Below are 53,359 nucleotides of genomic sequence, written 5' to 3' on the forward strand. Positions count from 1 at the left end.
TTGTCGGTCTCCTTGATCGGTAAGAAATGAGCAGATTTAGTAAGACGATCTACTATGACCCATATAGTATCATTGCCACTAGAAGTCTTGGGCAATTTAGTAATATAGTCCATAGCGATACATTCCCACTTCCACTGCGGAATATCGGGTTGTGTCAACAGACCAGAAGGCTTTTGATGTTCAGCCTTGACTTTCAAACAAGTGAGACACTTACTAACATAAGTAGCAATGTCGGCTTTCATATTAGGCCACCAGTAGAATTCCTTCACATCGTGGTACATCTTACTGGAACCCGGATGAATAGAATACCTAGTCTTATGCGCTTCATCCAAGACTAGTTCACGGAGATTACCGAAGCGAGGAACCCAAATTCTGTTGCCAAAGTACCGTGTACCATTAGCTTTCACTTGGAGTTGGTTCTCGAAACCGATAGGTCCTTTACCTTTGATAAGTGTTGGTTTAATAGCTTCCAGTTGAGCTTCGCAGATTCGTGATATAAGATTTGATTTGATTTTCAGGTTTAAGGCACGAACACGTTTAACATCGTCTTTTCGACTGAGGGCATCGGCAACTACATTTGCCTTGCCAGGATGATATTCCATCTTACAGTCATAATCGTTCAATAACTCGAGCCATCGACTTTGCCTCATATTCAGCTGTTTTTGATCAAAGATGTGTCGAAGACTTTTATGGTCAGTGTACACCGTAAACTGGGTACCATATAGATAATGTCTCCACATCTTTAATGCAAATACTATGACACCTAACTCAAGGTCGTGTGTGGTATAGTTCTCCTCGTGTTTCTTCAACTGTCTAGATGCGTAGGCAATAACCTTTTCACGTTGCATTAAAACACAACCAAAGCCTTGCTTTGAGGCATCACAGTAAACAACAGAATCGTCAGTACCTTCAAGTAAAGATAGAATCGGGGCTGTGGTCAACTTCTCTTTCAGAATCTTGAAAGCAGATTCCTGTTCTTCGGACCACTCAAACTTCTTCCCTTTTTGAGTTAGCTTCGTAAGAGGTTTGGCAAGAAGGGAAAAATCCTTTATGAATCTCCGATAATAACCGGCAAGTCCCAAAAATTGGCGAATATGCTTCGCAGTCTTTGGTATCTCCCAGTTCTGGATAGCAGTAATCTTAGCTGGATCGACATGTATTCCATTACTATCAACAACGTGTCCGAGGAATTGTACGGTTTTGAACCAAAACTCGCACTTAGAAAACTTAGCGTAGAGTTGTTCCTTTCGTAAGAGTTCAAGAATCACGCGCAGATGTTGCTCATGTTCCTTCTCACTCTTGGAGTAGATCAAAATGTCATCAATGAAAACAATGACAAATTTATCGAGATAAGGTTTGCAGACACGGTTCATGAGATCCATGAAAATGGCAGGAGCATTGGTCAAACCAAAAGGCATGACACAGAATTCATAGTGCCCATAACGAGTGCGAAAAGCAGTCTTAGGAATATCAGATTCCTTGACTCTAAGTTGGTGATATCCGGACCTTAAATCAATCTTTGAATAAACACTTGACCCTTGAAGTTGGTCGAATAGATCATCAATACGTGGCAACGGATAACGATTCTTGATAGTAAGCTTGTTAAGTTCGCTGTAATCAATGCACATCCTTAACGTACCATCCTTCTTTTTAACAAATAGAATAGGAGCTCCCCATGGGGACGAGCTTGGATGAATGAAACCTTTATCCAATAGTTCTTGGAGCTGGTTGGAAAGTTCCTTCATTTCGGAAGGTGCTAAACGGTATGGTGCTTTAGCAATAGGAGCAGCACCGGGAGCTAAATCAATTTGAAATTCAACTTGTCGAGGAGGTGGAAGACCTGGAAGATATTCGGGAAACACATCGGGAAAGTCTTTAACCACTGGTACATCTTCAATACACTTCTCTTTCGATTCGATCATCTTAACGTGGGCTAGAATAGCTGGATAACCTTTCATAAGGTATTTGTGGGTTTTATTATAGGAGATGATATTGAGATTGGAACCACTCTTTTCACCTTGGATGATGAGAGTATCTCCATTCCCCAATGGAACATTAACAGTTTTATCGTAACACATGATAGCAGCATGTAATGGACGTAACCAATCCATACCAACTACGACGTCAAAACTTCCGAGTTCGGCCATCAAAAGGTCTATCTTAAATTCTTTATCGGCTAAGATTAGGTTGCAGTTTTTATAGATTTTATCGACTTGCATGACCTTTCCATTGGCTACTTCTACTAATCTTTTAGTTTCTAAGGGTTGAGGCTTTTCAGCAAATAGGGTACAAAAATCACTAGGCACGTAACTTCTATCGGCACCAGTATCGAATAAAATAGTTGCATAACAATTATTGACAAGATATGTACCAGTGATGACCTCATCCTCATCTCGAGCTTCAGCAGTAGTAATAACAAACGCATGACCCTTCACAGCAGTAGTATTAGCTCCAGTAGCGGGATTATCCTTTTTCTTAGGACAATTCGGACTAATGTGTCCCTTCTCTCCACAAGTATAGCATGTTGGAGGAGCTTTGCCCGGAATAATAGCCTTATCCTTTGGAGGAGTTTTACACGTCTTAGCAACGTGTCCCACTTTCTTACATGATGCGCAAACAACAGTACACTTCCCCGGGTGATGCCTCTCACAATGAATACAGAAAGGATAGGAACCCTTATAATTCGACCTTGTGTTATCTGCAGGCTTCTTATTATCATTCTGAGCCGAAAGAGACTCTTTGATGATTTCCTTTAGGATTTTGTTTTCTTTTTCTAGGTTGTTTAGACGCACTTCTATCCGAGCAACATGACGTCTACTAAACTCCTTATTCTTCTCACAACTACTCTGAAGGTTGAGGATATCAGACTTTACCCTTACGTGCTCCATGTTATTACAAAATAATGGACTGGTAGCGGGTTCGGGTTGCTTTCTCTTTAGGGTTGAGTTTTCAGACGATTCTTCAATAGGCTCTTCTTCAGGTTCGTAATTTGAGAAGTCACTGTCGTAGTTAGGGAGGTTTTGAAGAGCATCCCATTCAGGAGTACTCATCGGTTTATGTACCAATGAGTGAAAAGAACCAGAGTCAGCAGAATTAGCAGGGCTTTCTCCTTGGCTTTCAGATCCTTGAGTTGGGTGAAATTCAGGAGAAGCAGGTAGAGTATCTGGACTATAGTTTGGTGAACGAGGACCACCAAAGCCATAAGGTGGACTTTGGATAGATTTTTCAGTGGTAGATCCTTTAGTATCTTCTTCGGTTGGCTTGAAGAGAGTTGGTTTATTAATGCTTGAGCTTTTCATCCTAACTTTAGGAAAGAGACTTTGATTAGCATTTTAAGCCAAGATTATCAAAGCAAGGTTGTTAAGATTATAAGGCAATCCTAAGTGCTTTAAGTCTAAGGCAGGAAAGGTTATAGTTTCCTAGATTGCTAAGGCACCCTAGCTAGCAAGTAAGGCACACATAAAGATGCAATCCTGGTTCTCTATAACAGCCTGGTTTGCTCTGATACCAATCTGTAACGTCCTCCCAATAGGGTCTGGAAGGAACGTCACTAATATCAAAACATACCAACATATTATAATTAACGAGAACAATACTAAATGACGAATTTAACTTTAATGAGTACGCAGTGGAAAATGAAATGTCGTTACAATGACAGGAATAACAATATCGTAAATGTTCACATGCAGAAGTAATAAATGCGATATCTCTTGATCCTATGTCCAAGTAGCATCACATAAGCAGTAAGTATAAGAGCTTGAATCAAACAACACCTGAGACAAAACATGCTAAAGTGTCAACCAAAAAAAGGATGAGTGAAGTTCATAGGTTTAACAAAAAGTTTGTCGTTGTTTTAGACCACAAGATTTAGTTTGTAAAGTTGATCTCCCACAGGATCAAAAATTTATGCCAATGCGTGATATTTTGACTAAACGTTCAAGTTTGCCCCATGACAAGTTGTGTCTGTCCTTGTCGGTTTAATTTCATTATTAAGTAATACAATAACTTGGTCAAATGTATCGGGGACGTTACTCCCGATAGGCCTACCCCCAATAATTAAGCATGCCGCAGCAATTAAAAATATCACAGTAGGGACTTAGTCGGACATAGCCGGGTATAGCATAGTTTAACAGTTTGGTACTTGTGTCTAAAGTGTAAAAAGTAAAAACAGCATGTGTCTCACCCCAAGTAAAAGTAAGTAAGTTTGCTAACAATTAAAGAGGGGCTATGAATTCACCTTAGTAAGTAGAGAGAGTGTTATTCCTCGGAATAAAGAGTTGAACGAGTGAGCAGGAAAGTCAACCTATTGACATTTAAGAGTAGTTAAGTGTTTTGCCCATGTTTAAGTTTAAGTATGTGTTTAAGTATAGTTTGTTTTACTAAGTTTCTATTCCTAGTAAGTTACTATTTTTATAAAGTTTCCATTTTTAGAAAGTTTCTTATTTTACTAAGTTTCTATGACTAAAGAGTTTCTACTTTTATCAGTGTTTTCCATTTTAGGATACTTGTCGTATTAGATAAGCTTCCAATCACTCCTTTCCCTTCGAATGGCTAATTTAGATCTAGGGGCTTGAGCCATAGGACCTTTTAAATTGGAAATCCAAACCCTCTGCCTAGAATCTCATAGAAACCATTCGTCAAGAAAGTTCGAAGATCTATACATCTCTAATACATATCCCAAAATGTTTTTATGTTACAATATAAGTAGTAGATTATAGGTGCTAGTAATAGTAATATTGTATACATGTTATTTATTTTATTTTTAATTGCATATAATTTATAACATTATTTACATATTTCGGTAAAAATAATAACCGAAGTAAAAAGTAAAAAGTAAAAAGTAAAAAGTGAAAAGTAAAAAAAATAAAAAGTAAGAAAAGAATACTTACTAGTAGTAATTCTTCAAAGAGAGAATGAGAGAAATTTTGGTGTGAGTTTGAATGAGAAATGAGGGGTATTTATACTTGAAAAAATTAGGTAAAAAGAATAAAATAATTAAAAGAAAAAGAAATATTTAATTCTTAATGGGATTTTAAAATTAAAAAGTATTAAATGTTAGGTCATGGGATAATGCACAAAATAAAATAATAAAAGTAGTTTTTCCATTAAAATTTTTAATTAAAAAGTAATTTATTTATTTATTTATTTATTTATTTTTTATTTATTTTAAGGATTTTTTTTTATGTAAATAAACAAATTTATTTAATGTTTTTCCAAGAATATTTGTAAATAATATTTTTTTTATTTTTTTTATTTTTGTTTTATTTAATTAATAAATACAAATTTTGAATAAAAATAATAAATAATTCAGTATTTTGTATTTTTAATAATAATTATGATTTTAATTATTAAACTATAGTTTTAGTAAGTTTGTAAATATTATTACATTTATATATAATTGGATTTATTATATAGTTAAATATATAATACATTAACTAAATAATAAAAGTGATACAAAGTTTATATACTTAGTTAAATTATGTCAAATTATATAAATTAATAATATATTATTTATTTAAGCGTACATTGTTGACTAAAAATTACTATTCGGTCAATATTTAATTGTATATAACAACCCTTAATACATATAGTCAGACATATAACCCTAGGGTTAATTCAGTAATTTAGAAGTCGAAAAGTGAGGGTTGTTACATCGATCGCCCGAACTTAAAACCCACATCGAATCTCGTACAAGTAAATACATTATATACACACATGTATAATCATTCCACTCACCTTGTCGCCTTGATGAAATGCTACCGAATAATCCGCAACTCGCCGATGGAATGTACCTATTCCATTATCACAATTACAACAACACACTTAAAGTGGATTTACAAACCAACTCAAATCGACACTTAGTGCAATTTTGACCAATTGCACTTCCAAACACAAACGCGCCCAAACTAACCAATAATCACTAACACAAGTGAAAATGGTCTTAATATGCTAAATGAACCCAATCATATGTGTTGAACACTTATCATTCTCAAAATCACCCAAAACCCTAATTTTGACTCATTTCAAAATTAGTCTTTCAAATACACAATAATGAGTTCTAACACTTCCATAATCACTAAACCTAGTGATTAAACCCAATTACAAGTCCTAATCATGGCCCATTTGTTCACCAACCCAAAACCCACCAACAACAACAATAAACCCGATTACAAGCATCAATAAACTCACTTCAAGAGTTTAAATGGGTTTTTCTACAAATCAAGTTCAAACCCTAACTTCGAATATCTAATCAAATAATGAAATTCGGAGTTAGAACTTACCACAACTACCAAAACGTAGCTAGGAACGAGGTGAACAACTTTGACACCCGAGCTTTTGATCAATTCGAACTCCTTTTTCACCAAAACCCCAAATCTCTCTCTAGAAATATCCCTCTCTCTCAAAGATACTTGAGAGTGTTTGTGGATGTGAAATATGATCCAAAAGTGGATCCAACCCAGCTGATAAGGCCTGAGATCCGGCCTCAAGTGAAAAGACCAAAAAGCCCCTCAATTAACTTAAAATAGAAAAAGATAGAATTCTATCGCAGACCACGTGCGCGGCGCGCACACCTTATGGTGCGCGGCGCGCACCCATGTCTGGGCAGATTCTGACCTTTTAACTTTTACATTATGCTTCACTCACTAAACGTACATCATTATAACTCTATGTACCATAAATATTTGGGTGTTACATAATAACAAAGTTTGCTTAAGAAATAAATATTTATATTTTTAATAAAAATTATTACTAATAACAAATGCCTCTTGTAATTTCTTTAAAAATTAAAGTGCAATTATTTAATAAAAGTTGTACGGAGTACAATATACTTCAAAGTTTGTATATGTGTTCATGGGCTTTTTTAAAAAGATTGTACAATTTGTTTTATAGATTGTACATATGATAAGAGGAATGTTTTATTATAAGGTTGTACATAACGTTTCAAATATTATACATATAGTCATGAAGGTGTTTTATGATAAGATTATACATAACGTTTCTCATATTGTACATTCGTTTAACATGTTTTAATTTTTATTAATATAATTAGTTACTTTAATGACATCGTCATGGAAGTCTTAGAATTTTTTTTAATTTTTAAATTATTTTTATACCTAGAAATTATTTTTTTATGACATCATTAAATTAGAAATTTAACAGATACTATAGATGTATGCAAGGTTGCAAAATTCGCTATTCAGAGATTAATCGGTAAGGACTTTAGAAGGATTAATCGGTAATTCGGGGTTTAATCGGGGGTTAATCGGATTGTACTTTATACATTTAAATATTAAATAAAAATAAATTTTAACATAATTTTCTAGAATTATTAATTTTGCTCTTAACGGATTGCTCTTAAAAATGATTAATCGGGGATTAATCGGCGAGTAATCGGGTTTTTTACAACATTGGATGTATGTACTAGTGTATGCTGATCATAAACTCTTATCTATAATCTATATTAAAATTCTAAAATGATGATTTTATTATTAGGCTAATTTCTTTATTAAAAACAATCAAAAAATAAAATAAAAAAATCTTAGCATGATGGATGATGTCATTAATCTAAATAATTTTTAATTAAAATTAAATCTTATTAATTAATTATTATTATTAAATCTTATTAATACTTATTTTAATTATTAAAATTAAATAATTTTGAATTATTTTAATTAATTATTTTGAATTGAGTACGAGAAGTTGTAAAAGTTAGGCAGAAGGAAATCAATTCAAAATTTATATTTTACTTTACACTTTTAAAATAAAATGACAACCAATATTATCTCTTATGATTGAATGTGGATTGTTTAATATGCATTTTAGGTGTTTGATGAAATGTTCAGCTGACGAGTTTTTTAGTCGGACCCTGTAGTTTCACGGGTCATTAAACTAAATGACTTTAACATTTTCGTTCACTTAATACCTAAAACATATTATTAAACAAACCCGTGATTCAACGGGCCATTTCACCAGTTAGTTTCTAAAACTTTAGGAATTTTTAAAATAGACATGGACAAAAAAGGTATATACGTACTTATTACTTATGTAGGACTTAAATAAAATCAAACATGCTCTAATTGTGTTACGCGGGATAGGGAATATGGGCCTAAAACGGGCTTTCAGTTTTAAAATCCTAGGGCTGCTATTGCAAATCAGTAAAAAAAAAAAAAAAAAAAAAAAACCCGCAACGCAATTGTTTTTCAAAGTGTCAACGCCCGGAACAAAATAAATAAATAACCCTGATTACAACTTCATTCATTCATATATCCAAAACCTAAACAAGATCAATGTCGATTGACTACATCCCTTTTGATATCCAAACAGAAATCTTAAAAAGACTTGGTGTCAAGTCTTTAATTCGATTCAGATCCGTGTCAAAAGCATGGAAGTCTTTGATCGATAGCCCAAAGTTTGTTGCTAGTTACGGCATCGACCGCATTCAAACCCATCATATACTTATACCGTACCTAAGAGTGCCAACTTTTATGTATATGTCCTTTGTTGATCATGATGACACTTTCTTGTTTGATCAAACTAATGTTCGTGTGCTTCCAACAGAACATAATATTTGTGGTGTCAGAATACTCGGCAGCTCCCACGGCTTGTTCTGTTTGGATTGTGATACTAAATGCGATGGTGGTTTCAAGAATATGTACATTATTTGGAATCCGTCAATTAGAAAATCGGTTAGTATATTGACGATCCTGGATCGTTAATTCGTATATCGTATATTGATTATTCCCCTGATTTACCTAAAGTATATTTTGGCGTTTGTCCTGTCACTCGTGACCCTAAACTTGTTAGAATTACCATATGTGATTTGAAGTGGCTTGTAGATATTTATACAGTAAGTTCAGGCAGCTGGAGGAAGATTACTAACAATCTGCCACGTGGAACAATTGAAGATTGTTCGGATAATGTAGTTACAGATAAGATTATCTACTTGTATGCTGTTGACACGACTATTGATACGAAAGTTATCGTTGCGTTTGATTTGACAAGTGAAGAATTTACTATAATTGGGATCCCAAATCATATAACACATCTTAAGATCTTCAAGCTAAGAGACACTCTTGTGTTTCATGAATATGACAAACTAGTCTGTGAAGTATGGATGTTGAACAATGATGTGTCAAAAACGTTTACAAAGCTATACAAGATTACGACATCGTTTCTATACAAGGTTAAGGGATTCACAAATAGTGGCACACCTATAATTGAAAAAATGGGAGCCGATTACTTGCCGGATGGACTTTATGTATATGAACCCAACTCAGAATGTGTCACTAAGATTGTGATTGAGGAAGCAGGATATGAACTCGAGCGGTATGGATACGATGTATATACATACCATGAAACACTACTTTTGCTTGATCGATGAGATTACAGTATCTATATTGAAGTAAACTGAGGACGAAGATAATGATCAGGTGAATGTATTATCCGAATGCTAATAAGGATTACTTGTGTGCTTTAATATAGTTTTAACCCATATTTTTCTTTCTATGACTATGACTATGCCTCCTGCATAAACAAAATTCCCAGATTTTAGGATTCAAATTATGAAACTTGAAGATTTTAAGTAGATATGTTTTATTCTTGATGTTTTTCAAGTATTGAAATCTTATGTTATTTGACATACATAGTAGACTTACATAAATCTTATCAGTTGTGAAAGTCCCCCGACTAGGCCGAGTAGTCTCGACTAGTCGGGATTTAGAAGTAATCTGATTAGTCGCTAAATAGTTTTAGACTTGGCTCTTTGTTCGGTCAAAGTAGTCAAGAGTCCAATTTAATTGGTTAAGTCGGATTTATTCTATCAAATACAGTCAGAGCCGATCAACGTCCAACTAGTCTTCGACTTGACTGATTAGTACCAACGGAGTCCCGACCGATTAGTATGAGTATGAATTTACAACATTCTAGTTTGAGTATGCCTTTGAGAGGCATTCAATATCATTATGAGCATGATATTAGTATGTTACACCACACGTTGGAGTCATGGCTAAACAGTTATCGATCTGTAGTGGTACGTATGCTCTGCTCAAATTTCTTGCACTCGAGAAGAATATAGCTAAACAGTTAAGTGGGTGAGTAAATTGCTGGCAAGATCAAGTTTATATGACGTGGATGTCCACTTGTCAAGAGCAAGCTTATCTTAGAAGAACTTGTACATGATGAGATTGTCGTTTGTTTGGTCCTGGCGCTGCATTTTAATTAATCAATGTTTTGCTTGTATTATAATCTTTTCTTTTCTTTTTTTGGTGTTTTCTGAAGCAATGTTAGTGTATGCCTAAAGTCGTATTAATTCAATAATTATAATTAGACCATTTTTTAATCGTGAAGCTTAATCACTGTGACTTTGTTTTGAAAATGAGTATAATTTTATTCAATATAGTCATATACAACAAGTTTTCGAGATGTGATATTTTATATACTTTGTGTATTTGAGTATTTTAGAAACTTTTCAATCAACTTTTTGTATGTGATATTTTTACTTTAAACATGAAGTAGTTAAGTTATTTTTCGATATTTTGATTTGGTAACTTATTAAAAAATATATACATAATGACTAATCGGGTATACCCGTTTACCCGTGGGAAAACCCGAAACCCGATAGTATATAAGTAAATGGGGACCCGACGGGTTTCGGGCCGAGTTTGGGACGGGGTTTCTTAATCGGGTTCGAGTATGGGATTACCTAAACCAGATCCAAACCCGACCCGATGCCATCCATATTCAAGATATGAAACCAACTTTAAAGAACCCCAAATGCCCTCTCCACATTCTTACGTGCACTAGCTTGATATCTAGTAAAATTTAGCTTTTTGTTCATCAGTAGGACATGACCATCCTTTGATAAAATTCGCTCAATCCGAACATATACCGTTGGCTAGGTAATACCCTTTTGTATAGTGATGTCCATTAATATCACATGATGCGGTTGGAACAATGCCTCTCTTAAGTTCATCATACAAAAGGGAATTTGTTCAAAACGTTCAAATCATTGTTAGAACCCATCATTCCGAAAAAATGCATATCATATCCATAAATCATATGAAGCAACAGCTTCAAGCAAGATTGTATGACGTTTTTGATCACCTTTAGTAATTTGTGTTGGTTTTATTTTTTGATTGAAAAATTGATATGGTTACTTTGTGAAGGATGTTATCCCACATAGATGGGAGGAGAAAGTTGGAGGTAGGTGACTTGGTTATAAAAGGAGGGCTAAGTCTTCATTCCAATTTGCACCAATCAATACACTTTAAGTATTTGATTATTTCTTTCTTTCTTACCCTTGTTTGGGAGTTGTTTTAGTTAAATATTTTGTAGAGTGTAGTTGGCTTAAGAGAGTTGTCTATGTCATTGTAATAATTTGTGATATAGTGTATTTCTCTCTTTGGAGGCCCGTGATTTTTTCTCTTGTTTTGGAGTTTCCACATTAAATTCTTGTGTTGTGGATTGTTCTTATTTCTTTACTATTATCATTGGGCTGGGTGTTGGGAATTAGTGAGACCGTAATTTCCCAACAACTAGTATCAGAGCGTCAGGTTTGAAGGGGGTTCTCTGTTATAGGAGTCTGAGTATGCTATGTGGTTGCCACGGGAGTGGATCGTCCACATCAGAAACGAGTTCTATTGATCGTATAGGGTATCTGGTTAGACAATATTTTTTCTGATTTGAAGTAAGTGGTGTTTAGAATTTGTAGTGGACCGGGTGTTGGATTTTCCGATTTAAAGGATCATGTGCGCCACTCCACTACATCTGTCGGCCAATCGAAACGTGAGCAAAATCAGAGAAAGTGTTGTTTATAGGATACGGATACGATGTCGAAGTTCAGTTCAATGAGGTTTGATGTAGAGAAATTTGATGGGAGGATCAATTTTGGCTTATGGCAGGTTCAAGTCAAGGATGTGTTAATTCAGTCTGGGTTACACAACGCATTAAAAGGTAAACCCACCTTTGTTTCACGCAGTGATTCTAGCAGTAAGTTCGATGAAGAAGAATGGGATGATATGGATTTGAGGGCGGCAAGTGCGATTCGTTTGTGTCTTGCAAAGAACGTGCTTGCAAATGTGCACGGGTTATCAACGGCAAAGGAGCTTTGGGTTAAACTAGAGCAGTTGTACCAGGGCAAGGGCATCTCAAATCGGTTGTGTCTTAAAGAACAATTTCATACTTCGCGTATGGATGAGGGTTCAAAGATTTCAGATCATCAAAGTATTCTTATCGGTATTGTTTCGGAACTGGAGGCTATTGGAGTTAAAACGGATGATGAAGATAAAGCTTTGAGGTTGATATTATCTTTATCATCGTCCTATGAGCACATGAAACCTATTCTAATGTACGGGAAAGAAACGTTGAAGTTTGAAGATGTTACTAGCAAGCTCCTATCCGAGGAGAAAAGATTGGAAGGTAACGGGGTCTCGTCATCAGAAGCTACGGTACTGTTGTGTTCGGATAGGCAGAAGAGAAACTCTGGAAAGAATCTGGTATGCTGGAGGTGCGGGAAGACTGTGCATGTAAGGGTTAATTGTCCAGGTGGAGCTAATTCGGTAAATGGATCTAAAGGCGCTAATGATGTATCCTTTGTTACGGAGAGTGACGAATTCCTCTGAAGTCACACCATCCTCATGGTGTGTCCGCGCCACCGTGAAAAGGGATGTTCATTAGCAGTTCCACAATTACACATGGGCATTGGTTTGGCGTTGATGCAGGTTGTGTGGTGGAAACTGATGTTGTAGCTGATGGGACTTTCGGGAAAGCCAAACAGAAAAGTTGCACCATAAAGTTTCAGCTGATTGTTCAACAACATGTGCCGAGGTGAAATGCTTGGAATGTGATATTCTAAGTGCTATACTCTTAATGGTGGAGTATGATAATTCTTGTTAAGAGTTATGATTGTCTGTGATGACAATGATTGTCGGTTTAGACAATGTTTGGTAAAGATGCAAGTTTTGTCTCTTGGGAGATAATGTCATCGGCATGAAGATGAGGATATTGAAGTTGTCGTCGAGGAAACATCTATATCGGTTATCCTTATAATGTTAAAGTATAGTTATCTTTTTCTATCAAAAAGGTGGAGATTTGTTGGTTTTATTTTTTGATAGAAAAATTGATATGGTTACTTTCTGAAGGATGTTATCCCACATAGGTCGGAGGAGAAAGTTGGAGGTATGTGACTTGGTTATAAAAGGAGGGCTAAGTCTTCATTCTAATTTGCACAAATCAATATACTTTAAGTATTTGATTATTTATTTCTTTCTTACCCTTGTTTGGGAGTTGTTTTAGTTAAATACTTTGGAGAGTGTAATTGGCTTAAGAGAGTTGTCTATGTCATTGTAATAATTTGTGATATAGTGTATTTCTCTGAGACCCGTGGTTTTTTTCTCTTGTTTTGGAGTTTTCACATTAAATTCTTGTGTTGTGGATTGTTCTTATTTCTTTACTATTATCATTAGGCTGAGTGTTGGGAATTAGTGAGACCGTAATTTTTCAACAATTTGTCCTTTCTATCCATTGTAGGACTTTTTCTTGTGTTGTTTAGGTTGCCTTTTTGTGTTCTGCTCACTCATAGATAATTGAGGTTGTTAAGGTTAGTTTAGGCTTGTTTGGTTCTTCTTTCTAGGTGTGAGGCAGTTCTTTGTTCTTTGAAGGGTAGGCCATTAGTTCTATAAAGTTTTTCGTTTTTGAAACAAAAATAAAAATAAAAAAATCAATGGGATGGTAAATTATGGACTAAAAAAATGCAGTTGAATGGTAGTATTAGTTTGTTGGGAAATTACGGCCTCACTAATTCCCAACAAACGCCCAATGAAAAACAGTAAAGAAATAAGAACAATACACAACACAAGATTTAACGTGGAAACTCCAAAATCGGAGAAAAACCACCGGCCCCAAAGAGAAAAATACACTATATCACAAATTGTTACAATGATATAGACGACTCTCTTAAGCCAACTACACTCTCCAAAATATTTAACTAATACAACTCTCAAACAAGGGTAAGAAAGAAAGAAATAATCAAATACTTAAAGTGTATTGATTGGTGCAATTTGGAATGAAGACTATAACGACCCGTCCTAATCCATCTGGACGAATACATTACATTTGGTTACATCGCGAGGTATTTGACCTCTATATGATACATTTTACAAACATTGCATTCGTTTTTGAAAAGACAATCTTTCATTACATCGAAAGTCGACGGCATGCATAACATTTCATAATATATCCAACTATAATTTACTTAATAATAATCTTGATTAATAATCTTGATGAACTCAACGACTCGAATGCAACGTCACGTGGTAACCGACATTAACAAAATGCATCTAGAATATCCCCAAACATATAAACATCGAAGTACTAAAACAGTTCAAATTCTCTGACTGGGGCTTGTCAAGGCCCATAGATCTATCTTTAGGATTCGCGTCAACTGGTGGCAATTATAATAAACACCAATTCTTAGGTTACCAAGTTCAACAAGGGCGATATCCGGTATAACGATTCAACCATAGAATGTAGTTTCGATTAACAAATTAAACTGACAAGATCGTAACTTTCAAGTAACAAATTAACTCTGCCAACTTAAGAAAACAAACAAGCTCATATAAAACTTAGGAAGAAATCTTACGCGGCTGAAAAGCTCGGCTTGGTTTGATTATATTTGGCTGTCCATGGTCTGTAGATAGCTCTAGGCTTTCTTGTTTTTGTGGGTGTTTGTTTTTAGTTTGTCGTTTGATTGCTTGAGTTGTGGTTTTGGATATATTTTGCATTTGGCGTTGTATAGGGTCGTTTGTGGTCTTGTTGTATCCCGGTTGTTTCATGCTTTAGGCTTTGCCTTGCTATTGGATTGTCTTTAGACAACACTAGCTTAATGTCCGTTTGTTTAGCTATCTAGTTACAAGCCAAGTGTGTTGTCTCTTTGTATGTTTCTAGGTCTCCTCACTATTTCTTTATTATTCGATGAAGAGACTGGTTTATTTAGTGATCGAAATAAAAAAACGCATATAAAGGGGTGTACAGTAACCTTATTATCATTTTAACTTTTTGAACATTGTTATGTCAAAATAATCAATATTTGGATAAACTCATAAACAGTCAAAGAATCGTCCTACTACTATCAACACAAAGTAAAAATATCATAAGGGTGCGTTTGATGAACTAAATAAATAAGCTTTAAAATATTCTTAATGAATTTGATTGTGAATGACAATAACTTATTTGATATTCATTTTGAGTAAACAACTTAAATTATCTATTCAAACTTTTGCATAAATAGAAAAATATTATAAATCTTCAATAAGTTTTTTTTTTTTTTTTTTTTTTTGTAAGCGAAGAAACCCTCCTATGAACGAGCACATTGACTCCCCATAGAAGGTAAAACCTCGGGTAATCAAGCCTCCCGAGCGCGAGATCTGGTACCGGGTGAATTGCGCATTATGCGCACCCTCTAGTCACACTCCCTTTTTGAACAATTTGGCATAGCCAGGAATTGAACCCGGGTGGTGTGCTTCATTGGGCAACTCGGTGGCCACTCAGACAAGCCTGCATGGTTATATTGATATAATTTACAGATAATATTAAATGCTTGATGGTTAAGATAGTATATTTCAAAAATGAATGGTTCAAACACTGAATGCCTTTCAAAGGTAAGAAACACACACATTAAATGCTAAATGGTCCAGCGTTTAACATTGAAGCATTTAATTAAAAGATAATCAAACATGCTCTGCCTGTCATGGACATCAACACAAAATGTGAAAAGTTGAGTGTTTGAAAAGCGAGATATTAGTGCGTACTTTCTAACTTGTTCACACTAAATAAATATTACTCTCTTAAATGACATGCTCTTTTTTTCTAATGGTTATTTTGACATCACCCATAGGAGACTGAACAATCTTCGCGATCATTGCTACCCATGCACGCTACGGGGGAAACACACTTGAAAACCGGAAAAGGAAAACCCTCGCGGAGATTTAAAACCCGGAAAGTCCTCAAAGTTCAGCCGCTCATAGGTATCGAACCCGGGATAAATTCCTCAAAGTTCAGCCTCTCATACCACTCGTCCAAAGGCTCTTATATATTTGTAAGGTATACTACTGATCAGTGTTGTAAAAAACCCGATTAATCATCGATTACTCTTTTTTAAGAACAGTCTGTTTCGACTTTTCAAAATCAGTTTAATTTATCAGTTGACGTATATTAATGGGTCAAAATCGAATTCGTTGTTAAAAGTAAGCGAAAGTCAAAATTGGTTAACATTTTAACATGAAATTACACTTCAAATTTAGAGTTTTTGAACAAAATTAACGATTTTAGACAATTATGTTAAACTTTACGTTTATGTTTATGGTTTTCCTCTATATTTACACCTATAATCTTGAAATATATTATTCAAATATGTAAAAGTATAATCCGATTAATTCCCGGTTAATTCCCGAATTATCGATTACTCCTTCTAAAGTCCCGACCGATTGATCCCCGAATAGCGAATTTTGCAACCTTGCTACTGATAATAGCAAACTTTTGTTTATATGTTGTACGTGATTTTATAATGTTATGATTTGTTGTGTTTTATAAGTTGAAACTTAGTAAAGTTTTAACAAATCTGGTAAAATAAATTATTTTATTTTTATGTTTCAACATGTTAACTTCAACAAATTCATGTAAATTGATCATTTACGACCCCTTCATTCAGCAAAAATCGAACATCATTTTATATTTAAGAACTATTACATCTAGTTATTTATTATCTATAATGTCATATATACAGAGCATTCCCAATGCTCCGCCAATGTACATGCCAATTCATTGTCAATATTTGGCATCATTGGCAGCATATCGTTAAAGCTTAGCCAATATTATAATGTCCTCCATTTCGTGGATTTGAAGCATATGTCATCACAGAGGTGATTGTTTCAAACACTCCTACATTTTGTTTTATGTTTTGTACCATTACTTAATTAATTAATTTATAGTGGTTGAGTAAGGGTGTGACGGTTAGAAGTGATATGTGATGAGTTAGTGATGAAAATGAAATTGAAAAAATGTTGAGATGCCGCTGATGTCAATGTGTTAATGTAAAGAAAGGTGTCATAATTGGGAATGGTCTAATAATGAAAATAAAACTAAACATGCCGACATGTATTACGAGTAAGTGGAATGATAAAATTGGGCCTAAACGGGCTTTCGATCTATGGAATGATAGGGCTTGCTATTGCAACCGAGATTTTAGTAACAATTCCATTATAAATTCTACTATATATAAACGGAAGAAAAATTAGAAAACAGGCAACGCAAATACGCAATTGTTTTTGAAAGCGTAAACGGAGCAAACAAAAACCCTGATATAACAACTTAATTCATATATCCAGAACCTTAACAAGATCAATGTCAGACGTCCCTCTTGATATCCAAACAGAAATCATAAAAAGACTTGATGTCAAGTCTTTAACTCGATTCAGATCCGTGTCAAAAGCTTGGAAGTCATTGATCGAAAGCCCAAAGTTTGTTGCTATCGACCATATTCGAACGCATCATATACTTGTACCGTACCTAAAAGCTCCAACTTCTACGTATATGTCCTTTGTTGATCATGATGACACTTTTTTGTTTGATCAAACTAATGTTCATGTGCTTCCAAGAGAACATAATATGTGTAATGTCAGAATACTCGGTAGCTCACACGGCTTGTTCTGTTTGGAATGTACTTATGCCAATAGAAACAATACCGAAGGGATGTACGTTATTTGGAATCCATCAATTAGAAAATCGGTTCGTATTGTTTTTCCTATAAATAGTTTCAGTAGAGTATATTTTGGCGTTTGTCCTATCACCCTTGACTTTAGTTATTGAGTTGACAGCAAACATCGATTTATTGGCGACTTGACTGAATTTTTGAGCCTAAATTAAATTTCAGGCAGGATTTAAAACCCATGGAAATTTGATTTTACCATTTTCATGGCGTCTCAATTTTATTTTATTTTTTAAAATTTTTTTACTACTTATTGGCCGGAGGTCCACTCGGAAGCAATCTCTCTATCCGTCGAATAGAGAGAGGGATGACTTTCTCTACTTTTGAGAGTGTTTTTCACTCTAGGTTGAGAAATGACTTGTCTTTATTCTCGGATAGGGGAAGGATTGTCTACATCTCACCTCTCCCATACACCACTTATGTGGTATTGGGTTTTGTTGTTGTTGTTGTTGTCGTCCTGTCACCCTTGACCCCAAACTTGTTAGAATTATTACCATGGGTGGTTTAAAGTGGCTTGTAGAAATTTATACATTAAGTTCAGGTAGTTGGAGGAAGATTTCTAATAATCTGCCACGTGGAACAATTGGAATTTGTTGGTATACTGCAGTAGTAGTTACAGATAGGATTATCTATTGGGATGCTACTGACTTGGCTGTTGCAGCCTCTCGTTACATCGTATCGTTTGATTTGACAAGTAAAGAATCTAAGTTAACTGAAATCCCAAATTTGATAACACATCATAGATATGATATCTCTAAGCTAAGAGACTCTCTCGTGTTTCTTAAATATATAGAAACCGAGAAAGTAATATGTGAAGTATGGAAGATGATGAATAATGGTGAGACAAAAAAGTTATACAACATTGCGCCATCAAATTTGTTACCGTACGGGGTTAAGGCATTCACAAAGAGTGGCACACCTATAATTGTAATGGGAGATGAAGATGATTGGAAGCCGGATGGACTTTATGTTTATGAACCCAACTCAGAACGTGTCACTAAAATAACTGATCTTGATAGACCAGGGATTTATTTCAATTTATTTAACTACTATGAAACGCTTCTTTTGCTTCATCATTGAGATTACAGAATCTATATTGAAGTAAACTTAGGACAAAGATATTGGCCAGGTAAATTTATTATCCTAATGCAAAATAAGGATTACATGTGTTCTTTTGTGTAGTTTTATCCTTTTTTTTCTCTCTGCGCGTGCTGCTGCACAACCAAAATTGGCAGATTTTCAGATTCAGATTGTGAAACTATAAGATTTTAAGTTGATATGTTCTGTACTTAATGATATGTTAACATCAGTGGTTGCATAGCTTTAGCTATAGTCAAACAAAAGAAAAAGAAACTCAAAGCCTTGTTACTCATAACTAAGTCACCCAAATACACTAATGATCACCGAATCTCTCTGAAACTATTTCACTTTCTTTTAACTTTGAAAAATCAAAAATACTTTTATATATTTGTAAATTCAACCATAGACCATATGTCAACAAGTTGTTTAACCAATTGCCCCATAACTTCCAAGAATGACCGAAAATGCCTTTTCAAGATCCTCAACGTAAACATTGTCCTTTGTTGAACATGATGACACTTTCTTGTTTGGTCAAACTATTGTTCCCATGATTTCACGAGAACGTAATAATGTCAGAATACTTGGTAGCACCCACGACTTGTTCTGCTTGCACTGTACACAATACATATGCATATGGTTCTCCTAAAGCTAGGTATGTTATTTGGAAGCCATCAATTAGAAAGTCGGTTAGTATTGAAGTAAAACTTAAGACGAAGATAATTGGCAGGTGAATGTATCATCGAAGGCTAAGATTAGGATTAATTACTTGTGTACTTTAATATAGTTTTACACTTTTTTTCTTTCTATGACTGTGCTACTGCCCAAGCAAAAATAGCAGATTTTCATATTCAAATTGTTAAACTTGAAGATTTTAAGCTGATATGTTTTGTACTTAATGATGTTTTTCAAGTACGGAAATGTTGTGTTAATGAACAAATAGTGACGCCCATGACATCGCGCGTTGCTTTTCACATATATCCTCTGTACGTGAACATAAATTCCTTTGGACATCACACATGTAAAATTATATGTGCTTTGATAAGAGCTACACCTTTCAGAGGCATTCAATATCATTATAAGCATGACGTTACACCACACGTTGGAGTCATGGCTAAATAGTTATTTATCTGTAGTGGTACGTATGCTCTGCTCAAATTGATTGCACTTGAGAGGAATATAGCTATATGGAACTTTGACATGTTTGCTATCTGCAGGTGTCCATCAAGTGTAACTTAAATTTTGTTCTCTTTTTGGGTGCACATCACTTATTTGTTTTGTATCTTAATGTTGCAGGTGATCCAAATGGGTCAAACTGAATATGGGTAATCTTTTTATGTTAATGTTGTAGCTAAACAGTTAAGTGGGTGAGTAAGTTGTTGGCAACATCAAGGTTTATATAACGTGGATGTTGGAGCTAATCGGTTAGGGTGTCCCACATCGGAAGTAGAAAGAAAAATATTGTATGCATATAAGGCACTTGGGAACCTCCTTCTATCATCAATTAGTTTTAGCGAAAAGAGGGACTCATGAGCTTATATGCATGGTATGTTGGTGGACCTAAATCGATCCTACTGTGGATGTCCACTTGTCCTTGCACATGATATAAGATTGTCATTTGTTTGGTTCTCGCAGATTACCTGAGAAAACTTGCACATGATATAAGTGAAGGTATTTCGTATGCCCGAGAGACATATTAAATTAACGTGGCTAACATGTTATGATCCAAGTCGGGTCATACCCAATAACAAACTTACCGACACCTTATTCGTATTTGATCTTAACGAATGGATCGTTGATTAAATTACGTGACACTTGGATTTTAGAAAATCGGTTTTCTGAAATATTATCACTTGAGATAAATTATTTGGATAATTTATATATAATTATTTATAGGTTTAAATGATTATATTGTGTTATATTTTATAAAAGGTTATAAAATAAATTATGTAAGTAACAAAACTATTACTTAAGTTTATAAACTTAAGTTTTATTAAGTTTTATAAACTTTCTAGCATGCTAATTTAATATTAGTAAGTGGTAGTTTTGAGGGACACAAAGCAAGACCCATGCTTATTCCCTTGTTACTTTAAACATCACAAGTCTCAAGTATATGCATGCATGTGATAAGAACCAAGCTTTGACTCATTTTGTAGTGAAGTAAAAAAGAAAAAAAAACTGCATTCTGCAGCTGCCCAAAACCGTGGGGTTTGAGGCTCCAAACAAAGTTCTTCAAGCTCATTTTGCAAGCAAATTTCAAGTGCAAAGAAATCCTAACTAATAGTAAGGGTGTTGGTGCATAGTTTGGGGTATTATCTCTTGAGGTTTCATGCTTTTGGAACTTGCATTCATCATCATTTCTTGAGAGCTGCTGTCCAGAATTTTGGGTACATAAAAGTGGGTTTCAAGCTAGATTAACAAGAGTGTTGAGGTTACAAAGTCTAGCTAACTTAAGGGTGGTGTTGGAGGATCAAAAGCTTGGAGCTTTAACTCACTTGTTCATCATATCCTTGTGTTAAACAACCCTCAACTAGCTTGAGGAGGTAAATGCAAATCTTCTCCTCTTGTTCTTAAATTTGTAGGCATAATTTCAAGACTTGATATTACATGGAATTCAATTACAAATGGTTTAACATATAAACTTGTTTTCTTAATAATTATGCTTCCGCTTGTTACAACTCTAAATGAATTGGTTTCATGATTAAGTTAACATTGAGAAACTTGTTATTATGTTGAATTCCATCAATGGTATCTAGAGCCGGAGTCTATGGATTATGCTTCTTATATATGGTCTTTAAAACCCATCAACTTTGCATTCTACTAACATGCATGAAAGTAAAATGCAAAATTAATGGATTTGGGAGGGTTTCTCATTATGGCCGAATTTGGAGGGTTCCAAAAGTGGTTTTGGGTTTGCTATTTGGTTCATATTTGTTGATATATTGATGTTCACAATCATAGCCAAGACCTTGTGTTTGAATGAATATTTATTTGGTTGATTTGTTAATCTTTCCATGTGGTTGTTATATTCATTCATTTGGTTTGTAAAATTAATTATTTCATTTGGTATGTAATATTAATTTTGGTTATGTAATTTATTTTATATTTGGCATGTAAAATAGATTAGGTTGTATTTTCATTTTCTAGACAAAATGTATTAGGATATATTTTGTAACAAGATGAAGATGCATGAAGATCACAAGGAAGAACACAAGGAGCATGTGGATGCAAAGTTAAGTGGGAGGTTAAAACCTCTTACTTTGTGTTTTACCCATTGACCGGTGGCATTTTGTTTTCGGCTAAACAAAATGTCCACCAAAAGGCTTGATTGTGAACATTTGTTTTGCATGCGTGGTTGTTTTAATCTCTTGTATGATTGTGGATTGTGTATGTTATTACAACAAGTTATTACACAAGTTAACAACAAGCAAAACTACAATTTAATTGGTTAAATTACACATTATTAACAACATGCAAAATGACAATTTAAATGGTTAAATTGAAATGGCAATAGGATTATAATAATTGGTTATTAAAACACATATAAAATGGTTTATATCAATGTAATGTAATTGGCATTATTACATGAAAATGGATTTCAAATGAACCATACACTAAATGCATGTTGGTGTATGGCATAAAAGTTTTCTCAAACTAGAATTAATGAAAACTTAAATCCCTTTTACTAACAAGGTAAACAAGTTTAACGCCACCCTATTGTGTGACACTTAAAAGTATTAGGTAACTCATGATGGGATAAAGGTCACCTAACCGTTATGAGCAAACTAATATGATTAAGGTAAATCTTGCATGCTTGTGGGATAAAGGTCACCTAACCACTTGTATGTTAAATTTACAAGTCTATACAAGTAGGACGACTTGATTTGGGAATCATGAACTTAGGGTCACCGAAGCATGAGAAACAAATAGGCGTTGATGGGATAAATATGCCATGCAAAAGGATTGCATGATCCCATACTCTAGAACTTGCAAATGGATTGCAATTGTCATTTATTGACTACCTAGCTAAATCAAATTGCGGGATAAAGGTCACCTAACCGAAATTTGGTTTACCGTTGGATTCTAGAATTTAATAATTCAATTTGATTTAAAGGGTATTGAATGTTAAATTAAAATCGATACTTAAACGAACTTTGTTAATTTTGTAGATGGCCGCCAATAACAACAACAACATTCCAAACGCACCACTTAACTTAAACCACCTATCATTAAGGTCTCTCTTAGAGAAAGACAAACTCAACCATACTAACTTTATGGATTGGTTCCGCAATCTTCGGATTGTCCTCAAACAAGAGGATAAAATGTATGTGCTTGAGGACCCCATTCCTGATCAACCGGATGAGAATGATGTGGAGGCAATGGCCTCTTACGATAAGTATTGCCACGACTCCCTTCAAGTCTCATGCTTAATGCTTGGGACTATGATACCCGAACTCCAAAAGGATTTCGAGCACCATAGTGCATACGACATGATAACGCAATTGAAGGAGATGTTTCTCCAACAAGCGCGTGTCGAGCGCTTCGAAACGGTTCGGGCGCTTCATGCTTGTCGTATGGACGATACCCAATCGGTTTCATCTTATGTACTCAAGATGAAAAGCCTTATCGATCGTGCTAACCGACTTAACCTAAACATATCCAATGAGTTAGCCACCGATCTTATCCTTAACTCCCTATCAAAAAGGTTTGATCAATTTGTAATTAATTACAATATGAATGGGATGGATAAGAGCATAGGTGAGCTTCACGGTATGCTTAGAACGGCCGAAACTAGCATGGGTAAAAGGGCTTTACCCGTGTTGACAATTGATCAAGGTGGGTCCAAAGGTAAGACCTCTAAGCCAAAGGTGGCTAAGAGAAAAGGACCCGCTTACCAAGGCAAAGGGAAGGGGAAGATGGTTACCCCAACCATCAACAAGGCTAAGAAGCAAAAGGTAGCCGAAAAGGCAAACCCCAAGGAAGACCAATGTTTCGGTTGCGGTGAGACAGGTCATTGGAAACGAAACTGTCCGGTCTACCTTAAGGAGTTGAAGGAGAAGAGGGATGCGGGGCAATCCTCAGGTAATATATATATGGTATATATAGAGCTTAGCATTACTTCTTCTAATACATGGGTATTAGACACTGGATGTGGAACTCACATTTGCAATTCTTTGCAGGGGTTCAAAAGAAGTAGCAAGCAAACGGGAACATCAAGTCTCTACATGGGTAATGGAGCCAAAGTGCAAGTGAAGGCTCAAGGAGACTTTGTGTTAAAGTTTCCAAGTGGTTTGGAACTTATTTTGAAAGATGTTTTGTATGCACCCGACTTATGTCGAAACATTATTTCTATTTCCCGTTTGAAACAATGTGGTTTTAATCTTAATTTTGTTAATGATGATATCCATATTTATTTAGATAATATATTCTATTTCAAGGCTTCACCTTCAAATGGAATTTATGAATTGGTTCATGATGACACATCATCTAGTAGCTCAATGTACCATACAAGCACCAAGAAACTCAAAAAGGATTTGAGTGATTCCTACTTATGGCATTGTCGCCTTGGTCACATAAACAAGAACCGAATACATACACTTCAAAAGAATGGACTTTTGAAATCAAATGAAATGGATTCGTTTGAAGTATGCGAATCTTGTTTACAAGGCAAGATGACTAAAGCACCTTTCAAAGGGACCTATGAAAGGGCTAAAGATTTATTGGGATTAATACATTCGGATGTATGTGGACCCTTTAAACCCATGACTAGGAATGGTGAAAGATACTTTGTTACTTTCATTGATGACTTTAGTCGTTTCGGATATGTCTACTTATTAAGACACAAGGACGAAACGTTTGAAGCATTCAAAGAATATCAAAACGAAGTACAAAATCAACTCAATAGGACAATTAAGGTACTTCGTACCGATAGAGGAGGTGAATACCTAAGCGATGCCTTCCAAGATCATCTTAGGAGTTGTGGGATTATCTCACAACTTACTCCACCCGGAACACCCCAACTTAATGGAGTTTCCGAAAGGAGGAACCGAACCCTAATGGATATGGTTCGATCTATGATGGCAAGAAGCTCGTTGCCTCTATCATTTTGGGGTTATTGTCTAAGCTCCGCGGCTCGTATTTTAAATATGGCCCCAACCAAGAAAGTGGAACGAACTCCTCACGAGATGTGGTTTGGTAAACCTCCATCTCTATCATACTTAAAGGTATGGGGATGTGAAGCTTATCCTAAGCGTTACGTCCCTAATAAGTTGAATGCTCGATCCACGAAGTGTATCTTCATAGGATATCCCAAGTATGATATGGGATACTATTTCTATGATCCATCCGAGCAGAATGTATTTGTTGCTCGGAAGGCGGAATTCCTTGAAACTAAGTTCCTAATGGAAGGAAATAGTGAAAGGAAGATAGATCTTGAAGAGGCTCAAGATCAAGTAGATGATACACAATTGGTTGACACTAGCACTCAACATGAAAATGTTGATAGTGATCAAATGGATGATCAAAATACACAAGGCATTCGTAGATCTGGTAGGATTAGCAATCCTCCTGAGAGATATGGGTTTCTCATAGATGGTTGCTATACGGTTGATTTGGATGAACCGACAAACTACAAAGATGCTTTATCAAGGATTGATAAAGATAAATGGCAGGAAGCCATGAACGCCGAGATGCAATCCATGTATGAAAACCAAGTGTGGGAACTTGTTGAGCAACCTCCTAGCTCTAAGCTAGTTGATTGCAAATGGCTTTTCAAAATGAAAACCGACATACATGGAAACTTGGATACATATAAAGCTAGACTTGTAGCAAAAGGTTTCACTCAAACTCAAGGGGTTGATTATGATGAAACTTTCTCGCCAGTGGCAATGCTAAAGTCTATTAGGATATTATTTGCCATTGCTGCTCACTACGACTATGAAATATGGCAAATGGATGTCAAAACCGCTTTCCTAAATGGATATCTTATGGAAGATGTCTATATGGTCCAGCCTGAAGGTTTTGTTGATCCAAAATATCCTAAAAAGGTATGCAAGTTAAAGAAGTCAATCTACGGATTGAAACAAGCATCTAGAATGTGGAATCATCGTTTTAATGAGGAAGCCGAGAAATTTGGCTTCATTAAAAATGGTGATGAAGCTTGTGTATATAAGAAAGCTAGTGGGAGCACTATCATGTTCCTTGTACTATATGTGGATGATATATTATTATTTGGGAATGATATTACCATAATGCAAGGAGTCAAAACTTGGCTAAAGAGTTGCTTCTCCATTAAGGATCTTGGAGATGCACAATACATATTGGGGATAGGGGTCTATAGGAATAGATCCAAGAGATTGATAGGTTTAAGTCAAAGTACATACATTGATAAAGTCTTGAAAAGGTTCAAGATGGAAAACTCTAAGAGAGGTTTGGTACCTATTCAAAAGGGAACCGTTCTCAGTTCATCTCAGTGTCCTACCACGAAAGATGAACAAGAGAGAATGAAGAAAGTCCCATACACATCTGCTATTGGGTCTATCATGTATGCAATGATATGTACTAGACCGGATGTGTCATGCGCTCTAAGCTTGACAAGTAGATACCAGAACAACCCAGGAAATTGTCATTGGATTGCTGTTAAAAGCATATTGAAATACCTTAGGAGGACTAAGGATATGTTTCTAATATATGGGTCTGGTGAGGAGGAACTCGCTGTAAAAGGTTACGTGGACGCGAGTTTCCAAACTGATCGAGATGACTCTCGATCACAATCCGGTTATGTCTTCATGTTAAATGGTGGTGCGGTCTCTTGGAAGAGTTCGAAACAGGAGGTTGTTGCGTTATCCACTACAGAGTCGGAGTACATTGCCGCCTCACTGGCAGCTCAGGAAGCTGCATGGATGAAGAAATTCATCGACGACTTAGGAGTGGTCCCTTCCATTCAGGACCCTCTTGAGATCTTTTGTGACAACGAGGGTGCGATTGCTCAAATCAAAGAACCTCGTGCTCATCAAAAGACTCGTCACATTGAGCGGAGATTCAACTACATCAGGGATGAGGTTGAAAAGGGAAAGATATGTATTCACAAAGTTCACACAGATCAAAATGTTGCGGATCCACTCACGAAGCTTTTATATGGGCCAAAACATGAGGGACATGTTTGTGCATTAGGGCTTCGATATTCTAGTGATTGGATATGATCTATTTTATGTATTGTACCGGAACGAAATTATTCAAACTCATTAATATAACTATGGTGTTAATTTATTTGAGTTATGTTCCTATTTTGCATATTTCATCCATGAATAAGTAATTATTCTAAATTTCCGTAGTCGATTACATTTGTGGGAACAAGTGTGAGGTTAAGACTATTATGAACTCGGATTGGTATACATTCATAGGTTGAATGTGGGGCAAGGTTGCAACCAAGGTTCATAGATATTTGTGGGAAAAAAAATATTGGAAGACCCGCTCTCAAGAATTACTGTATAGAGCCTTTGTGGGTGATCACATGTAATCTTGAGTAAAGGCGAATATCATTGTATCCTCTGACCTGAGATACATATTGGGTTCGGATATTCACCAAATACTGTGCCTTGATTCTTTCCTTCGCTATTCTGAAACATGGTAGTACATAAGGAAGAACTCAGGTATATTACAAAGTGTATATCTAGGACGTATGTAGTCAAGATGGAATTTGTCCCTCTTATTCGTTGAGAGTCAGATGTCTAAGGCCTGAAAAGTTAAATCTATAAGAGAGTGATCACTCTGTATCTCTTGGATTTAACATGACATCTAGGACGAAAGGAAATAATGAAAGATTCACCTAATCATATTCGAAATGGGAACTCGAAAGGGATGATGTTATTGAATGGCACAAAGTCATAACATATTAGGGGTGATAGACGGTGTGTTAGGCTGTATCCATCACTTACATTAATTTCTTATGTTTCTCGTGCAAGTGGGAGATTGAAGGTATTTCGTATGCCCGAGAGACATATTAAATTAACGTGGCTAACATGTTATGATCCAAGTCGGGTCATACCCAATAACAAACTTACCGACACCTTATTCGTATTTGATCTTAACGAATGGATCGTTGATTAAATTACGTGACACTTGGATTTTAGAAAATCGGTTTTCTGAAATATTATCACTTGAGATAAATTATTTGGATAATTTATATATAATTATTTATAGGTTTAAATGATTATATTGTGTTATATTTTATAAAAGGTTATAAAATAAATTATGTAAGTAACAAAACTATTACTTAAGTTTATAAACTTAAGTTTTATTAAGTTTTATAAACTTTCTAGCATGCTAATTTAATATTAGTAAGTGGTAGTTTTGAGGGACACAAAGCAAGACCCATGCTTATTCCCTTGTTACTTTAAACATCACAAGTCTCAAGTATATGCATGCATGTGATAAGAACCAAGCTTTGACTCATTTTGTAGTGAAGTAAAAAAGAAAAAAAAACTGCATTCTGCAGCTGCCCAAAACCGTGGGGTTTGAGGCTCCAAACAAAGTTCTTCAAGCTCATTTTGCAAGCAAATTTCAAGTGCAAAGAAATCCTAACTAATAGTAAGGGTGTTGGTGCATAGTTTGGGGTATTATCTCTTGAGGTTTCATGCTTTTGGAACTTGCATTCATCATCATTTCTTGAGAGCTGCTGTCCAGAATTTTGGGTACATAAAAGTGGGTTTCAAGCTAGATTAACAAGAGTGTTGAGGTTACAAAGTCTAGCTAACTTAAGGGTGGTGTTGGAGGATCAAAAGCTTGGAGCTTTAACTCACTTGTTCATCATATCCTTGTGTTAAACAACCCTCAACTAGCTTGAGGAGGTAAATGCAAATCTTCTCCTCTTGTTCTTAAATTTGTAGGCATAATTTCAAGACTTGATATTACATGGAATTCAATTACAAATGGTTTAACATATAAACTTGTTTTCTTAATAATTATGCTTCCGCTTGTTACAACTCTAAATGAATTGGTTTCATGATTAAGTTAACATTGAGAAACTTGTTATTATGTTGAATTCCATCAATAATATTGTCATTTGTTTGGTTCTCGCACTGCGTTTTTATCAATCAATGTTTTGCTGGTTTATAAACTTTGTCTTGGTTTATAAACTTTGTGTGTGTGTGTGTGTGTGTGTGTTTTTTACTTGATACATTTCAGACACTTTGGTCAATTTTACACCAAATTCATACTTAGAACTGCAGTAGCACTCGACGCGACTAATCCCAATTTATTAACTTTTAGAGCACAAACGATATCAAAAACCGAGTAAAACGAGGTAGATATTACGTGAGAAACATAGTGTGAATGAGCAATATCAGATATCCATTGATATCGAATGATGCGGGTGGTGCATTGCCTCTCTTAAGTTCATCAAACAAAGGGGATTTGTTCAAAACATTCAAATCACTGTTAGAAGCCATTATCCCGAAAAATGCATGCCATGTTCATAAATCATATAAATTAACAGCTTTAAGCAAGATTGTAGAACGTTATTGGTCACCCCTAGTAAATATTTCTTATATCCACTGTAGAACATTTTTTTGTGTGTTGTTTAGGTTGGTTTTTTGTGTTCCCGCTCACTCGTAGATAATTGAGGTTGTTAAGGTTAGTTTATGAAACGACCCGTCATAAAAATCCATGACGACCAACGTTTAATCGGTCCCATAACCTTGATCGAAAACTCTATATGAACATTTTAAACAACCATTGCATTCATTTATTTAAATGGACTACCCAAAAAGGAAGTCCAAACATTTAAAAAGTCTTAAAGACAACCAAAAGAAATAAATGTTGGCTCCAACGTCAACCAACAACCATAATAGCAGAATGTATGAAAACTGAATGCATTATTATACACATTGAAATAAAAATCTGCGACACAATATGCAGACTCTCTAGCCAGCGGAAACAAATAATCAATCATCACCTGAGAATAAAACATGCGAGTAAAAGTCAACAAAAATGTTGAGTGAATTATAGGTTTAGTATAACAACTGTATAAAATTAGACCACAAGATTTATTGTTGAGAAACGTCTTAAAAATATTATTACATCTTCCGTGAGCACTTGGCAACTTAACTTGTCTCATTTTATTTACCCTTGCAATATATAATATACACAAAAACATGTGTATCTTCTAACGAAGTACTAGACATTCCGTTAAAAAATAGCGCGACTAGCACAGAATAGGGCGGCCAGGCCCGATAGATCTATCCATAGGATTCGCGTTTATCAGCAAGAACCAGTAATTAAAAGTTACCAAATTAGGGAATATTTGTGTTTCAACTCACAATGAATAATTTACCATGATTTGCCACTTGTGTCTTGTTGGACGGTAGTCCAATTTGGATTACTAACATTTATTTGGAAATGGAATTGCATGAAATACATGTGAAAAATATGAAGTTGGAAAAGGAATAGTTGTGCTACATTTGTTGGTATTGTTTTCACATGTAGTATTCACACAAGGATGCTTCATTATAAATAGGTGTTTCATGTAGAAGGTGAAGATCATCCACAAAAATGTAATCACAAAGGAAAAACACAGTTGATCGATAATATCAATGGAGAGTGTGTATTTGTGAGGTTGAGAGTTTTATTCTTGTAAGGAGTATAAAAGAGTGTACGAGAAACTTAGATTTTATGCTAAAATCTAAGGGGCTTGGGTTTTGGTTTAACTCATAGTGTACTTTTTCTTGTACCGGGTTCTTTTATAATATAAGAATAAAGGAGACTCTTGGGGTGGACGTAGGCAGGGTTTTGCCGAACCACGTTAAATCGTCGTGTTATCAGTTACTTTATTTGCTTTCTATTATTTCTCGTAAGTTTGTCTCAAACAAATTATATCCTAGCTTCCGCTGGTGTGGGTGCGCTAGGCAAATTGTCATAACAAGTGGTATCAGAGCATCCAGGTGTTTCAGATAGTTTTTTGTTTGGAGATGGCGAGAAACGGCGGTATGCAATTTAAGGTAGAGCCATTTGAGATGGCGGATGACGATTGGTATATTATTGAACACATGGATGTGTTTAATGGTCTGGTTAATCAACTTGAATAAGTTGAGGTTTAAAGGAGGAAGAAGATAAGACCCTTATTCTTCTTGCCTCTCTTCCCAGTTCGCAGGATAAGAGACGAAGATCCGATGACCGTTTTGAGCATGGGTTTGCTATGGTTGGTCATGGAAGGGGAAGGTTTGCCGAGAAGAGATCTAGTGATAACAGTAGGTCTAGATCAGGAGATGGCGTGAAGGGTATCCAGTGCTTCAAATGTCATGAGTGGGGTCACTAAGGAAGGTTGTCCACTCTGAAAGAATGGTGAAGATAAATCTGGGGGGTTCATCGACTGCGGTAGCAGTTAATGTACCGGTGGGAGATGTTCTCACAATCTCCAAAAGTTCTACTTCTGCTGAAGATGAATGGAATTTAGATTCTAGTTGTACGATGCATGTGTGTTCCAAGGAAGCTTATTTTGATAAGCTAATGTTAAAGAAAGCGGGGTGCTGACTTTAGGTGATGGTTCAACATGTGATGTTGAGGGTGTTTCCATGGTGAATATAAAATTGTTTCACGGAGCTGCTTACGCTCTTGGTGGTGTGGCGTACACACCAAGGATGTGCAAGAATCTAATTTCCTTAAGCGTGGTGGATTCTCAAGGATACGGCTATTCGGCCGTAGGTAGAGTTATGAAATTCACACGTGGCATGAAGGTCCTGATGAAGCGAGAGAAGTATGAGGGTTTATATCGTCTGGTGGCAAGTACAAAATGTACTCGTGTCTCGAAGGTTTTGAAAGCGTGCACGCAAGAAACAGGTCAGGAACATGTTAGGACATGTTTGACCAAGGTAGACGATGGTGAAAAGGAAAATCCTACTGTGGTGGAAGAGGTGATTCGAGACTCCTCTCCGGTGTCAACTAGGTAAGTTGACAGGGTTAGCTGCACATAATTATTGACCGTGTTATTTGAATCAGGGTTCAGGATCAAGGTGATTCAAGGTGTGTGTAGCGGGGATAAGGAGGTCAATGGTGAAAATACTTGGCGTAAGTAATTTTCGGTGACGAAGAAGATAAATGTTCGTCAAGGTGGAGATTGTTGGACGGTAGTCCAATTTGGATGACTAACATTTATTTGGAAATGGAATTGCATGAAATACATGTGAAAAATATGAAGTTGGAAAAGGAATAGTTGTGCTACATTTGTTGGTATTGTTTTCACATGTAGTATTCACACAAGGATGCTTCATTATAAATAGGTGTTTCATGTAGAAGGTGAAGATCATCCACAAAAATGTAATCACAAAGGAAAAACACAGTTGATCGATAATATCAACGGAGAGTGTGTATTTGTGAGGTTGAGAGTTTTATTCTTGTAAGGAGTGTAAAAGAGTGTACGAGAAACTTAGATTTTATGCTAAAATCTAAGGGGCTTGGGTTTTGGTTTATCTCATAGTGTACTTTTTCTTGTACCGGGTTCTTTTATAATATAAGAATAAAGGAGACTCTTGGTGTGGACGTAGGCAGGGTTTTGCCGAACCACGTTAAATCGTCGTGTTATCAGTTACTTTATTTGCTTTCTATTATTTCTCGCAAGTTTGTCTCAAACAAATTATATCCTAGCTTCCGCTGGTGTGGGTGCGCTAGGCAAATTGTCATAACATGTCTAATAGGTAAAACATAAAGCATGTATTCTCATCCCAAAATATTTAAAACATTAGAAAAAGGTGGGACTATAACTTAACTTGAGTGCACAGTAATGGATCACGCGTACACAAATAATATAGGATCAAGGATGATCAAGACTCCAACCTATATACGAGAATATGTCAATAAAAGTCTATCTTAGGTCTGGTTAATGCATGATATGATAGTCCTAGTGACTAGGTTTACATATATTAAATTTTTTCCTTTTCTTGTAACCATGTATATACTTTAAAGACTAAACAAGTAATTTATAAAATAACAAATTCCTTCCACTGAATGACGATTCGTTTATCTTTCAATGAGTATACATATTTTAACTGTTGACATTTCATATAGGGTTAACTCAAAAAGGGGATTTTTCATACATTTAATTTTTGTAACATAACATGTACCAAAGGTGTGAAGTGTAGGAATTAATTATCATCTTCTTGTTTTCGATATTCCTACGTATACGTAAAACAAGCAGAGACTTCTAAAGTCCCTTCCCTTAAATTTTTCATCATAGCTTGTAGATGTAATTTATTTAAACTAATTCAAATCATCACCTTTAATTCTAAAGTTCTACTAGTATTTTAAATTGGTAAGTGAATCTAACATATGAGAATTAATTCCATTTATATAATCAAGATATACAAACTAAAAGATTAACAATGCTTAAAAACGTATATGTATTCGAATTTGGTAAATGTTTACCTTAAAAGAAGACCAAATTACGATCGTAAAGCACTTCTTCAATTTTTGTCACTCATATGGTTGTGAACTTCTAACTTGGTGACTTCTTTATGTGATTGAATTAGTTTTGGATGAAGAAGTTGGGTGAAACAGTTTACGAAAATGAGTTTGGCAATTGAAAAATGTAGTGAGAAGTGGTTCCTTATAACTTGATGTTTAAGCTCAAAAATCCTAATATATTTGGGGTTGTGGTTACGTGTATTTTGACACCATCTAACTTTCAATCTCTAGCTTATCTTGAGTTTAACATTTTCAAAGTGTCTAGCTGTACTTTTCATTTTTATGTGTTTAGCTAGTATTATAGATATTATTATTATCACAATTATTAAAGTCATTATTCTCCTTTAGAATAACTACTCATAAGATAACAAAAGTATATTACAACTATTTAAGCTTAGTGACTTGTTAAAGTGGGAGATATTAAATAATTCACTTTTTGCCACAAATATTTATTATTATTATTTTTACATGGATTCATAATCACACATCGAGATGCATCGGTTTAAGGAATTGAGACAAGGATGCAAACAATAAAACTGCATACTAGAAATAAAAATTCTAGAAAATTATGTCCATATCATGATCTCAATCAATTTGATATTATAATAATTAATTAATTTATTTAAGTAACTAATCCTTTTAACTAAAGTAGGTGACCAAATCCTCTATATGTTACCTGCTACATCTCTAATTAGGATGTTTTGGTCATTTATTTGTTTTGATTACATATTTATATTTACATCACTATCTTGCTTGAATTTAACTTATAGGATCAAGTTCATATAATAATTAAAGGGTGTGTGTGTTAGTTGACTAACTCAAATTAGTCCAGGAATATGTTAGTTACCATTTGAATTTTGTATTCTCATTGTTGATGAATTCCCTTTTTTATATATAATGATAAAAAGATCTCGCTAGTATATGTGCCATAAATGACGGGATTGGTTGTTTATATTTGACCGTATCTCCTCATTTAAATTCGTTTAATATTTCATGCTAGTTGTGACCAAAAATTTTAATACACGGACTCTGTAACGACCCGACTTTTTCGACTTATATTTTTGTACTCTATACTTTCACGAAACTGCGTATTTGTGCGTACTGTGTTAGATTATATTCTGGGATCATTATTCATGTTGATTACTTTCGTTTATATTTTAAAACGTGTTATTAAGTACGTAGTTACTTAACTTGATCCTCGAATGCTTTTATGACCGTTAGTGTCACTTGACGTTTAGAACGAGCTATGTACTCTGTACACGATTAATTTTGGTCATAATTGGAATATTATGACTACGTAAAGCTAATTGTTATTTTCTAATGACAATTACTTGGCTTATTGGTTGCTTAATTACGCTTAGTAATTTACTAATGCACACTAGTTAGTCTTAATGGACTTTTTACCTTAATGGACTTAGGCCCACCCTACTCTAGCTAATGGACTTTTAAATTAGCCCAATTTTAATGGATTTATAACCCATTAAAATGTAAGACAAAAACCCATTAAGATGAGCCAACATACTAGCATTTTTGTTAACCATTACTACACATGTTGCATGGGATCCCAACAATAAGCACCACCTTTAGACCACCACCATGCAAAAAGTAAAAAGTTATCCCCTTGTCCCCCCCCCCCAATACCTACGCCACCTAGCACCCTCCACCCCCTATAAATACCAAGCCTCATTCACCCATTTTACACTTGATCTCATTCTCATTTTACACACACTTGCTCTCTAATTTTCTCTCTAGTCTTTCTCACACTAATAATGGTAAGTTTTAAATTTTCTTCTTCTTTTTCTTCTTCTTCTTCCCTTCATAAACACGACATCATCATCTTCGTCATGAGATCAAGCTTTTTAGCTTTTTGATCTTGTTATATCTTGTAGATTCAAACTTTGATTTGAATCCTTCAAGAACATGAAAGATTCAAGCTTTTTAGCTTTGAATCTTCATTACTTTGTTGGATCTAAGTTTTAAAGCTTAAGATCACTTTATTTTGTTAAAATATCAAAACTTGTGTTTATGATCTTCATATAACTTGTAGATCTAGCTTTTTTGCTTTAAGGATCTTCAAAAACATTAAAGATCCAAGCTTTCTAGCTTAGGGTTTCATTATTTTATTGAAGATCTAAGCTTTTTAGTTTATGATTTCATTACTTTTACTAGATCTTAGCTTTCTAGCTTATGGTCTCATTAATCTTGTAAAGATCCAAGCTTTCTAGTTTAGAGTTTCTTAACACTTGAGATCTAAGTTATTATTGTAGATCTCACTTACTTGGAACCTTTTTATGATTTTTATGGTGATAAAAATCAAGTCTTCATCATCTCATATGATGAAGATGCATAAACTTGTATCAAAAGGACAAATATTGAAGCTTTATTGTGTTTATACAATAAAGAGACAGCCTTGATGTTCAAAACTTGTAAAAAGTTAGCTTTTACTTTTAATTGTGTGTTGATAGTTAGAAATTGGTCATAATGATGCTAAAACATCAAAGAGTTGTACACTTGAAGCTTATACGCATCAAGGATGAGAACCGTGATGAGCATCAAGCACCAAGAAATCCACCGGAGCACTTTTTTCTGTTTTTCGAGGTCTGATCAGACTCCTGGGACTTCTATAAAGTTGATTTTCAGATAGTTCGGTTCGAGTAGATGACTTTTTGTTTAAGACTCTCCTAAATCCGATATAAGGTTTAAGATTTATAGCCTTCCGAAAGTCACTACGCCTTTGTAACGACGTGCTGAAATTTCTGACCTACTAGCACTTGAACCGTCAGCACGGTCAAACGACATCGAGTTAGGATCTGAAAATTGGAAAGCGGTACAAGGACTCATATACGGAGCCTTGGCCACTGACCACGCGTCTTTTCGGTTTGTATAGAGGTTGTAGCAGCTGTCCGAAGTCAGCCTTTGTTTCGATCTCTATTCTTGTTGAAAACTTACTTTATCTTTTACGAATGATGATGATGATGATGATGATGATGATACTTAAGGCTTAACTTATTCACTTTTAAACTTTTGGGGACAATATACTGACCTAGTAACCTTTGACTTAGGTTGAGGACCTTTCGGACCGACTTACTACTTGCATACTTTTCATAGCGACTTTTACTGCACATTCACTGTGAGCTATAGCTTCCCTTTTTACTTATACTATTTTTGGGACTGAGAATACATGCGCTTTTTATGTTTTACATACTAGACACGAGTACTTAAACTTTATATATGTGTGGGTGACATAACGGCACAAAGATTCCCCTTAGCTCGGTAACGTTTAGTCATTGGTTTATGAACCGGTGAACGCGAATCTTAGATATGGATCTATAGGGTTTGACATCCCCACTCGGGCTAGTCGCGCTAGCATTCAACGGGTGTTTAATACTTCGTAAACTGACGCACTTGCCAGGTGTACTTTTAGGGGGTGATATTACTTGTTAAGTTAGTTACCAGGTGCCCACGGATAAGCATATACTTTATCATACTGTTTTGAAATGCTGATTTGAAGCACTGAAATCTCGTGGTCTACATTACATTACTGATTACAAACAAACTATAGCTCACCAAAATTCGTGTTGACTTTTTAAGCATGTATTTCTCATGTTCTTAGACGTTGTTGCTTCTGCTGTTAGACTTGCTGTTATAGTCTTGGTGTTATAGACTTGCTATTACAGACTCATTGTGTTAGACTTCCGCTGCATTACTTAGAGATGTCTCAATCATGGAACTTTTACTTTGCATTCACAACTTTTGTTACATTTGAATAATGGCTTTGTAATGACCTTTGTGTCACGTACTTATGTTAATGTTTTCTATTCGTAGAAGCACGTTATCTTTGTAAAACATTTGACGTTGGTAAAGACGTCACCTTTTCATGAATGCAAAACTTGTTTTAAAACAGCATGTAGTATTGTACCATGTAATGGACCTGTTGTTGATGATCCGTACACGTTGATTTTGTACGGGGTGTCACAGACTCGAAACTACAAGTAACTTAGACATATGAAATGTGACACATGAACTGCATCAAAAATGTTAAATATGGATGATGCGAATTATACCAGAAATTTCTATAACTTATATAGTTCCCGTCATAAAAATCCATGACGACCAACGTTTACTCGGTCCCATAACCTTGATCGAAAACTCTATATGAACATTTTAAACAACCATTGCATTCATTTATTTAAATGGACTACCCAAAAAGGAAGTCCAAACATTTAAAAAGTCTTAAAGACAACCAAAAGAAATAAATGTTGGCTCCAACGTCAACCAACAACCATAATAGCCGAATGTATGAAAACTGAATGCATTATTATACATGTTTAAATAAAAATATGCGACACAATATGCAGACTCTCTAGCCAGCGGAAACAAATAATCAATCATCGCCTGAGAATAAAACATGCGAGTAAAAGTCAACAAAAATGTTAAATATGGATGATGCGAATTATACCAGAAATTTCTATAACTTATATAGTTCCAAAATATATTTATTTTTACAATTTGTCCGAAAGATTAAACGGAACGCGATTAAATTACGAGAGAAGGATAAGGATCACGAAATAAAATATAGAAATATATATTTTATTAAATCCATATGACATTGGAATGTCTTATAAAAATAATTCGGATTTAGAAATCACAAAAATATGATCGTTTAACCGAGACGATTCTTCGAATAAAAACATTATACATAGGAACGTACTAACACATATTTACACATTTCCATCCAATAAATAATATTGGAATATTATTTAAATTATTTAGAATATAATAAATCATATAGAAATGACATGGCAAAGATATCAGTTAACGAAAGTTAAATATTTAATGGAAAAATATAACGGAAAAATTAGGGTCAGGACAGTTTAGCCTTGTTTGGTTCTTCTTCTAGGTGTGAGGCAGTTCTTTGTTATTTAAAGGGTAGGCCCTTGGTTCTATAAAAGTTTTCCATCTTTTAATAAAAGAAAAAAAAATCAACGGGATGGTAAATTATGGACTAAAAAATGTTGTTAAATGATAGAATTGGACCTTAATTGTGACTGTGACGTCAAAGGCAAGAGATGTTTTTTTTTTTTTTTTTTTTTTTTTTTTTTTTTTTGTGATGTGGCAAGGTCAAAAGTGAAGTTTTTTAAAGGGAGTATCATATTTAGGTGTTAAATTATGGTGGATGATATGATAAAATATTATTGGTAGTTGGGTACAAAATATATTAATTTAAATTATAAAAATTAATACTAAAATCTAATCGGCTGGAGGGAATTTGTCCTTTTTATTTTTTTCCGTCACCCTCATGACTAACGCCCCATTTCTGTTAGCTTTGACGCCCCATTAAAGGCGTCAGGGGCGTAAAGCCCTGCCACCTAGATTGCCAAGTCATCTGATGGAAAAATTTGATGCCCCATTAATGGTGGTCTTAGTGGATCACCTCACGTTATTAGGGGTGTGCACCATTTGGTTTCAAGCCGAATAAACCTAATATCGAATCAAATTCAAACAAAAAAAAAAACCAAACCGAATTTTTAAACGGTTTTCGAATCGAAAGAAATCGAAACGGAATTCTTAATTCGGTTTTGAAAATTTTAAATCCGGTTGACAGAAAACCGAATTAAAAACCGAATTCAAATTAATAACATACAAAAACATATTTATATGAATTTATATTTAAAATATTTATATTTATATCATATTTGAAGTATTACTGTATATTTATTAAACAATAAACATAAAATGTTATATACCCTGTATACTTAAATTAATTTCACAACCTTTATTCCTAATTTATATGTAAGTAATTATGCTGGTTAGGATTTTTATTTTTAGTGATTTTCGGTTTTAACCAAAATTAATTCGGTTTTCGGTTCGGTTTTGGTTTTGGTTTTGATATTTAAATTTGGTTTCGGTTTGGTTTTCGATTTTAATTTTATAAGTTTCAAAACCGAACCGAATAAACCAAAAACCGAACCGATCATATACGTTATGTGGATACGAAAATTGGGCCTAAAACGGGCTTTCAGTTTAAGAAATCCTAAGGCTCTGCTATTGCAACCGAGATCTTAGTAACAATCTTATACAAACGGCGCAAAACACAAACCGTAATTACAAATTCATACCTCCTAAATCTAAACAATATCAATGTCAGACGGCATCCCTTTCGATATCCAAACAGAAATCATAAGAAGACTTGATGTTAAGTCTGTACTTCGAAGCAGATCCGTGTCAAAATCATGGAAGTCTTTGATCGACTACCCAAAGTTTGTTGCTAGTTACGGCGTCGACCATATTCAAATGCGTGTTTTCCTTACATCGCACCCAATAAAGGTATGGTCTCATGAGTATAAGTCCTTTGTTGATGATGGTGACACTTTATCGTTCGATCAAACTCTTGATCCCGTGCCTCCAAAAGGACCTGATAATCTTCACATTATCAGAATAATCGGTAGCTCCCACGGCTTAATCTGTTCGGCATGTGTCTATTACAATAACGGTAAAGCTTATGGTATTTACGCTATTTGGAATCCATTTATTAGAAAATCAGTTGGTATTGAAGTTCCAACAAGTAGTTTCTTTAAAGTATATTTTGGCGTTTGTCCTGTCAATCTTGACCCCAAACTTGTTAAAATTACTATTGCTAATTCAAAGTGGCTTGTAGAAATTTACACATTAAGTTCAGACAGTTGGAGGAAGATTTCTAACAATATGCCACGTGGAACACTTGAAATTAGTCAAAATAAAGCAGTAGTAGTTACAGATAGGTTTATTTATTGGGTTGCTACTGACTCGGCTCCTGTTGCTGCGAATGGGAATTCTCAGGGAAATTGTCTGATCATCGTTGATTTTGATTTGACAATTGAAGAATTTTTGTTAATTGAAATCCCAAATTTTATATCACCCCGTGAATTATATGATATTTCTAAGCTAAGAGACTCTCTTGTGGTTCTTATATATTCAATAGAAGCAGTAACCAAGAATGTAGGGTGTGAAGTATGGATGATGGATAATGTTCAGTCAAAAACGATGTTTAATAAGCTATACAACATTGAGGCATCAAATCTGATACTGTACGGGGTTAGGGGATTCACAAAGAGTGGTTCACCTATAATTGTAATGGCAGATGGACACGATTGGAAGCGGGATGGACTTTATGTTTATGAACCGAAATCAAAAAAATGCAGCACTAAGATAACAGGGATTGACAGAGCACAGTTTAGATTCGATGTATATAACTACCATGATACGCTTCTTTTGCTTAATCGATGAGATTACAATATCTATATAGAAGTAAACCTTGGAAGAAGATAATGGTCAGATGAATTTATCATCCAAATGCTAACTAAGGATTACTTGTGTTCTTTAGTATACTTTTATCCTTTTCTGTTTCTTTCTGAGTGTGCTGATGACTTAGCTTTTCAGGGAGGAGTTAGAGTTCGATGTTTATAACTACCATGATACGCTTCTTTTGCTTGATCGATGATGAGATTGCAGTGTATCTATGTTGAAGTAAACTTTGGAAGAAGGTAATGGTCAGGTGAATTTCTTATCCAAATGCTAACTAAGGATTACTTGTGTTCTTTAGTATAGTTTTATCCTTTTCTGTTTCTTTCTGAGTGTGTTGATGATGCATAAGCAATATTTTTATATTTACATATTCAGATTGGGAAACTTGAAGATTTTAAGTTGGATATGTTTTGTTCCTGATGATGTTTTTCAAGTATTGAGATCTTATGTTAATAGACTTACATAATTAGTAGACTTACATAACTTTTGTAATGGTTGTAAAAGTCCTCCGACTAGGCCAACTAAGTCGGGATTTTGAAGTAATCCAATTAGTCCCCGAATAGTCTTAGGCTTGGTTGTTTTATTCGGTCAAAGTAGACACTAGCTGCTTAAAGTCGGATTCATTCTGTCAAATATAGTCAAACTCAAACTTGATCCACGTCTGACTAGTCTCCGGACCGATTAGTACCTACTACCCACAAAGTCCTGACCGAGTAGTCGTTACTAATAATTTACAACACTGTTCTTGTTACCATTCGTGGTTTCATAGCTTTGGTCAAGCAAAAGAAAATGTAAACCTAACCCTTTTTTTACTGATAACTAGTCACCCAAATACATTAATAACCGACTCTAAATACATTTGGAACCCAACTTAATTCATTTTCTATAAACTATTTTAATTTTGAATCAAAATCCTTTTATAATATATTTGTACACTTCACCATGGACCATAGGTTAACAAGTTGTTTCACCAACTGCTCTATAACTTCCAAGAATGACGAAAACTCCTTTTCAACATCATCATTGTAATGTTAATAACTTTAGTGTCAAAGGGTTCTCGCCACGAAACAAACCTCCTTTTTCTTGGTATCCCGAAGACCGTTCACTTGATTGCACTCCTTTTTCTTGTTAAAATAACCTGTTTCTATCTTTTTTATATTTAACTGTTTTTATTGATTTATTCAGACCATCAATCTGCACATGTCAATCTGAAATTTCTGTTTTAAATTAATCCGAGTTTTGTTACCTCCAAAAAGGCAAGTGTACCGGCATTTGCATCTTCTTCATCTTTGGTCATCTGCTCAACATTAAGTAAAAAGGGATTTAGTGAAGACATTTTTGTGAGTGAATTTACCTTTTTTACTACGTATAAAGAAATTAACCAGCTTCAGAATACACAGTAGCTATGAGCTTCTTACTGGAATCTTCTGATTGCAGTTTGGATCTAGAAATCCTACTATTTGTTGGATACATATATTCATGTTGTCGTTTTGTCAATGTTGTATATAAATTGTAAAACAGTTATTATAGAGGTGCAGAATTGACAAATCCGTTCTCTTAAGACTAGTACCAACAGATAGTCATTTTAAGCGTCATTTTCTAAAAAATTAAAGACACTATAGGCATGCGTCTTTCTTAGTCTTTTTCTAAACAAATATACATCTAGTCTTTTTACAAACGGAAGACGACGGTGACATTTTAGTTGAGTGGGGTCATTAACTTTTGAAATCTCATCATATCCACACATTTACTTTAATTTAATGTTTTTATTTTAAAAATATGTGGTGTTTTCTATTTCAAAAAATTAATTATTAATTAAATGATAATGAGTGGGTCCTAGTCCTTTTAATGAAATATGTTAGTGTTGGTAGTAGTCAGTCTTTTTAAAGAAATATTGAGGTGTCGCTGATGTGTCACTCAGTCTTTTTAAAGAACCATGTCATGATTGTGAGTGGTCTAAGAGAATCAACAAGTGAACTTGTAAATTTGAAAAGTAATCCAACCTTTTTGGTGAGAAAGCCTCTAAATTTTACTGATATCAATTAAACTGACAAGATCGTAACTTTCAAGTAACAAATTAACTCTGCCAACTTAAGAAAACAAACAAGCTCATATAAAACTTAGGAAGAAATCTTACGCGGCTGAAAAGCTCGGCTTGGTTTGATGATATTTGGCTGTCTATGGTCTGTAGATAGCTCTAGGCTTTCTTGTTTTTGTGGGTGTTTGTTTTTAGTTTGTCGTTTGATTGCTTGAGTTGTGGTTTCGGATATATTTTGCATTTGGCGTTGTATAGGGTCGTTTGTGGTCTTGTTGTATCCCGGTTGTTTCATGCTTTAGGCTTTGCCTTGCTATTGGATTGTCTTTAGACAACACTAGCTTAATGTCCGTTTGTTTAGCTATCTAGTTACAAGCCAAGTGTGTTGTCTCTTTGTATGTTTCTAGGTCTCCTTCATTATTCGATGAAGAGACTGGTTTCTTTAGTGATTGTTTTTTGAAATAAAAAACGCATATAAAGGGGTGTATAGTAACCTTATTATCATTCTAACTTTTTGAACATTGTTATGTTAAAATAATCAATATTTGGATTTGGTTAAACTCATAAACAGTCAAAGAATCGCCCTACTACTATCAACACAAAGTAAAAATGTCATAAGGGTGCGTCTGATAAACTAAATGAGTAAGCTCTAAAATGTTCTTAATGAAGTTGATTGTGTATGACAATAACTTGTTTGATATTCATTTTGAGTAAACAACGTAAATTATCTAATTAAACTTTTGCATAAAGAGAAAAACATTATAATAGTTCCTTAATAAGTGTTATTGATATTTTTTTCGGAAAGCAAAGATATCATTAAACCAAACCCGCAAGGCGCGAGCAAGCCAAAATGAATACTAGACAATTACACTAATAGGGTTCGACCGCCAGTCTTCAAAGGGACCATGCACCAGCTTCGATCTGCAAGAAATCCATAGATGAGAAATGGTCTTGAGCTTCGCCATACGACTTAGATAAAATTAAACATGCTCTAATTGTGTTACGTGGGAATGGGATAGGAAAAATGTGCCTAAAACGGGCTTTCAGTTTATGGAATCCTAGGGCTGCTATTGCAACCGAAGAAGAAAAAAAAGCCAGGCAACGCAGCTGTTTTTCAAAGTATCAACGGAGCAAAACAAAAACCCTGATAAGTGATAACAACATTTGATATCTTCAAAACCTAAACAAGATCAATGTCAGACTCCATCCCTTTTGATATCCACACAGAAATCATAAAGAGACTTGGCCGGTGTCAAGTCTGTAATTCGATTCAGATTAGTGTCTAAAACATGGAAATCTTTGATCGACAGCCCAGAGTTTGTTGCTAGTTACGGCATCGACCATATTCAAATACGTCATATACTTGTACCGTACCTAAAAGGGTCAACTTTTATGTATACGTCCTTTGTTGATTATGATGACACTTTCTTGCTTGATCAAACTAATGTTCATGTGATTCCAAGAATCCAAGAGAAGGTACTAGTACTGATGGTCTTAGAATACTCGGTAGTTCCCACGGCTTGTTCTGTTTGGATTATGATGCCGAGTTCGATTCATATGGTGGTGTCAAGAAGATGTACATTATTTGGAATCCATCAATTAGAAAATCGATTCGTATTGTTTTTCCTACATCTAGTCTCGGTAGAGTATATTTTGGCGTTTGTCCTGTCACTCTTGACCCCAAACTTGTTATAATTACCCTATATGATTTGAAGTGGCTTGTAGAAATTTATACATTAAGTTCAGGTAGTTGGAGGAAAATTTCTAATAATTTGCCACGTGGAACGATTAAATTGGATCCGGAAAATGTAGTTACAGATAGGTTTATCTATTGGGATGCTACTGACTCGGCTACTACTACTACTACGAATGGTAGCTTTATCGTCTCATTTGATTTAACAAGTGAAGAATTCATGTTAATTGACATCCCAAATTATATAGCATATCATGGATATAAGATCTCCAAGCTAGGAGAAACTCTTGTGTTTCTTAAATATTTAGAAACCAAGGAAGTAGTCCGTGAAGTATGGATGATGATGAATAATGGCGAGTCAAAAACGTTTACAAAGTTATACAACATTACGCCATCAATTCTGTTACGAGTACCATACAAGGTTAGGGGATTCACAAATAGTGGCACACCTATAATTGAAATGAGAAACTATTTCGCTCCGGATGGACTTTATGTTTATGAACGCAACTCAGAACGTGTCACTAAGCTTGGGTTTGAGGAAGCAGGATATGGAGACTATCTGTGTGGATTCAATGTATATACGTACCAGGAAATGCTGCTTTTGTTTGATTGATGAGATTGATGTATCTATATTGAAGTAAACTTAGGTCGAAGATAATGGCCAGGTGAATGTATTATCAGAATACTAAATAAGGATTACTTGTGTGCTTTAGTATAGTTTTAACCTTTATTTTCTTTCTATGACTGTTGCTGCATAAGCAAAATTCCTAGTTTTTCATATTCAAATAGTGAAACTTGATGATTATAAGTTGATATGTTTTGTTCTTGATGATGATTTTCAAGTATTGAAATGTTATGTCAATAGACTTGCATAGTTAGTAGACTAACATAACTCTTGTCATGGTTGTAATAGTCTGCCGACTACAACGACTAGTCCCGACTAGTCAGGAATTTGAAGTAATTCAATTAGCCCATAAATAATCGTAGATCTGGTTTTTTATTCGGTTAAATTAGTCAAAAGTCCAATTTAACTAGTTAAAGTCAGATTATTATTTTAAAGTCGGACTTTTTTCTGTCAAATACAGTCAAAGTCAACATCCGATTAGTCTCCGACTTGACCGATTAGTACCTACAATGCCCCGACCGACTAGTCCTTACTAATGATTTTACAACATTATTCTTGTTAGCACTCGTGGTTCCATAGCTTTGGTCAAACAAACGAACCTCCATTTTCTTGGTATCTCAAAGCCTGTTGACTGAATTGCACTCCATGTCTGAGCTGTTGCTTGGATTCTAGTACTTCTCGCATTGAAAGTTGTACATGAGAACTCACATGAGGTGGTATTAACGAATTAACCCACATCTGTCAAAACTATACATTTGAGTAGGAATACATATTTTCCACCTTTAGACTTGAACTCGTGATATAACACACTAATGTAAATGTTTAACAAGGAATGAGTATATATATGTATTCTTAAATTATACTTAATCTTCAGATCACATCAATTCCGGTAGGTATATTGGAAATAAGTACTTTTGAGATGCATAGATGTCAGAGTGCTAGCTAAGCAACAGATTTGGGCTCGCGTAACTGAAATGGCCAAGCTTCTAGCTTTTAATTGCCCTAATGGTGACCTGTTTACATGGAAACAGTTGGAGCATAGGATCTTAAACAAATGAAAATTCTCCCATAAAATAAAGATTGGAGTAGCTAAAAATTTTTTATACTCGTATAAGTTAAGAAAACGGATAAATGAATGATGTTTTTCATGTTCCTGAAATCAACACCAACCACTGTCCACTAGCATATCTGCCTATGTCAGTGGATAGTTTAATTAAGTTAGCTGTGGCAAATTAAATACTCCGTATGTTTTTGTATTATACTGACTGTATTTAAAATCAATTAATCCACATATTAATAGTTGAATATACAAGAAATTTCAGATCTGATATATAGTACTGATTCTGTTGCAAAGCTTGATTATTAACCATTGGTAAAAAATTGTATAGCAACCCTTATACGGTGTAACACATATATCGTTTTTTAACAGATCAAACAGAATGTGAAGCTTATCCAAGGATAAGAAATTGTGAATTTACTGTAATTTTTTACAGGCACATATTGATTGTACTAAACAATAAACAATGATCAAATGAATCTGTCAACCTTTCTGATTAATAACAGAAATTGAATTTGTGTTTTTTGCACAAATTATTGCAAGTCTTTTTGCATACATCATTCACAACTATATGCATATATGCATATCTTACCTTTCTATTCAAACTGGGGACTATTTGTGTTCAAACTTTTAAAGCAGAGAAATAACAATGCATATTCTAATTGAAGGATTCCACAGAAAATAAAAAGCCATAAATGGTGTTCTTAAAGGCTGTTTTGCTATGGAATCCTACAATTAGAAAACGTATTGTTATTATTTGATGATTTCATGAAAGGATCGAACGGGGGAATCAGTAGGAATTCACGAAGAGCAATTTTAGGAAGAACCAGGGGAGCAGAAACAGGGGAGCTATAAGGGGGTGTACGAGATGTTGATGAAGGATCATAGGGCGTGCAGTTTTATAAGAGGAGGTCGTAGGGTTAGGGTGTCGGCGGAGTAAAACCTAATTTGTTGAATTCTGTTTGGGCTTTCTATTTTTGGGCTAAATCTTAGAGTATTAAACTTGTGGTTTTTAACTTACATTTGTTTTTACAAAAATAACAAAAACTATATAACAATGCGTTTGCATCGACAAATAAAAAAAGACACCGATCAAACTTACAAAAAAGGATAACCGAATAGCTCGTAACTTGAAAACTCCACTAAATAAAGCGACTAACTAAACACTATCTAGCAACGAGCGTAGCCGGGCCGATCAACCGACACGAACAACAAAGAAGAAAGAAACAAGCAAACACGAACGTCTCTCTTCTAATTATTATCAAGCTCTAATCACTAATTTACTACTTTTGTATTGTGAGGCTCTGTTTACTAGAGATTTTTAAAATAGATTTGAATCCGACAAAATAATTTCTCGGTTGTGAAGTTAGGACATTTTTGGGTATTAACATGAATACTTATAGAAATTTGGAATTTTGGAGATTGAAACCGAAAATCTATAGCGATCGGGTAAGTTTAGATGTTGTTACATTCAAAGATGTAGATGCCAACACGCAACCCGAATTATTGATTGACTAAAACTATAATTACCAAATTCTATTGTAACTTTGTTATCATGTGTGTCGGATGGAGAAAAGGTTTTAATTATGTTAGATGTGACAAGGAAATTATTTTTGATTAGAGGACGATGAAGGAATGTTAAAGTGATATGTCTGGTGTCGTGCGATCGCATTGGATGTTCTATCACCAACAACAACAATGGGTGAATAAAAGCTATTTGATGCAAAGAAGTGTTGTGACAGTGGCACTTGAAAGAGCCCCTGGCCCATTGTTGAAGTTCATATGAGTTAAATTCGCTTTATTATTATTATTATTATTATTATTATTATTATTATTATTATTATTATTATTATTATTATTATTATTATTATTATTATTATTATTATAATAATAATAATAATAATAATAATAATAATAATAATAATAATAATAATAATAATAAACTTAAAAGTTTTAAAACTTACAAAAAATTAGTGGGAAGCCTAGAGACAATCTGGGCCCCCACACCTCTAGCAATAGCAAAACCTATCCTAGTAAAAATATGAGCAGCAGCACCGGCACCAATATCTTGCGCCATCGAACTCTTCTGAACCCGCTTTAGCAAATAAACAGCCTCCTTCTCTAATTCCCCAAGGGAAGAAAATGAGAAAGGAATGAAACCATAACCAATCGCCTGACAACTAGATTCGTACTTGACCCGCTTCCGACGAGCCGCATCAATCACAGCACGTCCAGGGACAAAGTCAGAAAGCCCAGACTGTGTCAAAGGAGAAGACCCAGTCAAGTCAACACAAACATCGCGACCACAATCCCAGGAATAAAGTAACACATCTGCAGGTCTGAGGGCCCTGTCGTTCCCTCCAGACAACCCAATGTTAACCTCTTTTCTCGCTGAAATCCCAGATCGATAACAAACATCAACAAGGGAATCCCGGACAATATTATGTCGATGCTTAATACCCACCATACCAGCACAAGACACCGCGTGATCCCCGAAAATATCCCCAGTAAAAACCCTTGAACAGGCAGAGCATGCCGTCGAGATAGAGAACAATGGAACACCTAACCGGTAGCACAACACACATCGGTAAGTCTTTGCGTTCATCGTCTGACCCAACCCCAAAATAGGGACTGCCCTTAGCCAAGCAGAGGTGTGATCACCCTGCTGTGATTTCCATAAGGCCGATTGTCGGGGAGATAATGAAAAAGTGGATTCTGCAGAAGCGGTAACCTTTGTGAAATAAACATCTGCCAATTTCTTCATGAGTATTGGGGCAGCGACCTCACTCGGATTACCTAAAATATCAAACTCAACCGTTTTATTAAACAGACCCAATGCATCTTCAAAAGCACGACCAAGACCAACAATACTCGCATGACGTAGGAGCTTGGTCTGCAACCCAGCAGACTGTAATCGAGAAGCCAGAAAAGCATAAAGACGAACATCTCCCGCAGAATAAACACCAAGCCCTCTAAATGCAAATGGCAAGGTGGCAAGCCGCCACTGCCAATCACCAAACCCAGGCCCTGAAGCAGTAACAATACGCTCCAAGGAAGATCGAAGGGCTCCATCGAAACCGCGTTGAGCCTCCTCAAATATACTAGGAGGACAAGTACGCAAGGTAAAATAGAGTTTAGAAACTCCCGTACATGCCCTAAGCAACAACAACTCACATTGAGGATCATCAAGCTTAGCCACCTTATCCATAAGCGCAATGGACTTGGTCACCCTTTGCATCACCAGTTCACTACTAAAACCAGGATCGGAACTTGCGGGGGCCCCAAGCAACTTAACACAATTTAAAGGCCGAGCAATATTAGGAGGAAAGACACCTACTTGTCTGCAGCGAGGGTCCTCCGTAGGCCAGAAAATTTCTATTTTTTCAACTTTGAGATGTAGCCCAAAACGAGGCCCATCCTCCATAATCAAATGCAAAACCTTCCCCACCACCAAAGTGTCCCCAATAATAGTGCCATCTTCCAAATACCACGCCTGAAGACAAACCTCAAAATTATCTCTGATTTTAGAAACCAAGGGTTGTAAGACCAAAGCAAAAAGCACCGGACCAAGGGGATCACCCTGTTGCACCCCCTGAGAAGACCATAATGTGTGGTTCCCATAATACAATCTGGCTGGATTAGAGTAGCAAAATTCAACCCACCGAGAAATGCTCGGACAAAGGCGGCGAACTTCACGTAACATGACCGTACGATCAACTAGATTGAAGGCATTTTGAAAATCAACTAATAACATAGAGAGGCCAATATCACCACGATCCTCAATCAACCGATTCACAGCATGAAGAATTGCCTCACCACCTGAAGAAACACCAACACCAAATTGAAGACCATCGAAGTAACTTCCCAAAGACTAGCCAACCATAGCAGCGCCAACCTTCGAAACAAGACGTCGCCAAACAGTACCCACGGCTATAGGACGAAGACCACCGCCGGGCTTGACAAGCGGTGTGAGGGGAGCACTAGCAATATACTCTCCTAATTCCATAGGGCACCTTCCAGCTAGAAAGAGATTAACGACCCCGGTAATAGAGCCAACCAACTCATCCGAGACTGCCACAGCAGCACCACTCAAGCAATCCATATGGTGTTGTGCACGTAAACCATCCCTACCACATGAAGTGCCCCGAGAAAATTTTTTAATCTGGCCCAAAACAACAGCAGAAGTCGTAACGAGGTGAAGGTGATCAACCGTCATATCAGGCAAGGATGGAGCTATAGAAGAAGGGTGCTTAGACAGAAAGTCCGCCAGTGTGGCGTCATTATAAGGAGCAACGCCTGATGAAGAAAGAACACGAGCTGCAGCGGTGTAATGGCCATCACAAATCTTCCTACGACACTGCTTAATATTACGCTCTTCCAAATCAAGGACCTCATCATCAACCACTGACAACATAGGAGAATCCTCTGCCAAATACTCCCTCACAAGCTGTAAACTCCCACCCGCTATCCCCCAAGAGCAAATAGCACGGGAAATATTCTCTTCCTGATGCCGACGCTTTATCGAAGACCTAGACTCACGACTACTCCGTGGCCAAAAGGTTTTAAGGGTACAAAGGGGTAACACCAACAAAGAGACCCAACTAGAAATGTCATCAGGCTTAGAGATCACCTTATCAAGAGCACCTTTCAAAATCCGAGAAAACCCCAAACGACACTTGGGAGGGATAGACTTAACCGTGCGAAACCCCTTAGAGAACAACCGATCAAGGAGAGCCACGTCAAAACCATCGTTATGATCACGCACCGAACCATCCTGAATACAAAGTCGAGCAGGAGAAGAGGGAGCTAGTGGCTTGGAAAAATTATGAAGCACAAAACGAACAACACCATTTCCCTCATCGGGGGGCGGCACATCCGGACCCCTACCATGACGGCACTTAGTACGTACCGTATGTGTTTTGAAGCAAACATCACATAACCAAATCTCCATACGCCTAAAAGTAACATCAGCCTCAGTATAAACACCCAAATTAGAAGTAAGAGAATGTCGAGTGATATCCCGCGCATCGATACCACAATGACGATCACTAAGATGCTTGATAAGAGAACTTCTAACAAGCCCATTTCCACTCCCATTTTGACAGCCACTAAGACCCACAAAGGGACAATGAAACTTCACTGTGGCATGCGACATAACTGCACACAACCTTTAGTTGTTGACAGAGACAAAATCCCCATACACCAATAAAATTATAACCATGAAGCCAAGATAAAACTCATAGGGGACTTTTAACAAACACCTTGTGGGCACAAATTCAATTGAAAAATGACACAGACTCTATCTTCTCCCAAAATCTTCCTGCTAGCTGCTACAACCCTCATTCCATCAAAACATCTCTTTCACACAAAACCCAGGGAACCCAAATTATTATTATTATAATAATAATAATAATAATAATTATTATTATTATTAATTATTATATATCAATCAATCAATATATCAATCAATTGTTTGACGGAGTATACAAACCAAAACCCAAAATCTATCAATTTCAGTACCTCTTCCTGTTCTCGATCGCATTCAAGATTTCAAACTAAATCAACGTGCATAATCATATATCTAGTCCAATTTGATAACAGTATATCACTTGCACTATACCCACTGAAACTAAATTAAGTGAAATAAAAGAATTAAAAGTGAAGTACAAACCAAAAGATTGGATCTTTGAGCTGAGCTGATCCAATTCGTTCCGAACTGAATCGGATCCATCAGATCCGATGGATTCATCGGCGAACCTTGCTGCTGGAATTGTTCAAGAGGGAAATGAGGGCGATATCAATTTGGGAACCAACGAGTGTGTCAAAGAGTTAAAGTTCAAAGATCTTGCAAAAATGATTTTGGCAAAAGTTCATCAAATTAATCAGGTTATCAGGGAAACAATTGTGGATCATGCGGTTGTGTTAGTTTATATATTATTATTATTATTATTATTATTATTATTATTATTATTATTATTATTATTATTATTATTATTATTATTATTATTATTGTTATTGTTATTGTTATTGTTATTGTTATTGTTATTGTTATTGTTATTGTTGTTATTAGTTTATATATTCATTACTTTCCTATTCTTATTTCCTATTCTTATTTCTTACGTAGTATTATTATGAAAAATTAGAAATATATGGAAATGAGGATAATGAAAATTAGAAATTGGGGTGTCATCATAGTTTAAAAATAAAATTAACGGCAAAAATCATTTTTATTGTATTCAATTTTAAAATTAAAGTACAATTAACTAATTAAAATCTATTATCTATTTATTAAATTTTTATTTACATTTTAAGATAGTAATCCATTGTTAGCATTTTTCTGGTAATGATCAAACTTAAACCCATTTGTTAAAGATAAGGAGGTGTGGCAAAGACGAATTTTGATTTTTGGAAAAGACCAAATTATTATAGTTGTTTGATTTTGTTGAAAAGACAAATTATAATTGTACTACGTAGTTGGTTTTCATAATTTTGTTAATGATATTTGATTTTGATTTGGTGTAAGAAAAACTTGTACTACGTAGTTGGTTGTGCTCTTGTAAAAAATTCAGAAAGAAAAAGAAAAAAGAGGAAGAAGGGACCATATACTTAACTAATGCAAACCACAAGGACTAATCACATGGATAATACATAATGGACTGTTAGTGCGAGTTAGTGAGAGGGACTAGTTAAGGACATTAATCCCAATTTAAGGATGGTTTTTGCATGTGTTCAGGGTAAGGGATGATTTGGGCTAAATATGTAAAACACATGGACTATTTGAATAATTCTGTCAATAAATAATGATGAAAATAGAAGTTTTTGAATGTACAAGAAGTCAAAATCAAATTTGACAAGGCATTACACAATTTCTAATGGTGCTTGTGAAATATGCACTTTTTAGCTTAAAAGTGCAAACTGCATTTAATTAGGCAGTGTCAGTTTCTGACATTCTATAATTGTTGTGTTAGTTTTTTTGTGTCAAATATTGAGTATGATGAAGTGGTAAAATCAGATCGAAACTGGGTGAAAAAAATAAATTAGTTATAAAAAATATATATTTATTAAATCAGAAAAAATCTGATTAGTTGAAGGCAAAAGTGACGTTTTTCTTTTGCGTCAATGACCAAATGGACGCCCCTTACTGATGAAAACTGACGCCCCATTAAAATCCGTTAGTTTTCGTCAGTTTTAACACATAATCTGTTGGAGAGTGTGTAACACACGGTTAGAATAGGTCTTAATCACTCTAACAACAAGAAAACGAGAAATTTGAAACAAAATTGAAATTTAAGACTTTATTTCCTTATTACTAATTTAAATTTATATGTTACCAATCTTTCATTTATATTTTGTCAGATAACTCAAAACCTTCT

General features: G+C 35.2%; 4 protein-coding genes across 4 annotated transcripts; all 4 read left to right on the forward strand.

Annotated features, from left to right (window-relative positions):
• Positions 1-8,288: 8,288 nt before the first annotated feature.
• LOC139852803 (F-box protein At2g21930-like) lies at positions 8,289-9,382 on the forward strand. The gene is made up of 2 exons (XM_071842167.1): positions 8,289-8,640; positions 8,760-9,382. The coding sequence occupies exons 1-2, from the start codon at positions 8,289-8,291 to the stop codon at positions 9,380-9,382; spliced, it is 975 nt and encodes a 324-aa protein (XP_071698268.1).
• An 8,015-nt stretch (positions 9,383-17,397) lies between these two features.
• Positions 17,398-17,862, forward strand: LOC139852893 (putative F-box protein At1g47765). Its single transcript, XM_071842266.1, has one exon. The coding sequence runs from the start codon at positions 17,398-17,400 to the stop codon at positions 17,860-17,862; it is 465 nt and encodes a 154-aa protein (XP_071698367.1).
• Positions 17,863-39,433: 21,571 nt separating this feature from the next.
• Positions 39,434-40,558, forward strand: LOC139852975 (putative F-box protein At1g47730). Its single transcript, XM_071842359.1, has one exon. The coding sequence runs from the start codon at positions 39,434-39,436 to the stop codon at positions 40,556-40,558; it is 1,125 nt and encodes a 374-aa protein (XP_071698460.1).
• Positions 40,559-43,635: 3,077 nt separating this feature from the next.
• On the forward strand, positions 43,636-44,917 carry LOC139853059 (F-box protein At2g16450-like). Its single transcript, XM_071842454.1, has 3 exons — positions 43,636-43,709; positions 43,922-43,976; positions 44,075-44,917. Exons 1-3 carry the CDS (start codon positions 43,636-43,638, stop codon positions 44,915-44,917), a joined length of 972 nt encoding a protein of 323 aa, XP_071698555.1.
• The last annotated feature ends 8,442 nt before the right edge of the window (positions 44,918-53,359 follow it).

This window comes from Rutidosis leptorrhynchoides, chromosome 1, assembly GCF_046630445.1.
Source record: "Rutidosis leptorrhynchoides isolate AG116_Rl617_1_P2 chromosome 1, CSIRO_AGI_Rlap_v1, whole genome shotgun sequence".
Taxonomy (NCBI): Eukaryota; Viridiplantae; Streptophyta; class Magnoliopsida; order Asterales; family Asteraceae; genus Rutidosis; species Rutidosis leptorrhynchoides.

Bases quoted from the DNA above. Each gene is read 5' to 3' on its own strand.
- LOC139852803 (XM_071842167.1), top strand. From the start codon at position 8,289: ATGTCGATTGACTACATCCCTTTTGATATCCAAACAGAAATCTTAAAA. The intron at 8,641-8,759 runs GTTTCAAGAATA...ATTTACCTAAAG, and splicing joins TGATACTAAATGCGATGGTG to TATATTTTGGCGTTTGTCCT.
- LOC139852893 (XM_071842266.1), top strand. From the start codon at position 17,398: ATGTCAGACGTCCCTCTTGATATCCAAACAGAAATCATAAAAAGACTT.
- LOC139852975 (XM_071842359.1), top strand. From the start codon at position 39,434: ATGTCAGACGGCATCCCTTTCGATATCCAAACAGAAATCATAAGAAGA.
- LOC139853059 (XM_071842454.1), top strand. From the start codon at position 43,636: ATGTGCCTAAAACGGGCTTTCAGTTTATGGAATCCTAGGGCTGCTATT. The intron at 43,710-43,921 runs GCAACGCAGCTG...TTTGATCGACAG, and splicing joins GAAGAAGAAAAAAAAGCCAG to CCCAGAGTTTGTTGCTAGTT. The intron at 43,977-44,074 runs GTACCGTACCTA...TGTGATTCCAAG, and splicing joins TTCAAATACGTCATATACTT to AATCCAAGAGAAGGTACTAG.